The sequence below is a fragment of the Manis pentadactyla genome, chromosome 3, assembly GCF_030020395.1.
Source record: "Manis pentadactyla isolate mManPen7 chromosome 3, mManPen7.hap1, whole genome shotgun sequence".
Lineage (NCBI taxonomy): Eukaryota > Metazoa > Chordata > Mammalia > Pholidota > Manidae > Manis > Manis pentadactyla.
The window spans coordinates 53167822-53239910 of NC_080021.1; the positions used below are offsets into that span (position 1 = coordinate 53167822).

Sequence of the window (72089 nt, forward strand, 5' to 3'; positions counted from 1 at the left end):
TAAAAGAACTTATGGGTAAGAAAAGGTTAAAGCATTAGTTTGACTTAAAAAGAATGTGTTCTCCATTCAACATTCACAATTTATTTGCTTTTACTTATTTTTCCTCAGGTAAATATCTCTCAAAGAAGGCCATTCTCATGGCTTCAATTCAGAGCTAATTTGGAAAAAAAGTCATTTCCTCTGAACTGACCACTGATTTCTACTTCATTTTTACAGAGGCATCCCTTTTCTCCTTGTTGCTGTCTTCCCGTATTTCAAAATTACTCCTGTCCTGTCAATATATGCCTGCCATGTGGCTCAGGAGGGAGCTAGCAGCATGTCCAGCTGTTTTTGATTCAAACATAATCACTGTCTCTACAGTCTTGCCTAAAAATGGCCTTATCGGTGCAGGATGGCTTGGGCTACTTTCTGAACCTAAGAGATGTGTTTCCTTCGAGGAAATATACCGATTTAATGTTCCATCTATCCTACCTGGATTTATAATTTTACTAAGGAGGTTATGCATCTATCCTGCCCTCTCTTTTTTTTTTTTTTTTTTTTTTTTAAATAATTATTTTTTATTGAAGGGTAGTTGACACACAGTATTACATTACATGAGTTTCAAGTGTACAACACAGTGGTAGAACATTTATATACATAATTCTAGGTTCCAGCTATCACCCTACCAGGCTGTTACAATATCTTGACTATATTCCTTATGCTATACATTACATCCCGGTTACTAATTTATTTTACCATTGGAAGTCTGTCCTTTTTTTTTTTTTTTTTTTTTTTTTTTTTTTTGTGAGTGCATCTCTCATATTTATTGATCAAATGGTTGTTAACGACAATAAAATTCTGTATAGGGGAGTCAATGCTCAATGCACAATCATTAATCCACCCCAAGCCTAATTTTCGTCAGTCTCCAATCTTCTGAGGCATAACAAACAAGTTTTTACATGTAGAACAAATTCTTACATAATGAATAAGTTACATAGTGAACAGTACAAGGGCAGTCATCACAGAAACTTTCGGTTTTGCTCATGCATTATGAACTCTAAACAGTCAGTTCAAATATGAATATTCATTTGGTTTTTATACTTGATTTATATGTGGATACCACATTTCTCTCTTTATTATTATTATTTTTAATAAAATGCTGAAGTGGTAGGTAGATACAAGATAAAGGTAGAAAACATAGTTTAGTGTTGTAAGAGAGCAAATGTAGATGATCAGGTGTGTGCCTGTAGACTATGTGTTAATCCAAGCTAGACCAGGGCAATAAAACATCCACGTATGCAGAAGATTTCTCTCAGAACGGGGGGGTGAGGTTCTAAGCCTCACCTCTGTTGATCCCCAATTTCTCACCTGATGGCCCCCCTGCGACTGTGCCTGTCTTAGGTTGTTCCTCCCTTGAGGAATCTTACCCGTCTCTGGCTAACCAGTCATCTTCCGGGGCCATACAGGGAAATGTGAAGTTGATAAGTGAGAGAGAAGCCTTATTGTTTGAAAAAGTTAGCTTTTTACTTCTTTGCATATTTATGCCCTGTGGCTTCTATGCCCAGCATTTGTCTTGAGGTATCTTTACCACTTGGAAGAATTATGATACTCGGTAAATTTGATATGAGGCACGAATTCTATTTAAGGGTTGTAATTAGGAAGGAAGAAGAAAAGCTATAGAAGTAGCAGGCGGAAGAAAACATGGGAAGATTGATTATTTCTTTGATATATCTTCTTGTAGAGTAACTTCAGCATGTATAGGTTTTAAGCTACTACTTAAATTGCACACACACATTAACATAATAGGAGTATAGTTACATAACCAAAGCATATCTGTAATTACCAGCCATCTGCAGTGAAACCAAGAAAACCAGTTAGGCACCTTAGGCAGTTGTGAAAACTTATCTATGATATGGTGGATATTGTCCAACTGAACTTGAACAGTCTGAGAGAAATCAGACAAATTAAAACAACCCATTCCTGGGGACTGTTCACATGCCATATGTTCTTTTAACAGTAAATAGTTTGTAGATGTAAGACTTTGGAGCGCTACAATTTGCACTTCTCCAAATTCTTGGTTGAGTTCCAACAGTATAGATCCAGTCCAATTTTGTTGTTTTACTGTATGCACAGGCCAGCTTAGATATCTCCTTCCTCATTCCCATGACAAGTCCAGGAACTGGTGGGATGAGTGCATCTACAGCTGTAGCAGCACGTGGATCTTTGTTGGGGTTTTTTGATGATCATCTTCTGGCATGAGTCTTCCAGAAAGTGCAGATGTTGGAAGTTCTTTTTCATATCGTATCTTAGTTCATTTTCGGGGTAGCCCAATTAGGCTTTGATCCTCTGTATAAACACAAACAGACCCTTTGCCTACACTTTTATATGCCCTTTATACCCTTGTGTAGAACTCGTTGGAGGTTACCACACAGGAACTGCCCTTTTTTTTTTTTTTTTTCTATCACTAATCTACACTTACATGACGAATATTATGTTTACTAGGCTCTCCCCTATACCAGGTCTCCCCTATAAACCCCTTTACAGTCACTGTCCATCAGCATAGCAAAATGTTGTAGAATCACTACTTGCCTTCTCTGTGTTGTACAGCCCTCCCTTTTCTCCTACCCACCCCGTGCATGTTAATTTTAATACCTCCCTACTTCTCCCCCCCTTATCCCTCCCTACCCACCCATTCTCCCCAGTCCCTTTCCCTTTGGTACCTGTTAGTCCATTCTTGAGTTCTGTGATTCTGCTGCTGTTTTGTTCCTTCAGTTTTTCCTTTGTTCTTATATTCCACAGATAAGTGAAATCATTTGGTATTTCTCTTTCTCCGCTTGGCTTGTTTCACTGAGCATAATACCCTCCAGCTCCATCCATGTTGCTGCAAATGATTGGATTTGCCCTTTTCTTATGGCTGAGTAGTATTCCATTGTGTATATGTACCACCTCTTCTTTATCCATTCATCTATTGATGGACATTTAGGTTGCTTCCAATTCTTGGCTATTGTAAATAGTGCTGCAATAAACATAGGGGTGCATCTGTCTTTCTCAAACTTGATTGCTGCGTTCTTAGGGTAAATTCCTAGGAGTGGAATTCCTGGGTCAAATGGTAAGTCTGTTTTGAGCATTTTGATGTACCTCCATACTGCTTTCCACAATGGTTGAACTAACTTACATTCCCACCAGCAGTGTAGGAGGGTTCCCCTTTCTCCACAGCCTCGCCAACATTTGTTGTTGTTTGTCTTTTGGATGGCAGCCATCCATACTGGTGTGAGGTGATACCTCATTGTAGTTTTAATTTGCATTTCTCTGATAATTAGCGATGTGGAGCATCTTTTCATGTGTCTGTTGGCCATCTGTATTTCTTTTTTGGAGAACTGTCTGTTCAGTTCCTCTGCCCATTTTTTAATTGGGTTATTTGTTTTTTGTTTGTTGAGGCGTGAGAGCTCCTTATATATTCTGGACGTCAAGCCTTTATCGGATGTGTCATTTTCAAATATATTCTCCCATACTGTAGGGATCCTTCTTGTTCTATTGATGGTGTCTTTTGCTGTACAGAAGCTTTTCAGCTTAATATAGTCCCACTTACTCATTTTTGCTGTTGTTTTCCTTGCCCGGGGAGATATGTTCAAGAAGAGGTCACTCATGTTTATGTCTAAGAGATTTTTGCCTATGTTTTCTTCCAAGAGTTTAATGGTTTCATGGCTTACATTCAGGTCTTTGATCCATTTTGAGTTTACTTTTGTATATGGGGTTAGACAATGGTCCAGTTTCATTCTCCTACATGTAGCTGTCCAGATTTGCCAGCACCACCTGTTGAAGAGACTGTCATTTCGCCATTGTATGTCCATGGCTCCTTTATCAAATATTAATTGACCATATATATCTGGGTTAATGTCTGGATTCTCTAGTCTGTTCCATTGGTCTGTGGCTCTGCTCTTGTGCCAGTACCAAATTGTCTTGATTACTATGGCTTTATAGTAGAGCTTGAAGTTGGGGAGTGAGATCCCCCCTACTTTATTCTTCTTTCTCAGGATTGCTTTGGCTATTCGGGGTCTTTGGTGTTTCCATATGAATTTTTGAATTATTTGTTCCAGTTCATTGAAGAATGTTGCTGGTAGTTTCATAGGGATTGCATCAAATCTGTATATTGCTTTGGGCAGGATGGCCATTTTGACGATATTAATTCTTCCTAGCCACAAGCATGGGATGAGTTTCCATCTGTTAGTGTCCCCTTTAATTTCTCTTAAGAGTGACTTGTAGTTTTCAGAGTATAAGTCTTTCACTTCTTTGGTTAGGTTTATTCCTAGGTATTTTATTTTTTTTGATGCAATTGTGAATGGAGTTGTTTTCCTGATTTCTCTTTCTGTTGGTTCATTGTTAGTGTGTAGGAAAGCCACATATTTCTGTGTGTTGATTTTGTATCCTGCAACTTTGCTGTATTCCGATATCAGTTCTAGTAGTTTTGGGGTGGAGTCTTTAGGGTTTTTTATGTACAGTATCATGTCATCTGCAAATAGTGACATTTTAACTTCTTCTTTACCAATCTGGATTCCTTGTATTTCTTTATTTTGTCTGATTGCCGTAGCTAGGACCTCCAGTACTATGTTAAATAACAGTGGAGAGAGTGGGCATCCCTGTCTAGTTCCCGATCTCAGAGGAAATGCTTTCAGCTTCTCGCTGTTCAATATAATGTTGGCTGTGGGTTTATCATAGATGGCCTTTATTATGTTGAGGTACTTGCCCTCTATTCCCATTTTGCTGAGAGTTTTTAACATGAATGGATGTTGAACTTTGTCAAATGCTTTTTCAGCATCTATGGAGATGATCATGTGGTTTTTGTCTTTCTTTTTGTTGATGTGGTGGGTGATGTTGATGGACTTTCGAATGTTGTACCATCCTTGCATCCCTGGGATGAATCCCACTTGGTCATGGTGTATGATCCTTTTGATGTATTTTTGAATTCGGTTTGCTAATATTTTGTTGAGTATTTTTGCATCTACGTTCATCAGGGATATTGGTCTGTAGTTTTCTTTTTTGGTGGGGTCTTTGCCTGGTTTTGGTATTAGGGTGATGTTAGCTTCATAGAATGAGTTTGGGAGTATCCCCTCCTCCTCTATTTTTTGGAAAACTTTAAGGAGAATGGGTATTATGTCTTCCCTGTATGTCTGATAAAATTCCGAGGTAAATCCATCTGGCCCGGGGGTTTTGTTCTTTGGTAGTTTTTTGATTACCTCTTCAATTTCGTTGCTGGTAATTGGTCTGTTTAGATTTTCTGTTTCTTCCTGGGTCAGTCTTGGAAGGTTATATTTTTCTAGGAAGTTGTCCATTTCTCCTCGGTTTCCCAGCTTGTTAGCATATAGGTTTTCATAGTATTCTCCAATAATTCTTTGCATTTCCGTGGGGTCCGTCGTGATTTTTCCTTTCTCGTTTCTGATACTGTTGATTTGTGTTGACTGTCTTTTCTTCTTAATAAGTCTGGCTAGAGGCTTATCTATTTTGTTTATTTTCTTGAAGAACCAGCTCTTGGTTTCATTGATTTTTGCTATTGTTTTATTCTTCTCAATTTTATTTATTTCTTCTCTGATCTTTATTATGTCCCTCCTTCTGCTGACCTTAGGCCTCATCTGTTCTTCTTTTTCCAATTTCGATAATTGTGACATTAGACCATTCATTTGGGATTGCTCTTCCTTTTTTAAATATGCTTGGATTGCTATATACTTTCCTCTTAAGACTGCTTTTGCTGTGTCCCACAGAAGTTGGGGCTTAGTGTTGTTGTTGTCATTTGTTTCCATATATTGCTGGATCTCCATTTGATTTGGTCATTGATCCATTGATTATTTAGGAGCGTGTTGTTAAGCCTCCATGTGTTTGTGAGCCTCTTTGCTTTCTTTGTACAGTTTATTTCTAGTTTTATGCCTTTGTGGTCTGAAAAGTTGGTTGGTAGGATTTCAATCTTTTGGAATTTTCTGAGGCTCTTTTTGTGGCCTAGTATGTGGTCTATTCTGGAGAATGTTCCATGTGCACTTGAGAAGAATGTATATCCCGCTGCTTTTGGATGTAGAGTTCTATAGATGTCTATTAGGTCCATCTGCTCTACTGTGTTGTTCAGTGCTTCCGTGTCCTTACTTATTTTCTGCCCAGTGGATCTATCCTTTGGGGTGAGTGGTGTGTTGAAGTCTCCTAGAATGAATGCATTGCAGTCTATAGCCCCCTTTAGTTCTGTTAGTATTTGTTTCACATATGCTGGTGCTCCTGTGTTGGGTGCATATATATTTAGAATGGTTATATCCTCTTGTTTGACTGAGCCCTTTATCATTATGTAGTGTCCTTCTTTATCTCTTGTTACTTTCTTTTTTTTGAAGTCTATTTTGTCTGATATTAGTACTGCAACCCCTGCTTTCTTCTCATTGTTGTTTGCTTGAAATATGTTTTTCCATCTCTTGACTTGACTTTTAGTCTGTACATGTCTTTCGGTTTGAGGTGAGGTTCTTGTAAGCAGCATATAGATGGGTCTTGCTTTTTTATCTATTCTGTTACTCTGTGTCTTTTGATTGGTGCATTCAACCCATTAACATTTAGGGTGACTATTGAAAGATATGTACTTATTGCCATTGCAGGCTTTAAATTCGTGGTTACCAAAGGTTCAAGATTAGCCTCTTTAGTATCTTACTGCCTAACTTAGCTTGCTTATTGAGCTGTTATATACACTGTCTGGAGATTCTTTTCTTCTCTCCCTTCTTGTTCCTCCTCCTCGATTCTTCATATGTTGGGTGTTTTGTGCTGTGCTCTTTCTAGGAGTGCTCCCATCTAGAGCAGTCCCTGTAAGATGTTCTGTAGAGGTGGTTTGTGGAAAGCAAATTCCCTCAGCTTTTGTTTGTCTGGGAATTGTTTAATCCCACCATCATATTTGAATGATAGTCGTGCTGGATACAGTATCCTTGGTTCAAGGCCCTTCTGTTTCATTGTATTAAATATATCATGCCATTCTCTTCTGGCCTGTAGGGTTTCTGTCGAGAAATCTGACGTTAGCCTGATGGGTTTCCCTTTATAGGTGACCTTTTTCTCTCTAGCTGTCTTTAACACTCTTTCCTTGTCCTTGATCTTTGCCATTTTAATTATTATGTGTCTTGGTGTTGCCCTTCTTGGATCCTTTCTGTTGGGGGTTCTGTGTATTTCCGTGGTCTGTTCGATTACTTCCTCCCCCAGTGTGGGGAAGTTTTCAGCAATTATTTCTTCTAAGATACTTTCCATCTCTTTTCCTCTCTCTTCTTCTTCTGGGACCCCTATAATACGGATATTGTTACTTTTAGATTGGTCACACAGTTCTCTTAATATTGTTTCATTCCTGGAGATCCTTTTGTCTCTCTCTATGTCAGCTTCTATGCGTTCCTGTTCTCTGATTTCAATTCCATCAATGGCCTCTTGCATTCTATCCATTCTGCTTATAAACCCTTCCAGAGTTTGTTTCATTTCTGCGATCTCCTTTCTGGCATCTGTGATCTCTTTCCGGACTTCATCCCATTTTTCTTGCGTATTTCTCTGCATCTCTGTCAGCATGTTTATGATTCTTATTTTGAATTCTTTTTCAGGAAGACTGGTTAGGTCTGTCTCCTTCTCTGGTGTTGTCTCTGTGATCTTTGTCTGCCTGTAGCTTTGCCTTTTCATGGTGATAGGACTAGTCTGCAGAACTGGGACGAGTGACGGCTGGAAGGACTTCCTTTCTTGTTGGTTTGTGGCCCTCCTCTCCTGGGAGAACAGCGGCCTCTAGTGGCTTGTGCTGCGCAGCTGCGCCCAGACAGGGTTTCTGCTTCCTGCCCGGCTGCTATGGAGTTAATCTCCGCTGTTGCTGTGGGCGTGGCCTGGCTCGGGCAGCTACTCCAAAATGGTGGAGTCGCGTTGGAGCAGGAGCTGCTGGGAGGCTATTTATCTCCGTAAGGGGCCTCCCTGCTCCCTGCAGCCCAGGGGTTAGGGTGCCCAGAGATCCCAGATTCCCTACCTCTGGATTAAGTGACCCGCCCTGCCCCTTTAAGACTTCCAAAAAGCACCCGCCAAAACAAAACAACGACCACAAAAAAAAAACAAGAAAAAAAATTTTTTTAATTAAAAAAAAAATTTTTTTTAATTAAAAAAAAAAGGTGGTCGTTCGTTTTTCTTTATTCTCCGGTGCCAGCCTCAGGCCTCTGCTCACCGGTCTTTCTGCCCTGTTTCCCTAGTATTGGGGTCCCTGTCCCTTTAAGACTTCCAAAAAGCGCTCGCCAAAACAAAGCCGCAAAAAAGCAAAAAAAAAAAAAAATGGTCGCGCGCTTTTCTTATGTCCTCTGTCGCCCAGCCTCCAGTGCCTGCTCACTGTTCTTGCTGCCCTGTTTTCCCAGTATCGAGGGCCCTGCACTCTGGCCCGGATGGCTGGGGCTGGGTGTTTGGCAGCCCTGGGCTCCGTCTCCCTCCCGCTCTGCCTGCTCTTCTCCCGCCAGGAGCTGGGGGGATGGGCGCTCGACTCCCGCGGGGCCGGGGCTTGTATCTTACCCCCTTCACGAGGCACTGGGTTCTCTCAGGTGTGGATGTGGTCTGGATATTGTCCTGTGTCCTCTGGTCTTTATTCTAGGAAGGGTTGTCTTTGTTATATTTTCATAGATATATGTTGTTTTGGGAGGAGATTTCTGCTGCTCTACTCACGCCGCCATCTTCCGCCCCTCTATCCTGCCCTCTCTTTAACTATTCTATTTGACAGGCTTTTATTTGGCTTTAGGCAATAAAAGATGAGTAAGATGATAAAACGATTTATTTCTAGGTGCCATGAGAGAATGTGAGAACACAATTTTCTTCCATTTCCCCAAACATGAAGCCTTAAAAGTAATTTTTCCCATTTGATCATTCAATCCTGAAGATAAGCTTCAGGAAATACCAGCTGGACAGAATTTATTTTTTTAAGAGACTTTTTAGGTTTGCAACAAAATTGAGACTTACAGAGATTTCCCATATATCCCCTACCATAACACAAGCATAGTTTGCCCAATTATCAATATTAATCACCGGGATAGTACGTATTTTACCAAGGACGAATTTATGTTAATGCATAGTTTACCTTAAGGCTCACTCTTGGTGGTATAGTATACATTATATGGGTTTAGGCATGTAATGACATGTATCCATCATTACAATATCATACAGAGTATTTTCACTGTCTAAAGAGCCCCTGTGCTCTGTCTGCTCGTCTGTCTTTCACTCCACCCCAGCAATCATTAATCTTTTAATTGTCTCCAAAGTTTGGCTTTTTCCAGAATGTCATAGATTGGAATCATGCAGTATGTAGCCTTTTTCAGATTGGCTTATTTCACTTAGTAATATGCATTTAAGGTTCCTTCATGTCTTTTCATGACTTAGAGATCATTTCTTATTCCATTGTCTGACCTTACCACCGTTTATCCACTTACCTACTGAAGGGAATCTTGGCTGCTCCCAGGTTTGGTCAATTACGAATAAAGCTGCTATAAACATCCGATTGCAGGTTTGTGTAGGTACTCATTTTCACCTCCTTTGGGAAAACACCAAGGGGTGTAATTGTTGGATTGTATGGTAAGAAGGTGTTCAGTTTTGTAAGATACCCCCAAACTGTCTTCCGAAGTGGCTGCACCATGTTGCATTCCCACCGGCAATGAATGGGTGTTCCTGATGTTCCATATCCTTGCTAGCTTTGAGTGTTGTCTGTGGTCCATTCTAATAGATTTGTAGTGGTATCTCATTGTTTTAATTTACATTTCCCTGATGACATATGATAGGTAGCATTTCTTCATATGCTTATTTGCCATTTGTATGTCTTCCTTAGTGAAATATCTTTTACAGTCTTTGTCCTATTTTTTCACGCAGGTGTTTATTTTCTTACTGTTGAGTTTTAAGAGTTCTTTGTACATTTTGGATAGCAGTCCTTTAATAGATGTGTCTTCTGCAAATATTTTCTCTTAGTCTACAGGTTGTCTTATAATTATTTTGATATTGTCTTTTGCAGAGCGGAGATTTTTAATTTTCAAGTCCAACTTATCAATTATTTATTTCCTGGATTGTGTCTTCGGTGTTATACTGAAAAAGACATCACTATACCCAAGTTTATCTCAGCTTTCTCCTATGTTATCTTACAGAAACTTTATAGTTTTATATTTTATATGAAGTCTGTGACCCATTTTGAGCTAGTTTTTGTGAAGGGTGTAAGGTCTGTGTCTAGAGGCATTTTTTTTTTGCATGTTAATGTGTAGTTGTTCCAGAACCTTTTGTTGTAGGCTATTTTCACTTCATTATATTGCCATTAGTCCTTTGTCAAGGACTATAGACCTCTAGGTTGCTCATGAATGGATTTTAGAGGGTCCACATTCTTTTCATATACTGTGCAAATTTTGGGTGAATGTGTAGATGTCTATTCTTCTGAGGGGAATCTGTCTGTAGTGCTCATCAGATTTTTACAGTGTTACATGAACTCAAATGATTAAAGCCACTGTTAACAACTCATGTTAGATTTTATGGCTCAGATAATCCTGGTATTTCACAGAGTTACATCCAGTACAGGGCACTGTTAAAATGTGAATTGCTAATCCCGTATGTCTTATGTTTATTTATGCATAACTTTCTTCTGATCTTTTTACTGAACAGCCTTTGAGACTCTGAAAGATTTGTTCAGTATAAACCACTCACATCACCAGTATGCACCCTTGTGCACAACCATGTGATCTGGAGCTGAGATGCATGTTTACCCATTCTTCTGGGCTTCCACAAGTCTTAAGAAATATATTGCTGAATTAAAAAAATACCTAATCGTGAAGATTTAAAAAATGTTAGCTATACCTTTCCTTTGAATTTTCACTTATATGTGGAATCAAAACAAAACAAAACAAAAGGTCAAACTTACAGAAACAGAGAGTAGAAAAGTGGTTGCCAGAGGCTAGGGAATGGAGAAATAGGGGAAGAATGCTAAAAGGGTACAAACTTTCAGTTACAAGAGGAATAAGGTCTGAGGATCGAATGTATAATGTGACTATAGTTGATGAGAGCATAGAACTTAAATGCTCTCACACACACAACAGTAAATATGCAAGGTGACAGACACATCTCACATGCTGGGAGGAATCTTTTCACACTGTAATCAGATCATCATGTTGTACACTTTATATCTTACAATTTATTTGTCAGTTGTACCCCAAAAAAATCTTAAAAATACTTTTAATTTTAAAAAATTCCTGATATTTCAGAAACAAACTATAACATATTAATATTCCACTCATATATTTAAATAAAAACCAGAAAATAAAAAAAAATAAAACCCAAACTGAAATAAACCTCTAATTTAAAAATAGTAAGCATCTTATACTATGGAATATATACCTCAGCATTAACTGTTCAATAGGGAAGAACTGCTTTAATTTAAAAATCTTACAAAAGTAGAATCTGAAAGTGTATAAATTATAAAAACCTACAGTTAATATATCGGTTATAAATTGTGTATAAATCATTAAATTTTAAATAATCTAGGATTTCTGTTGATTAAAAAAAATGACAAAGTAATAATGAGTCGCACCTCTAATGAGCTGGATTCAGGGTCACTGAATCTGGGGTTACCAACTCTTCCTGGAAAACAAGATGACTGCCTTGTCGGCTGGAGTTCCTTGTCTATATCTGGCTTGAGGGATGATGTTTTTGTCAAATGGCATAGAGGTAGTCCCTCCAAGTCAGAACCAAGGCTCTTTTGTGGGTGATATGTGCAGAAAACTATATCTGTCCCGAGCATCTGCAAAGATGACTAGAGAGTGGATGACTAAGGCAGGACTTAGAAAGGACTTTAGAGTGACCTCAAAACCCTGTTGGACACATTCAGTGATGACTACTGAGCACCATTGCTCCATTCAGTATTACTGCAGAAAAATACCCCCAAATTAGTGGTTCAAAACAAGTGTTTTATTATGCTCAGGTATTCTGTGGGTCAGGAATTTAGGAAGGACTCATCTGGAGAGTCCTCACCTCCTCACCTGGGGTCTCTCAAACAGTCACGGTCACGTATTGGAGCTGGTCTTTAGTATCTGAGGGGTTGACTGAGCCAGACTGCCAGTGTGGCTCTCACATGGGTGGTAGTTGATGCTCTTAGTAGGAATTCAACTGGGACTGTCATGTTTGTCTATACTTCACCTCTCCATGTGGCGTGGCTTCCTCACAGTGTGGGAGTCTCACAGAAGTTGGACCACTTACCTGGTAGCTCAGCACTCTAAAATCCAGCAAGCAAAGGAAACTGCATTGCCTTGGAAGTTATACAGCACAGCACCCTTTTTCTGAATTCTGTGGCTTATGAGCAAGTCAGTGGAGTCCGGCTCAAATTCAAGTAGAAGGAACAAAGACCCCATCATCTCTTGGTGGGAGGAACGCCAAAGAAATGTGCAGATATGTTGTAAAACCACCATACAGCAAGTCCTAATGGTAGCCCTAGTAAAGTGGAGTGGGGGCCTAGTCCTTGTTACCTGAAATGGAAGCCTAAAACTTTTATTTATTCATTTGTTTGTTTAACTGCTTCCAACTTTGTCACTAAGAGATCCACACTGACTAAAAGGTAACAAGAATGTCAGGGGTACCAGAAGTCTAAGATTGTCCTAGAGCTCCTGCTGTACTTTCACAGCTTGTCAACAATCTTAGCTTTTAAATGGCATTTGTGGATCTGGTCAGAATGATGATTCCATTTTTATGTATTTATTTTCCCTAGCCTCTACGTGCATCTTCCTAACTTATTCTCCTTTCTTTCCAAGGAGAATTCCAATTTGCCTTCCCTTGCATTAACAGTCAGATGTGGTCCATGTGGAGCAGTACTCTGCTGAGCTGGGCTCCAATTAGCGATCAAGGCTTCACTGGTGGTGGAAGCCGAAAACTGAAGCACAAGGAAATTGAGGAGAAAGAGGGAGAGGCTGGAAAAGTAATTAATGGGAGCTAGATGGAATAGTGAAGATGTAAAAGAGGAGGAGGATGGCAAATTGCTTAGGGCAGGTGGTGGGCTCCTTATTAGAGTTTCTACATCCTGGTTTCATATTTATAATGTGTATACATGTTATGATAGTGCAGCAATCCAGAATGACATCAAAACTCCTGGCATCAGCTATCGGGAGACATCAGGGATGAAATGAAGAATGACATCCTCTGATAATGTCACATATATTCCTTAGCAATTCTATTCCATACATATAAGTATTAATACTTTCATTTGCTGAAGAGGAAATAACTCAAGATGACGAATGAATCCAACAGTAAGGAGAATTTGTTCCTGAAACTAAGACAAAACAGAGTGAAATGTAGCTGTCCTTTCATATCTGCGTCTTCTTTGTGATCTCTGACATGCTCAACAGTGTTTTTAGTGATAGACTTAAGGGTTACTGCTAATGAAACCGTGCAGATCTGGTCGTCACCAAGTCTTTCTTCGCTCTACAAAGATTTATTTAACCTTCTCGATGTCTTATTACATTGCTGCCCTGCTGCGGGGAGAGGTGGTGGTGGTGGACACGCCAAAATGGCTAACTGAATTCCTTCACTGTCCAGCAAGTTAGCCCTGGGCCAGACTCACCCAGCTTCAAATGTTACTGCCATTTGCCCTCAGTCTCTGTTCCTCGTTCCTAAAGCATCACGAGAAATGAAATGACTGCATTTCGTCTTAGATGTTCTCCAAATATCCTGAAAATTGCAACTGCTACTTTTGTACAAATTCTCCTGACTACAAAACCTTATTAAAGATCTAACCTGCCCCTGTCCATGGATAGACTGACGTGGAAGGCCAGGAGAGCAGTGCCAAAGCGAACAGAGAAGGCAGAGTGGGGAGCGGCCGCCTGTCTGTGAAGCGCGCTTCGCAGGGGCTACTGGCTGCAGACTGCGAGCAATTCTGGGCATATTCTATACCCGGAATTAACTGACACATAGTGTTCGAAGACCAGTTGCAGCAGACTCTAGAGATGGAAATTTAAGAGGTTGATCAAATTCTGCTGGGAGGCTGGGAAAGGGATAAGGAACCTCATTTAATCACTTAGAAAAAGAAATTTTTTGCCTCATTGTTTTCTACATTGCTCTACATACTTGATTTTTTGGCCTTATTTTATAGAGTATGAACGGTTTTCAAAAGTTCCTGTTCTCCAATGTAGACTAGTTCCCTGAAATATGACAGCAAAGTCAGTTTCCAGAGCAGCCACTTAAAAGCCACGGAAGTTCAGTGACTTCTTTAAACTGCTGTGAGTCCCCTCCTCTCTAGGAGGGGCACAGCTGTCTGCCTCAGAGGTCTGTACGTAGTTTCCTCTCCCCGATGTTCACTCAGTGGTTAGACCTGGAGAAGGGTTTGGGGGACTGAGGTCTTCATTATTTATGTAGAACGAAAGGGAGAAGTAAATTCAGCCCAGGGACCTGGGACACATTCAAGGGCCCACCCACATGCGCAGGGCAGGCAGGAAGACTTTAGTCTGAGAATCACCTTGGTATCTTTCTCTAAGCTATACCTCTTTCTCATCAGCATCTTTGCTCTCAACTTTTAAAGAAGTCTGAAGCCTTTAGTTCCTCCGCTGCAGACACCACAGGTTAAAATGTCAATTATGGACGACTCGTGGCGCACACCTTGGAGTGAAGGCAGCGGCCTCATGCAGGGTCCAGAGCAAGCCAAGGAGGCTGCTTTCTGCCCTTGGGAAGTGGGCTCTTTGGGTCAAGCAGACGGGTTTGCACTGAAGCCTTCTGCAGGGTTCAGATGCCACCAAGGAGCCAAGACAAATGCTTTCCTTCCTACTCTGTGAGCCACAAGTTCTCTTTATGCTTAAAAATCTCTATCACCACAATTAAATACTCCACAAAAAAGTTGGATTTTTGCAGAAAAGTTGTACTCCTTGTCATTGCCCTTAAGTCTTGATACCAGTATGTGCATACTCTCTGAAAATATTTTCACATGAAGAACTTTGAATTTGTACATATGCTTAAATTTTAAAATATAGTGAATACAGATTTTTCATTTAGAAACCTTGTATTTTTAATGAAAGGACTTGAGCAGTGTTTGCTTCTTTTTCTGGGTGGCTTCATACACCAGTTCTACTGAAGTTTTATAGAGAATCCACATTTTGCAAACTAAACCAATGACTTATGCTTCTGAATGAATAAAATATAATTAGTGGGTTACTTTCTTCTCAGGCAAAGCACAAAGGAACTGCAATAGAGATACACCTTTTATTTAAAGAAAGTTGGAAGAAAATCAGTTGTAAGCTGTAGCCTTAATAACATATTTAACATTACTTGCACGTAGGGACTATAATTCAGAATGGGGCAGTTTTCCCGAGCTTTCCAGATCAAAGTGTAGTAGAAAAAAAAACCCATTATTTCCCATCACAAATGGTCCACGTTGTCTCCATACAGCTCAGGACTTTTGTGGACTTAGGACAGGAACAGATAGTTAAAAAGTAAAGCAGACAGTATGTGTGCTTGTGGAGAAATGTGGATATGCAAGAGTGAAAAACTTATTAGATTTGGGTTTTAATGTAACTAATCAAGAATAGGAAAAGTATTATATGGTTAATTAAAATTAATGTCTAAATTCTGGTGAAGAATGAGACAGAAATGTGGAAACAAGATTTAAGACTGCTAGAAAAACAAGTAAGACTTGGTGACAGGACTGGTTTACTGTTTTCAGTGAGCCTGCAATTCACGGAGGTGGAGTGTATCTTATTTTTATGTAACCTAGATAATAACACGATTGCTTTTACTTTCCTCGAAACTCCCTCTTGACGTTTATGATTTTCTGCATTTGAGGTCCCCCACTGAATTATAAAATTGGAATGTAACTGTTAATTTTAGTCCGATGCCTTTGTGAAATGCATTCTGCTATCCACACGACATTTCTCATCTCTTGCTCCTTCAGCTTTGTGTATGCGTAAAACACTCCGTGATGGAACTGCCTGTTGAAGGCCAGCACATTCATTTGTACCTGAGGAAGGAAAAACAAAAAACATGGACCATCACCTTATTAGGAGCACATTACATTTCTGAAGTAATACCAAGCTATAGACTGGTTGGTGCTCGTGTAGCACTTATTTGTGATTAAATAAATGTCCAAATCACTCCAAATAGAGGAAAGCAGTAGAAACTTAGCAAGTTCTAAGGGGAACTTAAGTGTCACTGCAGTTAAAGATAGACAACGGTTGTTTAAAAAGTAAGTTTGCAGAATCAGAACACAAGCCCAAATCCCAACAGCACTGCTAGGAAAGATTCCTAGGGAAACCGTGGGTGTGTGTAACTTTGTAATAACATGTATCTGGTTTCTAGCTAGTGGGCTTGTCTCATTCAGGTAAACGATTTTTCTTTGGTCACAACTTTGAAAAGGTTTTTGGGCTGTCTCTCCTCTTCAGGGCAATGTTCCCAGCCCCTAGAATTTGGACTGAGGGATATTGTGAGCTCCCTTAGGGTGCTCTGCAGCAACCTGACATACAGATGAATTGGGTTTTTTTTCTTCTGCAGAAGGAAGACAGGCAAAAGAAAATTTAAAAAAAAATTATTTTAAACTTGGGTAAAGTCTGAAATAGAACACTTCCTTTTCCATTTTGAGAAAAAGGAGGCAAGGTACTGAGTCTCTCACGTAGCTCTGAAAACCTCAAGCTAACTAGTCAGGAAGTGGAAGACCCTGTTCTTAGAAACAGACACCCATTTTTCCTGCTAAGGGCAGCTTCTTTAACAGGCTTCTTTGAAGCAGTACTGCAGTAGTGAGGACTTCTAAAACTTCCTAATACAATATGCATTGCTTTTACTTCTTTCTATGATGGACACTATAAAGCTGTTGGAAAAGTTCTAGAGGAGGGCTTACAAGAAGGTTCCCATATTGCCTTCCGGAGCCAGGCTAACCCTAAAGTTTGGAGAAATTTTGGGGTACTCTGTTAGTTCCAATCAACTGAAATGGGAGGTCCAGTGGTGTTAGAGAAATGAGTAGAATGCACTAGAAAACTTCTTTAAATTTGGGGGGCCTTACCTGGTACCAACAAAAAAGCCCTTTTGTTGAAGAGTTTGGTAGCCCAGGAACTGACAGTAAGTGGATGAAGTACTCTTCTGCTTGTAGGGGAAGAGAATAATCTAGAATCTCTGGATGGATGTCTATATGAATAACTCCTAAGTGTTATAATTGTGTCCAGGACTTATGTAATAAGTCATAATATTTAATGACCATAGATAAATCCAACTTGAAGAAGGGATGGACTGGTGAGATGCACCTAGCGGACTGCACACCATGAGGATAGTTAATATATGAGCATGAGAATGTCTGAGCTTGTTGTTTCAGTTAATTAGGAAATAACTGCATGCCTTCCAGAGTTTCACGTGGGCACTGCATGCTTCTGGATAGAACAATTCCATAAGCAGTCATCATATGTGAATGACAGGGCCCTCCCAGCCAGAGATACTAGCTCATACTAACACACAGCTGTCAAACTATGAATGCACCTAATCAATGGCCCCATCAAGTGTTAAAAGAAAACTCAAAGTAAGAAAATATTTAAAACCCAGAGTAAGAGGAAAAGCGTATATAAGCTGATAGCATTGCCACTTATCTCATACCTCACGCTCATAAAACACATCCTCCAAGGTCTTTCCCCCACTGCCATCACCCACAGCCTCGAACAAAGGCTTGTATACCTTAAAAACAAAGACAAGAGACTATTGTTTTTAATGAATTTTCATTTCACATAAGTAGATAAGAAGACATTTTCCTAGCAATATAGAAATTGTACATTTATTTAAAAAAATATCTATAAGGTCCGAATGTGTAGGATCATTGACTTCCTGAGAAAATATTTAAAAAATCAAAGTAATTAGAGAGTATAGATGGAATTCTAGACTCTTGGCTTATTCAGGACTATAGGCAAAAGGAAAAAGCAGTTCTACTCTCAATGTGTATTGTCCTCAGGGCTAGTTGGGTGCATTCCAAAGACTCAATGAATGCTTGTGGTTTGATCAGTATGACTCATAGGTTCTTTGAGAGAACAATTGATAAAATTCATATGAAATTTCAAGCATGGAGGGGCTAGAAATTGGGAAGAAGCTCAAATTTTAGGATTATGCTGGAGACCCTTTTACAATGACATACGACATTTACTGACTCTTCTCTTTCCTGTAGGGCTTCAAACATTCACAGGAAAAAATAAGAGAGTCATTTCAGTTCTGGACAAGTTACCTGGAGGGTGTTACATTACCGGCTGTAAGTTAGGAGGAATGGAATCAGGGGATAAGTGTGTTATCTTGAACTGAGAAGCTTCAGGCTCTCTAAGAGTGGTCAGATGCTGGAATAAGGGAATGGCGGAGCAGCTTTCTTTCCAGTCCCTATTTCTGGCCACTGAACAAAGGGAGTGGTATAAGCCAACATGTCCATAGTCTCCCTTGTATTTCAAGTAGATGTTCTGTACCTAACCTGTTTATGCAACGCACACTGGAAAGGATTGTGGGGTCAGGCTAATTTACATAACTTTGACATGAGCCCACATGTCCAGAAGACTGTAACAGTCCCTTGGGGAACTTGCTTTATCAAGTTCTTGAACATAAGTGCTCAAATGACTGCTCCTTAGAGATTTAAACAAGTATTTGCTCGGCAGGAACCTTAAAAAACACAAGCTTGGGTCAGGAACGTTGGGAGAGACAGTTACAGCAAGAGACATTGCTTTCTACCTTAAAAACTCATGACTGCTTTTGATAAGACGTGTACATTTGACATGCAAAGAAATAACAAGCATTCTGGGAACCTGGTGTAATCGCATACCCCATAATGATCTGCCACTCTCTTCATCTGTTCAAAGTCTTCTGCTTGGGCCAACAGGCACAGCCCCTCAGGATGGAGCATACCACAGGTGGGGTAGAGGGTCTTCCGGTCCTCTTTGCTCAGTTCGGTCCCAAAGGAGTTAAGAGTGATGATGAAAGCACGTCTGTCAGCCTCAAACTGAATTTTCAAGACACAAAATCAGTGAAATCTAACTATCTGTTAACTGCTACAACCAGAACTCTGAGTAGAAAAATTCATTTCCGAAGTGACTTTCTATCCTTCCTGGGTCTGTGTCTGATTATAACACAGACTTGGGTTACTAACATTCCCCTAGCCTCCTCTAACGGTATAACTGCCAGAGGAGGATCACACACCAGTGACAACGGCCTACGACTCCTGAAACCCCCTGAAACGTCAGCTCCCAGGCTCTCTGCCAAGTAGTTATGTGTTTCTGTCACGTAGGCTGTAGAGTCTTAAATGTCTTTTCCACAAACATGGGAGTAATACTTACTTGTTGGGGTCTATTCACAGACAAAACAAGATAATTTAAGTGCACATGCCTGGCAGGATGTTTAGAACAAAAAGTGCATATCATACAAGTTAACACTTTTCTGATTGTTGATGTACCATTTTTCACATAGTGAAACTGTGCTACTTACTTGTTTGTACTTTCATGTTTTGGTTTTCTTCTGAAAGTCCTAGGTTAGAGATCAATATATCTCATTCTGTAGCTCAAAATAATATGGTTCAGGGCAAGTTATCTTCCTCTCGGGGCCTCAGTTTCCTCGTGTGTTAGATGAGGGGTTTGGCACCCGGTCTTTTAGGCGGGTCATGTAGAATGATGGCCTGTCTCCTTCGTGCTGGGCACCACTTGGCACCTGAGCAACAGCCCCATGTTGGCCTCTCTGGTTCCTCTAACCATTCAGTCTTTCTTGAAATTTCTTTGTATTCCTTTGGCGGGGTTTCTTCTGTCTCTTGGTTCTCCTCCTACCATTCCACCTCAGTCTGTCCTCCGTGGCATCTGTCTGACTGTCATGGGAGTTTGTCATGGGGTCCTCGGACTCAGAAACTCTTCTCCTTATACCTGAAGCACTCTGCATTGACCTTATTTTACAACCTGCACATATTTTTCTTCCTACTACACCTCTCTCTTGTTGGCTATTCATTTTTTAATATCCAGTGTCTGACACATAGGAAGACTGTAACTGTTCAGTAAATCCAACAGAAGGGTCTATGATTCTACCACGTCTACAATTGTCCACGATTCTCTGCAGCGTCGCTGCTCAAAGTGTGTTTCACGTATCAGTAACACTGACATCACCTGGGAGCTTGTTAGAAATGCAGAGTCTCAGGCCACGGTCCAGCCCTACTGAACCAAAATCTGCATTTTAACAAGATTCCAAGGTTATCTGTGTGCATATGAGACTCCAAGAACTACCCTCTGATTGGTTTATTCTTGACTAATTAACCCATAACAAATCCAGACTTGTAACAGTTTTAATGGAACGCTTGTTAGAACAGATGTTTCCTACCAGGAGAGTGAGAGTTAGTTTCTTCTGATCCTTTGATTGACCTCATGGAAATTATGGGTGAGCCAGAGGCAGGGAGCGGCCGTATATGGAAGCAAAGACAGCTGCCTCTGGCTACTGAATATAACCAATCCTGTCAGTAATGTTAGTTCTTCCAGGGATAAGAGAAGAAAAGCAAGAGGGAGAAAAGCAAGAGACAATAAAAACCTTAAGGGGAAGGAGCAACAATGGAGTTCATTGTCCCAGACGTTCTCCAGTGTGCTTTCTAGTTCTAAGATGTTAGAAATTTTTTCACTTTGTTTTTCAGTTTTATAGAGAAATAATTAATACACATCGCTGTATAAGATGTTCAGATTTTGCGGAGAGAAGTAAGTGGGGTGGGCAGCAACGCAGGGGCCCAGGGCAGCAGAGGCCAGTCCAAGGAAGGAAGCTGTGTGAAGCGAAGCATCACACTTCAGAGGAATGGTCGGAGCTCAGACACTGGGGAGGAAGCTGGAGAAGTAAGGTGGACGTGGCTGGAGAGAACATGAAAGGCTTTACCTGCCATGCCACGAAGAGGGCACCTGGACTGATACCTTAGGTTATCTGAACACTCCACACACTTCCCAGCTTCCAGCCCTTTGCCTCCAAAGCACGTACTCCACTCCATGACTCGCCATGTTGAGATCGTACCTGCATTTGAGGGTCCCAGCAAATGCCATCTTTTTCACAGGAAGCCCTTTTTTCCTCCCTAATTGAATGTGGTTTCCTTTGACTCCTAATTATATTTTAATTTCCTGTTTATTATAACTGTGTATCTTACTATTTTCTTCTAGTCTAGAGGCTCTTTGGGTCTGAGAGTGTGTATTTTCTTAGAGAAAAGAACTATGATCTGGAATTATAAAAAGGCTATCCTGTCTGTGGCTCTCCCTAAGCAGACAGTTTGGAACGTAGGATTACAGAGGACAGTGAATGCAGTGGTACTGGTTTCACTTAAGCCCTGTACCATTTGCAGGGGGTTGGCATCCTGTGTGGCCCAGTGCACGTCAGATGGCCCTTGTCTTTCCTTTTACTCCTCCCTACAACATGCATTCATTTTATAACTGTAACTTATTTTTTATTATTATTGCAAAAGATAACAATGTACTACTGACTTATTCAAAATCATTCTCAGCAGTCCATGATAGTGGGGCTGATAAGGTCACACATTCTTGCCAGACCCTTACAGAAGGAAAGGAATCCCTGGTGGGAGCACTGGGTGGAGGGTTTATGGCAATGGGTGACAGTGACGGGAACTGGAATCAAGCCCAGCCTTGTTAGCATGTGTACTGCCCAGTGGAGAAGAAACAAACATATTGTGTACTTGTTTTCACTACTTCCTTAACCATACAGATTGTCAGAAGAGCAAAGACAAGTAATAAAAGGCATAAAGGCAACTTCTGGGAATTTAACTATAGAAAACAAAATGACTAATTCAAAAAGATTCAGGCCCCATTATGATTAGCACACATAATATAGGGGGGCATGGAGAAGGAAGTATAGCATAGAGAAGCTTACTATACTGATGGACAGTGACTGTAATGGGGTATATGTGGGGACTTGATAATAGGGGGAATGTAGTAACCACAATGTTGCTCATGTGAAATCTGAGCATAAGGTTGTCTATCAATGATACCTTAATTTAAAAAAAAAAGATACAGGCCCCTTATGTTTATCTCAGCATTATTTACAATAGCCGAGATATGGAAGCAAAGCTAAGTGTCCATTGATGGATGAATGGATAGAGTGTGGTACTTAAATGCACTGGAATATTACTCAGCCACAAAAAATGAATGAACTCTTGCCATCTGTGGCAATGTGGATGGACCTAGAGGGTATTATGCTAAGTGAAATAAGTCAAACATAGAAAAATAGGATATGATTTCACTTACATGTGGACTTTACAGAATAAAACAAAAAAACATAAATAGACTTATAAACACAGAGAATAAACTGGTAGTTGCCACAGGAGAGGGATGAGGGGGATGGGTGAAATAGGTGAAGAGGATAAAAAGGGTCAAATTACCAATTATAAAGTAAACAAGTCACAGAGATGAAAAGCACAGCAAAAGGAATATAGTCAATAATATTGTAATATTGTAATATCTTTGTATGGTGACAGCTGGTAATTACACTTACTGTGGTGAGCATTTCATAATGTGTATAATTGTTGAATCACTTGTACTTCTACAATCAACATAGTATTATATACCAGCTATACTTCAATAAAAAAATAAAAGGCATAAAGGCAAATGTACACTATAGTGCATTTGCCTTGAACATGACTTAATTTCTTTTTCCTTCTCATATGAAGTTACAATCTTGGAACTAGGTCAAATTTTCACATGTAAGCCCAGGTTAATGGCCTCTCTTACCATAGTCTTTTGAAATCTCCTGTCAAATGAGATTAAATTAAACTTTACAAACTGGAAGTGCTCTTTATAAATGATTGGGCTCTTTATAGTTGCACAAATAAAAGGGGAGGTAATGACATGACCTGATGTATTTATATAAATCTGACAAATCTCTTCTGATCATGTCTTTAGAAACGTTATAATTACAAGTCATGTATGTCACATGTAACTGATATTTCTATGTAAATATATAAAGATAGTGAAATGGATTTTTATTTTTAATACAGCTTGAAAAAATATCTAATCTAATATGGCAGTCTCATGGGTCTAGGAAAGGGATGATGAGAACACTGGGTACAGAGTAGTCTGAGCAAACCCTTCCAGGGACAAGCATTCTTCTAATACTATGCTGTCCTTTTTACATTACCAAGGATTACAGACATAATTCTTATCTAATTCTGATTTTTATAGCACATGCAGTGTAATTCTGCTGTGAATTAGCACTTACTTTTACATAAGAATTGTGAAAGGTGAATTTAATGTAGAGGTAATATAACATAGTAGCTGCTTCAGTTCAAATCCTGACACTACCATTTGCTAGCTGTGGGATATCGGCAAGTTAGCAGCCTTCCCATGCTTCAGTTGCCCCTTCTAGAAACAGGAACTGAACTACACATCTTGATGGGCTACTTTGAAGTCCAAGTGAATTCAAGTATATAAAGCACCTGGGATAGTATTTGGCACATAACAAATATTAGTTATTAATGGTGCCACTGTATACCTTTTGTAAGGTTATGAGTTATAACTTTTATTGTACATATTTTTCTAGTATTAAGTACATGGACCAGTTCTAAACCACAAGAATTATGCCATGTAGAAACTATACTTGAGTCATAAATAATGTGGCTTCTTATAGTGTGACTAGTAGTTAAATTTATGAAAAGAATGGGGGCACTCATAGGATCATTAAATACTTATGTTACTTGATCAGCACGTCTGAAAGAGACTGGTTCACTTTCTGACATTTAGCATGCCATGACAAAAATGTTATTTATTTACAGAAGCCCCCTTTCTGTGTAAATAGGTAAGAACAAACATGTATTTCTGGAGTTCTCCAGTGATAAACTCTTTACTTCAAGGACTTCTTAAGCTTTAAGAGTTCAACAGGGGATAGCAAAGTATCTTTAACTATAAAATATTAATGATTAGATGTTTTGAGGGGAACTAATTTTATCATTTGCAGTTTCAGGGCATTAGGTTAAAATATATACAGATGAATTGTTCAATTTTTTTCTTTTTTTTCTTAACAGACTTCTCTTGAAATCATAAGTCACTGAACTATTTAATCTGCTTATCAATGCAGTCTCCTTAATGGATACCCTAATGATAAAAGATATTCTTTAGAGATAACTTAGTTACACAGGCAAATCAAGGACTTTTCTAAGCCTGCAATGGTATACTTTCTCTTCAAAAATAATTCAAATGAAGCCAGCCAGAGAGGTCTATGTAAAATAATCAGTGCAGACTGTGTCCCAAGGTACCTCAGATACTTCTGATCTCTAGCCTGAATATCCCATTATCCCATGCATCTGTGGATCAACATTTGCAGGCAAGATGACCACTAAACAGATAAAATCTGTGGTAATAAAGGGAATCAAAAAGAGTATATCATCAGTTAGAGAGGCAGACACCAATGGTGGCATTTGACATGTAGTTAAGTCAGCATGTCAACTGTGAGTTACCTAGCCCAGGGTCTTCTACCCACAGCTGGGATATTCCGTGGTCATTTGGTGTGGCCTTTATCTTAGGATTTATTTAAGGAATGGCTCAGAGTGGACTTTGGTGCCAAGTTGTAAGGGTTCCCAATTGCCCAGTATTCCCTTATTGGAGGGAAGTTGGGTGATTATTAAAAGAGTACTTACAGTTCACCAGTTGCCCATAATATACTAAATGTTTAACTAATAACAATCTACATTTTTCATACTAAATCAAAATGAATCATAACAAAACTTTTATAAGCATTATTCTTTCCTAATTCCAAAGCAACTCTTCTATGTAGGAAACTTGGAAAATACCACTCTTAACTGAAGGCATCAAGTGATATGTATAGTAAAATAAATTGTGTATTCTATTTTTAGATAAATGAACTTCTAAGATAAAAATATAAATAAGATTACATAAATGAAAGTAGTAGGCACAGTATTTGGCATATAAAATTTCAAGGACTCTTTCTTACCTCAAGAACGGGACACATAATATCCGCTGTGACATCACCATGATTCTTACAGAATTTATAGAATGCTTCGAGATAAGACTTAAAAAGAAGAAAGATCAAAAAACAATAAAATGAATATATTTTCCTTTTGGAAATTTCTATCAGCTTTTCATGGCTTATTAAATGCTTTAGTGGAAACTGAATTGCTTCTCTCGCAGGGAGATATTTTATAATAAATATGGTACAAACTTTCACATTGACGCATGTTGCACAGCTTAAAAAAAAACTCTATAAAAGAACACAGTTGTACTTATCATACCTTATAATTACTTAACAAGGACTTTTTTTGCGTGGTTCTTGAATTACTTCATATGGTTAATTCTTGCTACTCTAACAAGAGTGCCAAAGTCTTTTATGAGCTCAACAAGTAATTCTAGATTTGATCCTAGGCTGTCAGTCACTCTTTTTAGTGCTCAGGAGACACATATGGGGTGAGTTTGAGCAGGGGATATATTGGAAAGGCAGAATCTGGACTGTAGAGTCAGACTGCCTGAGTTTGAATACCAACTCTATTACTTACCAGCTAAGGGACTTCTGCCAAGTAAATTTTACCTGTCCATGCCTCAGTTTTCTCATTTGAGGAATGGGAATAGCACTTAGTTTGGCCAGGTGGACTGGACTTAGTGAGTTAATGCCTACAAATTGCTTAAAACAATGCCATCTGTTAGCTATATCTCAGGGATGCCTCCTCTATGTCCATAGTATCTTTATAAAAAGGAAAACTGCCTTCAGTGCAATGCTTTTGAGAGGACCATGTATTTCAGCATAACAAGCTATATATACGGCATAACACTATATATTCATGCATGTACTCTGTGAGAGTATTCAAAGATGCTATGGTTGTATGGGTAAAAATGGACAGATTTTGCTCAGCCTATATTGCACAGAGCTACTCAAACGGTGGCAGCATAGTCCAGGAAGTTGGCAAGATTATGCAAGGTGGTACCTATGATGTAATGTCCAAAAGTTGCTCATCTTTGTATGCTGCATATTGTTAGTAAATTAAAATTATTTGGACAGTTTAACAGCAGAATTCAAGGACTCTATAACAGGATTGAACACAGAGATAGAAACTATATAACCTGAGGTTTACTATGTATGCTGGTTATTGTAAAATGGATATGGTTCACCCCACCCATCTATCCATCCACCATCCATCCAATTGTCACCTTTTATATTCTAGCCACTACACAAGGAGCAAGGGATGGAGAAGAATGGGGTGTGATAACTGCTTTTGAGAATCTCGCTGGTTGAGGGAAGCTGACATGCATGCATTTAACTGTAGGACAAGCCAGGACAGTAAGGGCTATATTCTAAATATACACAGCTTCATAAATGCGGAAGTTGGCTAAGGGGCAAAAGTAACTTTCAGTAAAGAATTTTGTTTACAATATATTATGTAATAAAGAAAAATACAATATTTCGGAAAAGTTACCTTGTATAGTTTATTGCGCAGTAATTCAATATTCAGTTCATCTAGAATATTTTCAGACATACAGTCTTGGAAAAATGGAGCTAAAAGCACAAATTATCACACAAAATAAATTAATCAAAAGCATGATTATAAACCATAGGAAATGTTTCCACAACACAACACTCTGTGCTCACTTCTGACTAGAATACTGTGGACACAGACTTGATAGGTCCACCAATAATAATGACAATAAGAGTGATGATTTATTAAGCATTTACTATGCACAAGTCCTGTATTAAACACTGCATACATTTAAAATTATTTAATCCCCACACACCTTGGAATGATTCACTTTATGGCTTACTTTTTTGAAGCTTCCCCTCACCCATTATTTAATAGTAATATTTACCATTTGAAGCCTTACTATGTGCCAAGCATTGAGTTGTACTAAAATGGTGTCTTATTTAGTTTTTTAAACTATCTTAGTAAGATACTATTGTGTTTTTTTTTTTTTTTTAGGAGAGCAAGGCAGAGGCTTTTATTTAGAGAGAAAGTGAGAGGACAGAGCTCCTGGCTTAGGCCGGGAGGGGACAAGAGAGCCCCTAAGATACTATTGTTTTTGAAAAGAGGAAATGGAGGTGAACTGAAATGCCCCAAGTCACCTTGCTGGGACAGGCAGAGCCTGGCTTCCTGCTCATGGATGTTGGGCTCCAGACTCACCCACTTTCCACCACACTATGCTTTCTCCTTAGCTTAGGATACTCAATTTTTTTCTTTTTAGAATTTGTTTTAAATACAATCTTTGATAAATGATCAATAGTGAACTGCTACTATCCAGATTTCCTGACAATATTAAATTTAAAATGATACCGTTAGCATTTTGAATGCTACAATTATTGTCAGTGTCAAACTATAATGAAATTAACATTCATTCCATTATTGCTTCAAGTCATCTAACAGACACTCCTGAGCATTTCTGAAAAATGACATTCCTAAACTTCCTAAAACAAAATGCTTCCTATACCCATTCTTATTTAGACAGAAGTATAAAAATGAAAGGATAAGGAACTAATTTTATAAAACCCAGTTATAAAATGAATTTTTTGAAAAATTACAAGTTCTATAATTTATTTGCTATGGTCTGGTACATGGTGTATGTGTTTGGTGGTTGGGAAATGAGTCTCAGCTCCTTCTTGGCTACAAATGGTTTGTACGTGATCCTAAGCAGGTTACTTCATTTGTCTTGATCTGAAAAACGAAGGAACTGGACTAGATGATTCTCTGATGTCTCTTCGACATCTAGGAATCTGTACAGTATGACACTGCATTCATGGAGAAAATCATGAATTGAATGTACATTGTCTAATTACTGTGACAACATATACAGTCAGCTTTACAACTATGTAAGCATTCATACCTAATGGTGTCTCAACCAGAACAGCATTAAAGAGGTCAGTAGGTGTCTCGGCAATGTTGACTGCTTCCATTTCTGTGAAACGGCCCAGTGGGTGGCACTTCACCAGAATCTCTTTCACAGATTTTTTTTGTAATGCACCATTCATCAGTAGAATTACATTGTCTATCATGTAACTGCATCTGGTTTGGAAGAAGTTTCAATCATTAGAAAAACAACTGCATGAGAATAAGCAGCATTCCATAGGTTAAAAAAAAAAAGTTTGGGCTCATACTCTTTCACTGAGGAAATAATATGAGTCTCTTTTTATTTTAATCTCTAGAGTTTAAGAAATATGGGTGGGGCAAAATATCTGACTCTGGGGGTATCAAAATTAGAAAAACCATATTCAGAGTCACAGTAACTGACTGGTGGGACTGTGCAGAAGATGACCCCCTACACACTGATCGTCAAATACAGTGGGATGGGGTGAGGGTGTGAAACTGGTTGCTCATAATGCACTATGTTCTTTAAAAGTTGAGAAATATAGCATTTCATTATATTTTTAAAACTGACTAAATCTGTGATGAAGCCCATCATCAAGGATTCAAAGTTTAAAATATATAAAAATAAATAAAACAAAATACTTATTAATTTTAATATTAAAACAATTATTTTATTTAATAAAAATTCTAAATATTCTGTATTTTCCTCCTATGAGACCAGAGAGTGAACTTTCTAGTCTTTCCCCTGCTATGATTCCCAAAGTCTACCAGTCCATATTTTATGTGATTTCTTTCCTGAATATAAGCTCTAATGCCAAGGGTATTCTGGGGGCATGTGCTTGTTCATCCATGTGCTCAGAACCCAGGATATTCCAAGCAATGAGGTTGAGAAGTAAGGGACACAGTCCTTTTCTTCACAGAGAGTATGGTTTAAGGGGGGAACTGGATAAAGAATCCATTACTTGTACTTTGTACAAGTACAAAGCAGCATGCATTCTCTGCAAAACAAGCTGTGGGGTGATGTGGGGATCCAGAGCTGGGCACCAAACCAGTCTGGGGTCAGTCTTCCTGGTGAATGACATTCAAGCTGCAACTTGTAGAATGAAATAGCCGTCCAGGCACAAGTGTCTGGGAGGGGGAAAGCGTGCTCGAGGGAGAAGGGACAGCATGCCAGGAGCTCCGGAGAGGAGAGCACAGGGAGGTTCTGTTGCCTGCCGCTGAGGCTAGATGCAGGGTCCCAAGAGACAAGATGAGGAATTTGGGTGTTGAGGATGATGAAGATACCGAATGCCTTTAAGCAGAGGTGGTATAAGGATCTATGTAGAATATGGATTGAAACAGAAGAGGGAAACAAATACTTATACAGTGAGGTGCTTTATTAAAGTATTGTAGTTAGTCATGATAACCACACTGTGATGGTAACTGGTTCCACTATCAGCTCTATTTTAAGGGACCTGAGGCCCAGAGAGGTAAAAATTTCATCCATGACACAGCTGAGACTCAAGTCAGGCCATCTGTTTCCGAAATCTTTTTTCCTAACCCTCATGATATGCTGTGTGGTCAGTGACAACACGTTGGTCTTCAGGCCTAACAGATTTAGAGCCATTTACTGAGATGCGAGCAGTGGAGGAACAGCAGGCTGCGGTGGGAGCAGACACTTGGACAGAACGAGTCTAACGTCCCCAGGAGATATCCAACAGGACATGCCGACGTGGCCTCCCCAGTCTGAGGCCTGGAGACAGGCATGGACCAGAGACATGTGGGGGGTCTGGACAGAGTCACTGAAGGTGGAGCAGAAGTCTTGGGAATGACTGGGATCACAGCCTGTGGAGTGTACATAAAGAGTTCTGTCCTGAGAACTCTGGGAGCCCCAGGATTTAAGAACCTTGTTGGAACCTGGGAAGGAATGACCAGATGGTGGGAGGAAAACCAGGGGAGAGAATTCTAGGAAGAAGTGGTCAGAGCATCAGAGGCCAAAGGGAAGTCAAGGCAAACACTGAAGTAAAGTGTCTATCAGAGAAGACATCCTCTGAGAACATAAGAGTCAACACTTCCGGGGCAGTTTGTGAAAGCGAAAGGGGAGAAGGCAGAAACCTGACCATGTGTGTTTTAAATGGGTGGAAAAAGGTGTTTGTTTTTTTTTCAAAGTTCAAACTACAGGTTTGAACTATGGTTCCTTTGGCCTTAAAAGAAGGGGAAGATAACTATATAGAGACCCAAGGGCCAAGGAGGGTTTTAGCTTTTAGTTTTAGTATTTTTTTTTTTTTAAGATGAGAAAGAAGAGAACATGTGCATGTGCTGAGGGGAAAGAGGGATCTGAGAGGGCGAGGCTGCGGATCAGAGGAGTGAAGGCACAACCAAACGACCAGTGCCTGCTCCTCTAGGTCTGGCAGTGATGGGGCTCAACCACTGCCACAATTCAGGCCTGAAAAATAACCCCTTTCACTGGATAACAATTACCCTCGCCACTTAGACACACTGTTACTGGAGCCTGGCTGTGTGGTGATGGACTTCCTGTGCCAGCGCGCACTTCCAGCTGGAAAAGATAGTCCTACGTTGTGGAGCCTCTAGCATTTACCCCAGTAAAAATTCTCCCTAAAGAAGTTTTGAAGCAGGCAATTATCCCTTTAGAAAAGGCACATGACCATAGTGCCTTCACCTCCCAAACAGCAGTACCAAATTTAGACATGGAGTTACAGAATCCTTTTTACCTCTTGAAAATGATATTGAAATGAAAGTGCTTATTTAACTGTCCCTTTATGGTTCAAAAGCTGTTACCTGAGAGGGGAATTGCCAGCACTTAATAATCCTTAGCAGGCTCCAGACATTTAATTGTTCCCCACAGCACCCTGTAATGTAAAAGTACACCAGCTGCCAACATTCTCAACTTGCAGAGGACTATTAAACCAATGTGCTGGGCAACCAGTGTCAAGGCTGGGAGGAGGGATTTAGCCCCTACGTAACATTCAAGGCTTTGCTTGATGTTCCCCATAGTGTGCATATGGAGGTGCACATGTGTGTACTGAGTATTTATTTTTCATCTATTTCAAACTCCTCATGTTCTAGATAATTGTGCTTCTAAGTAGTGTCAGAGCCAGGATTCATGCCAGTCTGTTGGGTTAGTTTTTTCCTACTCATGGTCTAGAAAAAATATTTTCCATTTATAGCCCCTTTCTAAATACTTTATTCTATAACTCTGATACTGGCACCTGTAAAAATCATGAAGTCACCTAAAACTGTGTAGAATAAATGAGTCGATTTCAAAAATTTTAGGCTTAAAAAGTAATAATCTTTAAAAAATGCCGACTCTTTTAGAGGTTTTTATTGTATGCACGTTCTCACTGAAGCCTCCTGACTCAGTTCTCTGAAGCCCATTACTACTTCCACTCTACATATAAGAAAATGAGGCTTCGAGGTGTTATGTACCTTGCCCAAGGTCATACTGCTGGAAAGGGGCAGAGTTGGCTTCCCAAAGCCAATCTCTGGCTCGCTGCTAGAGTCAGATCAAACAGCTCAGACAATAGATGGCATTTATATTTCCTTTTGGTCTTAGTGCTGTTCTTTCTCCCTTTGCTCCAAAAGTTATTCAAGGATCTTGAAGCTAACTGAAATACATTTCCTGTATGTTAACTAACAAATTCCAGGCTGATGTAACAGTTGCTAAATGGTCAGATAATGTAGAGCCATAATTTAGTGAGTTGAGGACCTATTCCACAGATGAAAATTTAAGTACTTCAGTGTCGTTAGCAATAGCCAAAAAATGACTATCATTCATGAAACACTCTGGTATGAGGCAGGAAAAGGGATGTCTTCTAAGAACGTAAGTAAAGTTACAACAAGTTAAGGAGAAATATGTCAGGTCCTTTCCAAGGACACAGCTATCAAGATAGGGGGCACAGTAAAAGCTGGAGGGTTTTCACAGATCCTTTCAGGCTTCTGTAGTCAGATCTCGTACTGCATATATGTATGCACTATTTGGATTTGGCCCTCCCCAAATCATGTTTATATTCAAGGTACATAAGAAGGAAGACATATATCATCAATACCGTGACATGAGGGGAGCGGAGATTTCAATAAATTTCTGGAAGATCTGATCTGTAACATAAAATCTTATTGACAGATCAGAGCAAAGAAGTCACAGGTCAGAATGTAAACATAATAAAACAGCCAGAATTGAGAAATATCCAGGAAAAGTATCAAGCTTGTATTGGGTCACGAACAGAGATAAGCATTGGGCTGTACGGCAAGTGGTCAGGGCAAATAACTACAGTGACTTTCTAGGGAAGTGATCTCCCATGTGGAGTAAGGCAGCAAATTGGAAGATTGTTGCCCTAGAATTAAACAAAATAATTGTTAAAAAATATGCATCACTTTATTATTTAAGTTGATATGTAAAAATCTGTATCAAAAGTGTCAGCTCCTCCTTGCTTCTGACCCGCAGATTTGGAGGGAACACGTCAAAATGCTGAAGATCTGAAAGGACCAGCCAGGGGAATCAAGGCGTTGCAGCCCAAGAGCAATGCCAAGAAGGCACTCCGCGTATTTATTGGGCATGTAAATCTTAACATCTATAGAATACGTGCAGAGGTCGAGTGGGAGCTTAACACACAACCACTTTCTAAGTCTGTTCAGCTCCCAGGCAGCCCCCGGTCCCCTGGGGCGGGACGTCCCCAAAGGATATTCATCCACAATAGAACAGTGTAAGGGAGGTAGGGCTGTTCTGTTCTTGTCCATGCATGAGGGGTCTGGAGGCTCTGAGTAAGCTGCCCAAGAAAAGAACTTCATTATATTAGATTGTACACCTGATTCTAAAACACTGAATAATGTATTAATCCCATGATAAGATTAAATACTGCAAATATATAAATTGTGGCACATTGTGAATATCAATATATAATGACTATTAAGTTACTCAAATTATCCAGTTAAATATCTGGATATTGCTTGTGAGAGACTGAATTGTGTCTCTCTGAAATTCATGCTGAAGCCCAAACCCCCAAAGTGGTGGTATTTGGAGATGGGGCTTCTGGGGCCATTAATTAGTTTAAATGAGGTCACGAGGGTGGGGCCCCATGATGACCTTAGTGCCTCCATAAGAACAGTCCAAAGAGCTTGTTCGCTCTCTCCTTGCTCCATGAGGACACAGTGATACAGGCCAGGAAGAGCATCCTCATGAGAGCAACAGTTTGGCTGGCAGCTTGATCTTGGACCTTGATCTTTCCAGACTCCAGAACTGTAAGAAATAAATCCCACTCTACAGTTTTTTGTTACAGAAGCCCGAGCCCTAAAACATCACCATTATTCACTTACAAATACATAAACAGAAGGAAATTATGTTTTCCCTTAATTTTTTTCTGGAAATCTCATTTCCATCCTAACTCTCTCAGAAAATTTTACCTTAAGGTAGCATTTATAGCTTTACCCTGAAAACCTTTTATGCCTCTCTATAACTCTTTTTCTCTCAATATAATTGAATATAAATGTTTTCATATTGTGTGATCATAGGCTTCAAATGTTAAAATATCTTATGTGAGTTATTATTACTATTATGTGAGCACAAAAACATGCCATAAATTTTTAAAGCTTCTTATTGTGAAATAATTATAGATTCGCAAAAGTTGCACAAATAGTACAGAGCAGTCCTGGGTATCCTTCACCCAGTTTCCACCAGGGGTTACATTTACATAGTTATCATACAATACAATACAAAAACTAGGAAACTGACATTTGTATTCTGTGTGTGTGCAGTTCTGTTTATCCCATGTGTAGATTTGTGTAACCATCACCATAATCAAGATACAGAATTGCTGTTATCATCCAAAAGATCTCCAACGCGCTAGCCTTCATAGTCATATCCACCCCTTCCCACCACCATGCCCTGACCTCTGGCAAATACTAATCTGTTCTCCCTGCCTATACTTGGCCATTCTGTGACTGCATCACTAGAATATTGTGTGACATTTTGAGATTGGCTGTTTTAATCCTGCTTAATGCCCTTAAGATATATGTAACACATGAACATTATTCCATCTAAATAATTTGTCCCTTTTTATTGGTGAGGGGTGTTCCATAGTATGCATTTACCTATCTGTTTAACCATTCACCTGTTGAAGCCATTTGGGTCCCTCCCCACCCAACCCCGTTTTTTTGCTATTATAAATAAAAACTGCTATGGTCACTTGTCTGCCAGTTTTTGTGCAGAAATAAGTTTTAATTTATCTAGGATAAATGCCAAGAAGTGCAACTGCTGAGTTGTATAGTAAGGATATGTTTTTCAAGAAAATGCCAAACTATTTTCCAGAGTGGCTGTACCAGTTTTAGTGACGTGCATGAATTTCACCTCCTTTTAAGTCTCTTTCCCTATTTATAATTGCCTTAAATATTTCCTCTGCATACAGTGAGAACCATATCAGTGTAATCATTTTTGTTTCAACTGTCAAGTATAATTTAGAAAACATGGGAGGAAAAAGTTTGTGATATTTATCCCTATTTTATTTTTCTTTGTTATTATTTCCTGTTGTTTTAAGTTTCCTTCTTTTATAGTTTCCTTTCTGTTCCAAGAACTTTTGTTTAGCACTCTTTTAGGGTAGATCTGTGGGCAAAAAATATTTATTTTTCATTCATTCATCTGAGAATGTTTTGAGTACCCCTTCATGCTTGAAGGATATATTCACTGTATATAGAATGCTGGGCTGACATTTCTTTTCTTTTGGCACTTAAAAAAAATGTTAAACCACTTTCTTCTGTTTTCTAATGAGAAATACATCATCATTCAAATTGCTCTCCCCCCTCACCCCCAACACAGGTGTCACTACTCCCTCACAGTTTTCAAGACTTTCTGGCCTTTGTCTTTCAGAAGTTTGATTATGATGTGTCTTGGCTTGAACTTCACTGGGTTTTTCTGGTTTGGGGTTTGCTTGCTTTGGAATCAGTAAAACTGAATAAAAATGAGTAAAATTGAGTCTTTTGTCAAATTTGGAAATTTTTCTGTCATTATTTCTTTGAATACTTTTCGGCCTCTCCCCTTTCTCCTCTGCTGGGACTCATTACTACTGTGCACACTGAATCCATGAGTGAGGGAAAATGGATTTGGGGGACTTTGGAATTGGAAGCCGTTAAATGCAGGGGCTTGGAAAAGGCTCCATACCCACTCCTTCTCAACCCCCAGAGGCCCCTGTAGACTATTTCACACTTCCCCAAACTAAGCGGCAGGAAGAGCCATTTCCATCACATCATGTCAAAGGTAATTACTATTATATTACTATTTATGACTGCTTATATTGACTTTAATCACCTGGCTAAAGTATTATTTGTCAGGTTTCTCCACTGTAAAATCACTGCCCTCTTTCCATATTGTACTCTTTGGAAGGAAGTCACTATATGCAACCTGCACTTAAGAAGTAGATGTTATGTCTCTTCCCTGAGGATGATGTATCTACAGAAATTATTATGCAAGAGAGATTCATGTCTTATTTTCATTTATTAAATTATTCAATCATTTATTTATCCCAGTATGGAGTCCTGGGTATTTATTTCATACTTTGGGTAATAATTCAAAACAACTACCTTTATTTATTTTGCTCAAATTGCTCTAGCTTTGGCCACTGGGAGCCCTTTCAACTGCCTCCTTGGACTGAGCATGGATTTGGTGGCATGATGGGGTAGGAAATGAGACTGAAGTGAAGTGGGTTGAGTAAATGGATGAGAATATTAAGTATAGATTACCCTTTTTATGAAGTTGGCATCAAGGGGTAGAAAGGTAGAATAGCACTGTCTTTACATGGTCATTGTGCCTATTAAATAAATCACACATATGAAAACAGTTGGTAAATCTTAAGTTATCAGAGTAGGAGCCCAGTCTTTCAAATAGATAAGCCTAATTCTAAACCCTGTTGTGTCACTTAAAAACCAGCTTAACAAGAGCTCCAAATCTTCAGTCTTAAAATGGAAATATTTACTCAACTTTGGTTGACATCAGGATTAGTGACACATACAAATCCTTCGCTAAAGGAAGATCATACACTTGTAGAGGAAGAGAATTTCCTATAAACCAGACTTTGGAGGTAGGGGAGCAGAAAACTATAAGCCACATAATCTTCAGTGAAAAAATTTCACAATGTTGACACTCTTGCATTAAGCCTGAGATTTCTATACCTGTATCATTGTATGCTTAGTTCTAGCCAATTGAGGTCCTTTCTAAATTTACCTACTGTTCTTAGAAGATAAGGGGTTATCAAACCCTGCGTAACGATACAACAAGATGAATTGCACAGTCATTTGGGAGACTGGACAACTAGACCATAAATCATGTTGGGATATTAGCCCTCAAGCCTGACTTACACTTCTTTTATAAAACCTGTTACCATCCTTTTCTGCATCTTGCAACCCTGGAATTATCCTTGTGTGGCCATTATTTCATATGATGTTTCCTTTAAGATACCTGAACTTCAAAAAGTTTAATGCTGCCTCTTTGGAATGTAATCTTTAATCTCAAAACCATACTGGTTAACTGGTTGTCATAAACAATAACCACTTTATAAAAATGCCTGAACACTTTTGTTAGATGGAATCTCTTCAAGTCTCAGCTGAACTTCTCCCTTTAGGCATGAATGGATAGTAAATAACCTGGTAATTATGAAAGATTCATTATCTAAAAGCACTGCTGCTAAGATTTGGCTTCATCACTGGAGCCACATCCTTACATCAAGACTGGATTTCTACAGGGTCAGGTTCCCTTCTGCCTAAGATGCAGGTACACATCCTTTCATCTGCAACGTAAAATAGTGTTCTCAATAACAGTTCTATTGTAGTGACCAGAACTGGGATGTTTGCTCGGTCACACTTCTACACACGGAAAATACAGGGGCAGGGACATACAATGCATGAGCAGGAGTAATAGTTCATGGAAAGGGTTGGGGTGTGTGTGTCAAATACATTTGATGCCCTGTAAGTTATTTAATTCCCCAGTGAAAAGCTGGTCTACCCTTAACAGGCCCGACAGTAATTTACTGTGACATGGACAATCGGACCACGCTGGCTGTGTTTTCTAACTTGTTAATTTTCAAATGAAATTTTCCTTGATTACATTGGTAAACATGTCTGTTATACCCCAGATTTATTCACTCCAACACTAACCCCACATGCTCACATGGGGCAGCCCTGCCATTTAGTCTGATTCTCTAAATAGACTGTTGTGATTTAGAATATCCCCATAAATATTGTGCTCCTTCTTGAAATTGGACATTTTTAGTAGCATTTCTTACTTCCTTGAAGTTCCCCTTTTTCAGATAAAGGAAGTGAAAATTATAATAATTTTGAAACAATTAATTTTGCTGTCACACTATTTTTTCCTTCTGGTAAAATAAAACACTGAAATACTAGTCAGTAGTCAGCATTGCCTATAATAATAGCGGTTTTTAGAACAAGAATGTGGATCACTGTGCATTTCCCCAACCCTTGGTAGCTCTGAAATCATCAGAAAACTCTTTTCTCTAGTACTTAAGATTCTTTACAATCTTGGTCTAGCTCATCTGTTCGTTTCAAAAATTCCTCAGATTTATTCTTTTCTACATCAGTGTCTACATCCTACTATTCTCTAGATATATAAAGTATCCCTTGGCCACCAATTGCTAAAAGTTGAGATTCTTCCTACCCTTTAAGGTCATATTCAAATACCGCATTTTTTTGTTAACCTTTAAAATGTCTCCAGCTGGAAGTGACCTCTTTTCTCTCTCTAAATTTCTGTATTTATATTTATCCTGTGGTGAAATAATTTTCAATAGTCATTGGCAGTAGCAATCCTGAACCTGAGGAATAGTTAGCTTATTCATTCACAAATATTAATTATGTATCTAAAGGAGATACGACCTGGATTCCAGTACTAATTCTGTCACTGTTCAATTGTGTGCTCTTGGGTGTCATTTTACACACTCATTTCAAAGAGTTATTCATAGATAATTCCAACCCTTCTTTATTAGTTTTATCCTTCAAGACAGAGACTTTGTTCAGTACATGGCTTTGGGCTCCAAGAGGCCTGAACTATACTTACACAAAACAGGGACAAAATAATGATTATTTTCAATCAGTGAATACATTTTTCTCTCTGTTATACAAGTATGTTAACTCTGATATTAGATAAACAGAAGTGAAAGATAACTGGCTACCTGGTATCTTACCCCAAGCTGCCTTTCTAGGGGTCACAGCTGCCTATTTTTTGCTTTTTTCTATACTTTTCCATTGAGGAGAATTATAACATTAGAGAGAATGCTCACTGCCCCGTTGCTAGCTATGAATGTGAATATTATGGTAATTCATGGGAAAACACCAATGTTGTGATTTTTCTTGCTTGTTAGATTAAATCTGATGTCAGTGTCTATCACAGCCAGTTTTCCACCTGGTCAAGTACAGTGACAGGTGGATGTCACCTGTCTTATATTCAAAATGCCATTCACTTAAGCTTTTGGAGAATCTTATTTCTCTCACAAGGAAAGGGATAGGAGAAGAACAAAATATACACTGTTGGCATATGAGTGCAATCTGCTAATATTATCGAAATCTAAAATCTACATATCTGTTAACAAAGCAATTTCACTCTGGGAATCCATCCTAAAGAAATTCTGGCATGAGAAAGCATAGATCCATGTACAATGATGTCTGCTGCAGCCATTAGTTGAAATAGCAAAGAAATGAAGCAACCTAGATGGCCAAAATGTGAATGATTAAATAAATTGTGGTACACCCAATACAATGGGATGTGATATATGCTTTAAATAAGATAGTGCTATATGTACTTATGTAGAAAATTCTTAATAGACTACATGGAAGATGATAAATTGCAGATGACACATACAATACGATCTCACTGTTCTAAAACAAGCAATAAAACAACTATGCATATTTATATTTGTTTACATATAAGCATATGCATATATATATGACATTTTTCACACAGAAAAAAATTTGGAAAGATGCATTAAACTTATGAGTGGTTGCCTCTGGGCTGTAGAAAATGGGTATTAAAGTTTAGTCTTTACTTAATCTGTTTCCTTATTTCTAACAACCAGTAGCATTAGTGCTACCTCATACAATTGTGAGAATTAAATGAATACAGGTAAACTGAATATATAAGTGCTGGCTTGCAGTGAGCACTAAATTAATTTTAATAAAAACTTTTAAAAAAAGAACATGTGCTTTTTCAATTAAAAAAATTAAATAAACAAGATAAGATCCATACAACTAGAGCAGTGGATATTTGGGTCAGTACCAGGGTGCATTTCAGTCTTCAGGTTATGGGACAGACTTACTAAACGAATGTGGAAGGAACAGTACTTTAGAAAAACAGGTTACTGGGATCAATTACGCCCCCTGGTGGTAGATTGCTGCCTGGTCAGAATGTTGCCAGAAGCAAAGGAAAGAACGTCGTCCACCTAATTCGTCCCTCATTTCTTTCCCCTCTTACATCCTCACCATCCTTAGCCCTCAGACGCTAATTTCGTTGATGTCATGTGGCAACGAGCAGCCCACCAGAAGTCCTGATTAAGCCTGTGTTTCTGCTCTCCCCGCTGGATTTGCCTCCTCCCAGCCTGTCCCGTACTTCAAGACTCAGCTTGGATATCACCTCTTTTATGCCAACTTCTCTCACTTCCATATGTGCATATTATACATAATGCATAAAGTCAGCTACGTATTTGAGTACATGTTTGTGAATGTATTTCTATACTGTATTTCAACCAGGCAGTTTCATGGACGTATGATCTTCATAGTCACATGGGACCCCACACTAGGTTTTAATTCTCTGCTGTTGCTCTCTTTAAATTGCTATATATTTTTTAACAAGGGCACTGTATTTTTGTTTGCACTGGTCCTTGCAAAATTTATAGCTGGTTGTTTTCCAGTTAACTCCCAACTCTATATTATTATTATCATTATTAATATTTGCTATGAGGAGAACAGGACTTCGAGTGACTAAGGAACTTCTTTCAAGGTCCCACAACTGGCTTATTACAGACTCAGGTTGGGGCCTGCCTACTACTACTTTTACCCATCTACCCCAATCCCTCCCCCCATGGTTAACTACCAGTCACTTCTCAGTGTCTGTGAGTCTACTGTTACTTTGTTTTGGTTTTAGGTTCCACAAATATGTGAAGTCATATGGTATTTGTGTTTCTCCACCTGGCTTATTTCACTTAGCATAATACCCTCTAGGTCTATCCATACTGTCACATATGGGAGGATTTTTCTTTTTTATGGCAGAATAGTATTCCATTCTGTATATGTACCACATCTTCTTTATCCATGCATCTACTGATGGACACTTTGGTTGCCTCTGTACCTTGGCTATTAGAAATAATGTGGCAATAAACATAGGGGAGCATATATCTTTTCTAATCAGGGATTTTGTTTCCTTTGGGTAAACTCCTAGAAGTGGATTATCAGGTTATATGGTATTTTTATTTTTAGTTTTTTGAGGAACCTCCATGCTGCTTTCCACAGTGGCTGCACCAATCCACATTCCCACCAACAGTGTAGGAGTGTTCCCTTTTCTCCACATTGTTGCCAATACTTGTTATATCTTGTCTTTTGGATGGTGGCCGTTCTTACCAGTGTGAGGTGGTATCTCACTGTGGCTTTTATTTTCATTTACTTGATGATTTGTGATGTGGAGCATCTTTTCATGTGCTTGTTGGTTATCTGTATTTCTTCTTTGGAAAAATGTATGTTCAGGTCCTCCACCCATTTATTAAGTGGGTTTCTTTTTTGGTGTTGAGTTGTGTGAGTTCTTTATATATTTTGGATATTAACCCTTAAGGGTATTTTCTTTATATATTTTCTCTAACTCACAGTGGGCTTCCTATTCTTTTAGATTAGAAATAAAAACAAAATCCTTTATCTTCCTACAAATTCTCTTTCCTTAGCTTTATATTTCCAATATAAAGTTGCCTGTTTCCTATCACTCTTCATAAATCAAGATACTAAATTCTGTTAAGTCTACCTCTCAAATTTATCTACCCACTGTACCCTCCTCCCTATATCTATTGTCAATTTTTCCAGTCTAAACTTCTGTTTACAAGAGTTTCCTCTATGGTGTCTCTGCTTCAAGTCCCATCTGTCAATGAATCTTTCACATTCAACTAAAATATACATCAGATCAGTCTCTCATTTTTCAAGGCAGTAAGAGCTAAAAAGTACAAACACACCAAAAAGAAAAAGTAGCACTTTAGAATGTTACTGGGAGTGACCTGATGTCACATCCTAACTTGTTTACTTGCTAGCTATAAGGACTTAGACACGATATTTAAGTATGCCTCAGGAAATAAGCATAATAATAGCAATTACCAATTACTGAACAAACACTATATACACAGTAATCCTAGGAATAGACACTTTCCTGTTGGTTAGATGAGAAATAAATGTTACATTGCCTGAGGCCACACAGGAAAGGGTGGCATAAGTGTTCAACCACTCTTGCACATGGCTTCTCAGTCGAGGCATATGCCCTGCCTTACAGGATGGTGAACATTAAGTGAGGGGTACAGTCCACAGCACAGAAGCAGAATTTCCTTACTGACTTATACTTAGAGAGACTTGGGGTCCAGGCTCTTTATTCTTTATTCCAGTCCACACTCTTGCTCTTGTCTAGACTCCTGCCCCATCTGAGAAGACTTGTCATCTCTGACTACAAAATCTGCCCATGTTTCACTAATGTACAAGTTATTCCTGCAATCTAATGCCCATTTTAAATGGTGGTTCAAGTTCTACTTTCTCTGTGAAATCTTGTAAAGTCACCATTAGTTATTCCATTCTCCAGGCTCCTCTAACTGAATGTTCAAGTCTATTACAGCTGTTGCTTAATTGTTTTATTTTTTCACCACTTGTGGATAAATATGCCTGCTCTGTTAGAAGTTCTTATTGACCCAGAATTATGTTATTAATTTTTTGACTAACAAGTGATGGGCTGATCAATTCATCAGGCTTGCTGAGAACTTGTTTGGGTTTAGCACCGAAAGACCTGTATCTCAAGGAGAAACATCTAATGAGCAAACCAAGGTGTACACCCTCCAGAGCACAGCACAGTGAAAAGCTGGTAGAAGGCTTATAATACATTATTGGAATAGTCAAGAACTTTGATTAGCCTTTATGAAAATGAAGTTATAAAGATTTCTCCAGTGCATGGCCCTTCACGCACAATTCTTGTGATATTACCATGTAAGTACCAAAGACTGTACTTCCTTTGCCATTCAACATTCAAAAAACTTATGTATCCCCGGAGGTGGGTTATTTTGAATATTGAAAGATAACTTTTAACAGATGGCTAATCTCAAAAGAGATGAGAAGTTAAAACCTGCTGTAAAGTGTTGAGTAGGAGGGGAGAAAAATAAAACAACCCAGGCCTGTATTAAATAGTCTCTTCATTAAAATGCTATTGGATTCACTCTTTTGTTTCACACAATTGTGTATAATTATAGTATACAAAACCTCCAGATCATCCTGCTATTAAGCATTTAAAAATATCCATTCCAGATTTTCAAAATAAGTTTCACATATACAGTAATTATATCACACAAATGTGCAATGCTTAGATTGTACTTATTATGCCAACTTAAATTTAGACCATTTCTATTAGGGTTGTCTTAATCATTTCCATAATGATGCCCTGGGCATTTCCTACTAGGACAGGAAGTAATTTCTATTTGATGGAAGTTCATGGGTGCTGAATAGACACCTGACTCTGCAAAATGTCCTAGAAGAAATATAAGAAAATTCGTTTCAGAGCTGTGGGGCACCTCTCTTGCATGTATACACTTTCTGCTACACTAACACATCTCTAGGCTCTGTAGAGAGCAGCTGCTGTGGCTGGCAAGTCACACAATGTAGCGTGACTAACCGTGGATTGAGATTCAGAAGACTTACGTTCTGCTGCATCTGAACCAACTGGTCTCTGACAAGGAGATATCTACGTAGGTAACTGTGGAAAGAAACTCAGGAGAGTAATTGTGAAATGACTTCCAAGTCATGAAATTGAGGCACTGTGATGAGACATTTTGAATCAGAGGTGAACATCAGAATAACCTGGGTGCCTTCCAAAATATTAATGGACCCCTAAGGCTAACTAGCCCAGAGTGTCCAGGGTGGGGATCAGGACCTCAAACATATTATGGACCTTGAATCAAATCCCTTCCAAATCTCTTAGTAATACTGTAACTTTTTTAAAGCCATTAACTCATGACCCTCAGTTTCTCTAATTTAAAAAATGGAGATATGAAAACCTTCTTTGCAGGGTTCTTGTGTAGAGATCTAGGTCAGAGCAGATATCTTCAGGGCTCTGGGCCATCTTGTTTTTCAGCTCAGAATCTTTAATATCTCCAAAATTACCCTTGCCAGACGTTGTTGTAGGAGGCATTGCTGCTTGCAGAGCCTCTTCAGGCAGCCACTGAAGATCAGATCTGAACTTAGATCTGACTCAGTCCAAAGCTCAAGACCTTTCTACTTCACCCAACCATTATGGGGAGGAAAGAATCCTGTGAGCAAACCTGACCTCTTCTTTAATCTCCTTTATAAATTTTGGGGTTCTGCTTCAGAATTTTACTTTTAAGGAAGGGTCTTACAGATACCACACTTTGATGTGAGAAAGCCCAACTCTTGTGGCCTGCCACTGGGGACTGCCCATAATCTGGCTCAAGTTTATTTCTCTAGCTTCTCCTCCCTGGTTTTCCCCTTCCCGTTTTGCACAACCCACTCCAGCCAAAATTAGCCTATTATTCATACGCATGCAGTGTCCTTCCCATCTATATGGTTCATCCCAGATGTTCAGTCTTCTCCCACATCTCCCAATTCTACTTATTACCAGACTCAGGAACAATGCCAACCTTTCTGGGAAGGCTTCCCGGAATCCTTCTCAAAGAAAGGGATGGGCTTTGGGCTGAGTCAGACCCAAGTTCATATCTAATCTTCATTCCTGACTAGCTACATATTTGTGGATTCTTAAAAAATGTCAGCATCTGTGTCTTATCTACAAATAAAATGCAAACCTACAGAGCAGAGAGGAGGGATTGCACAAACAAGAAACATAGGCAATAACTGCATGTATCACGTGGATCAGTGATTATTTTCTGTCTTGAACTATGGTCATTTCCTCTACTTGCTTATTTATAGAAATGGTAGAGGAACAACTGGAGAGCTATTGGGGAAAACAATTTGAGCTGGATCTCTAGTCTCACTCCTTACATGAAAATAAATTCTACATGAACCAAAGTTTAAAATATAAAAAAATGAAACATCAACAGCAACAAATGAATGGGAGAAAACACAGGTGAATTTAGTTATGAATTTGGAATGGAGGAGGCCTTTCTAAGCAGGCTACAATAATTGTAAATTAACAAAAGAAAAGACTGATGATTATAGCTAGTTAAAAACTTTTAGTGTCTCTACATTAAAAAAAAACCTCTAAAAATTAAATTTTCTCAAATGGCTTCTCTGAGAAGCACTTACTCTGCTTTGTGTTCATTCATATTTTCGACCTCAGTTTATGCAGATTTTCTATACATGATTAATATTCTTCAGTCACCAAACTCCCAATTTAATATGCTGGTTTAGGATTTGGGATTATATTATTAGTAGTAGCCAAATGAATCAGTTATCAACTGAAAGACTTTTCTAGCTGTTTCCATTGCTAATGACAGGAGAGGGTTTCTCTTAATTTGGGCAGTTCTGCCTTAACTCTGGCTTTGACTGGTCAGAATTGTAAACAAGTGGCCATAGGGCTCTCAGCCCTACTGGAGAAGCCTGCAAAGTCACCTTCAGGTTTTTTGTTTTGTTTCTACCTGCTTAATACTCTTTCTGGCATTCTTGATCCATATTGCTTTTTTGCTCTTTCCAGAATAATCTAGAAGTTTTAAAGCACCTTATGATTGACAGATATTGATTTTATAAGCATGCTTCAAAATAAGTGAGTGTAGCTGTTTTTAATAACAAAAATACTGTACTATAGATGTGAAATCTTTGGTAAGGTTTTGAAAATATTGTAGCTTAGATAATTTCCAGAGAGCAGGGTGGGGGGAGGTATTAGATAAAGGGTACAAAGTTTCGCTTATACAAGATAAATAAGTAACACTGAGAAAAAATTCTGCATCATGTATTATAAAGGGCTAACTTTCTTCCTTTACTAACAGCCCTTACATATCAACAAAAAAAAAATGCTGAATACTCCAAATAAACCAAAGAAAATATTTGGTTAGGTAGCAAATATATATGACTAATAAATGATGTTCAAGTTTGCTAATAAAGAAATATAAATTAAAGCAAAGATACAATTTTGTAACCAACTGTATGTGTAAAACATAAAAAGATAATATTCAAAACTAGTAACAATATAAGGACACAGGCGTTCTCATGCACCATTTTGGGGATACACATGGTGCTGCTTTTGTTTGGTACACCTTAGCAAAATTTACCAAAAAAAAAAGGAATATTCCTTTTATTTACTACTTCCACTGCTAGAAATTTATCCTAGAAATAAATTCAAGATTTACATGGTAATAAACTACTTGGAAAACTGCAATAGGAAAAAAATTTAGTTATCTCTTTAATAGATATTGTGTAAACTGAGTCATGATAGATACCAAACATAGAATTCTACAGCTATTAAAAACAAATGATGTTGATAGGATATTTCTAAGAAGTATTAAGAAGGAAAAAAATGCAGAAGAATATGATTCTATTTGTATAAATCTGAAATATGCAAGTGGGTTGAGTGTATAGTAATATACATTCACAAATGTACATTTTTTTCTAGAAAAATACATAAGAAACATAAAGAGAAGTGGTTGTGGCTGGAGAGAAGAGTATGCAATAAGCGGACACTTGGAATAGAGGAATATTTTTATTTTATGACTTTCGGAACCTAGTCTAGTGCCTGAATCTAGTATTCATAACTTCCTATGTATTGTATCTCAATTGTATATATATATATATATAACAAACAGCTCATTTGTTGTGGACATTTATTCCCAGTTTGTCATCTAGGACAACTGGAATGGTCCAAAGTTTTGAGCACTGAATATAATTTATTCTGGATTAATATAAGTACAGTTTACTATTGTGTGGAAGTTCAAACATTTTTTGGAATGAAAGGCCTTCACGTTGAAAGACTGAACCACTGGGACAGAGAGGGATAAAAATAAAGCACACATAACTACGAAGGGCTATTTCCCCTACTGCAAGGGGAATCAGGAAAGGGTATAGATGTGGCCTTAAGAACAATTTGTGATATTTCAACCCCACTGTGGTAAGAGATCCAAAAAATATCACATAGTATTTACCTTCAGTACCAAGAGCTGGAACACTTTAAGCTTCTGCACCACTTATTTTTTAAAATGAAAACTGAAAACACTGCATTATACGGAAGCCACCACTACTTACATAATCATGTTTATAAACAATTGTTTTTTAACAATGAAAAATAGCTCTGTGAGTGCAAAGATTTGAATGTATTCAGATTAACAAACAAGACAAAGGGTCTTAAATGTGTCGCCAGCCCAATACCCCACCTGTAACCATGAGGGTCATCTGCACAATTGCACTGGGGATTATTAGGGCTTCCTGCTATTACTTACGTCATGTATGTGAAAAATGTGCTCAGGGGCTCCAGAGAATGATTCTGGAAATACTCAAATTCTCTGCATAGCTTTTTCTTCATCTCAGTGTCAATTTTGGAAACCGTGAGAGGATTTGTTTGATTAGCTAAGAAGTTGCCATAATCAGTGGTCTGGAGATGTATCCTCACATCTGAAATTAAATGAAACCCCAAATTAGGTTAAATTTTGAACATGCATGAATAGCCTTTACAACTTTAATTGAATTTATGCTAACTTTAGGATAGATGCACATTTAATTATTATTATTATCTTATTAGACCTTAATATGAAGTCTACATTTGATTTAGACTTGAGTGGTAACCTGTAAAGCAATAATTAAAAAAAAAAAGTCAATACAGATATTCCAGTACAACAGAACAATATTTTAATGACCAAAAATATCTAGTATTATCTAACATAACTGAAAAGAACATTAACAACCACCTAACCCAGCGGTGGAAAATAAGTTTTACCTGAGACAGTGTTAGTCATTTGGATATTTAGTTGCTTGGAAAACTGTTGAGAGGACACTAAGGCTCCATCCCAGCTTGACAGAAAAGAGAAATGTATTAGTGATACTGGCCATGGGTACAGGAACGGTAAACTTTTGTAATCCTTTTATTACAGATTAAGAAGCTGAGTCTCAGTGGGGTTAAATGGTCGAGTTATAGAGCGGTGGAGCTTGAACTAGGAGATGGGTCACCTTACCCTTAAAATGCAACATCATTTCCACCAGACTATGGCAGGCATCCTTTCCATGGAAATGCTTTTGGTTGCAGATTACTGAATTGAATCCCATCTTCATTTATTGTTTCCTCCTGAACAAAGCGTGTTTTCCAACACTTTACTTTTCTTAATGCTGACTCCATCCTACGCACTAGAATCCCTGCCCAGCCCTTTTCAGATTTGCTCCAAAATTAAATTAATAGTTACCAGGGATTGAGTGCTTATTATGTACCAGACTCATGGCAGTCCATGAGGTGGGATGATTTTTATCTTCTTTATAGAAGAGAATGCTGAGGTTCAGAGAGGTTAATAACTTGCTCAAAATCACACTGACTAATGGATTCAAAGACAGGTTTGTCTAACTCCAAAGCCACTTAACATCTGTATTTTTATTGCCAATCAATTAAATGAGATTATCAATTGTTCTGTAAAGCTTTACGTGTCAGGCAGAATTACTCAACCTCAGTCATCTCCATTTCAAAGTACTTTGATACACTTCTAGCACAGTCCCTATCATAGGATATACTATAGTCTTGTTTATTAACTACAAAAAGACAATTAATTACACTATCTGAGTTCCATCTTTTATCTGTGGCTGCCTGTGCAGTACCCAACACTTAAGTGTTATTTAAAATTTGAGTATCAAAAATGTCTTTGGCACCACTGAGCACATAATTAGAGCCACTATAGCATATTGGAGCTTACTGGATTTTTCATTCAAACATTTATTAAGCTTCTATTATGTGATGTTAACTACAGGAGAGCCAAGGTGGACCAGACATATTCCCCATCCTAAAGGAAACTCACAGTCTGGTGGGGAGGAGGTACGACAAACGGATGACTCAAACAACATGGTACGGTTCAGCGACTAACGTAAGGACCTTGACTTAAGGGACCATAGAAAGTGAGAGCAAGCTCCATTGGGATGGGAGCCACAAAGTCAAGGATAGTTTCTGACGGAGGTCATGCCAGAAATGAGTCTTAAGGTTCTACGTAAGAGGGGCGGGAAAGCATTCCACGAATCAGTACAGATATGGTATGTGCAAGAAGCTCAAAGCAGCTCAGGGTTTCTGAACAGTAAGTGGGAGAGAAGAAATGAACCAGAAAAGTAAGCAGGGGTTGTGCCCAAGGAAGACTTAGTATGACATCCTTTATCCTGACGACAGGGAGCCAATGAGGACTGTGAGCTGAGTGCTCTGGAGCTGGGGGGAGAGTGGATTTGACATCAAGCACTCAGGACGTTCTTTAGTATCTGAGATGCAGCAGACAGGCATTCTTCCTTGGTAGGTGGAGTAGATTATGCAGCAGAAATGCTCTGTACCTGACTAACTATAGCATTTATTTGCTCAATTACCTATTTAATTAACCTAAATTTTAAAAACTATTTTTGCCATGTCTTCTTTGCCTTTCATTTTGGTAGTTCAGATTTTTATATAATTGGACAGTTGGCATTCTCAGCACTGAAGAATATTTGCCAACATAAGGGGCACAAATGGTCTTTATTTCAAAATCATGATATTTTACTCATGTGACATATGTTTCTTTTAAGCAAAATAACTTCCAAACCTTTCAGCTGCCAGTGAGATCCTGAAATTAAATGTCTCACTTTTCAGACCCTACAGGAATCTTGTAATACTAAAGTCGATGGAGAGAGGCAAATGGAATAGAAGGTACCTTTCTTTCCTCAGCACCAAGATTATTCAAGGAATACTTAAATTCAGATGCTAAGAAAATCTTAGGATCTGCAATGTTTGTTATGAGATGATGACAGCCTGCCAATAACAACAACGGCTGGGTTTTAGAGTTTTCACAATGAGTTCACATCATAATTTTTTCTCTGCATTTCCCCAAGTGCTTATCTAAATATGTATGTGATGAATAGGACTTTGTGGTCAAATAAATTGGCAATAAACAAGCTTCTTAACTGTAGGACTTGAATGCCTTTAACACATTAATTTTTTTCATTAAGGTATCATTGATACACACTCTTATGAAAGTTTCACATGAAAAACATTGTGGTTACAACATTCACCATATTATCAAGTCCTCCCCATTGCAGTCACTGTCCATCAGTGTAGTAAGATGCCACAGAGTCATTACTTGTCTTCTCTGTGCTACACTGTCTTCCCTGTGACCTCCCCCCGACACCACCTTTTAACACATTAATTTGAGTATCTTTGAAAAGAGGGTGGTATACAACCTTCTAAGCCACTAGAAAACAACACAGCTACCCACAGAGAATTCTTTGGAAAATTACACTGCTTTTTTATCCAGAGAAGTAGTGTGGCAAATGGAGCTTTTTTTCTTTTTTATTCAAATTAATAAACAGAATGTTTCCCAAACTCTGGGATCACTACCAACGAAATCAGTTTAATAGGTCCCAAACAGAAACCAAATAAAAGGGCTAGATTAGCCTATTACAACGAATCCTGGAGTATACCACAGAGTACATGGGCTCAAATGCAGAGATGCGCCTTCTGTGGCTGTGGTCCCCGGGTTCAGGGGATCACCTGAATCACTTGGCTAGTGAGGCAGGATGGTGGTCTGGGACCTGACTGTTATTCTCTATTAATTTATTGGGCAGATCAGTTTTAGAAAATGATTTTTTTCCCCAGCTTTGTGTTTGAGCCTCGCTATAGAAGTGAATATCCAGACCTTCCACACACCACATAGATTTTGCCAAAGAAGCACTTTTAAACATACCTGTAGGGGGTGCTATCCTTGAGGAACCCCACTGCCTCTTTCCCACCCTTGGCTGGTGGGGAACTTATGGAAGTTATCTTACCTTTCCTGGTTCAGTTTCTTCATCTACAAAATGGGTGCAGTACGATCTACGCTTTTGGGCTATTGTGGGGATTAAACAAAGTGATGCAGGTGAAGAGCCAGCAGACAGAAACTGCTACATAATATTATTTCTTTCTTCTTCCACTTGTACCCACTTACTTTCAAAATAATTTGATTCAGCTGGCTAAGACTTTAGTTTTTAGTCTCTAAATCAGAATTTCCTCAGCCATTAAATTGGGATCTTCCATCAGACCTTGTAATTACTCAGATTTTAATAACTACATCAGTTTTGATAAAACCAGAACTTCCTCCATTTTTGCTAATTTACTGTCATTCTTATAGTAATGAAACTTCAAGTCCTCTCTGGTGCTTTATTACTCCAAGTCCCTTGCATCTTTCCTTAATATCCTCTCTGATTTCCACTCCTGCGCCCCTGGTGCAGAAGGGCCATCTGCCACCTCGGTCATTTTGGCAATCTCTTCACTGATTCTCTCAGCCTGCTTTTGCTCATGTACTCCCTGCCTCAAGTTTGTGCTTTCCTTAGAATTATTTTGATCTTATACGATCCTATAAATAGCTTGGAGTCACTGAAAGTTTCAGGCAGATTAAAAACAACTTTCATAACATTTGTGTTTTACCACTGACAGGATGGTTTCAATGTACATTATCTCTCAACCTTAACAGTAATTCCTATTTCATAGGTGAAACTGAGGTTCACAGAAATAACTTGTGTTTTCCATGCTTGCAAGTGTTTGACTGGGAATTCAGACATGTCTCTTGTCCTCATTCAATATCTTGAAACTCCATAATCAGATTTAAAAGGTCCTTCAATTTTTTTCCTAGCCTAAATTCCAGCCTTATCTCCAGGTATTCTAGTATTGCTGCCAGACCAGTTTACTCCCCACCCATATGCCTTTATTTTTTCCTACCTGTATTTCCTTAGTTTCTCTGCTGGCCTAGAATGTCTATCCAGCTCAATTCTGCCCACCCCCACGTCACTGGCATTTTCCAGCCTGTAGCCCTTCAAGATTTGGTTCACTTTTAAATATACATGCTGTTTATAGGTTTAAACTGTTCTTGTACTTTAAACTTTTGTTTTTGCTTCTTTATGACATCCTCTCAATGAGCCAGCTGCTTAGGGAGTGAATAGTATCTTAGTATTTATCACATTCTCCAATTCACCTTATACAATTTTTATCACATAGATGACATTCAAATATTAGTAGATTTAATTTGTAACTAAATCCTGGGACCAACAGAGCACTTCATATGTAAGTCTGTCCATGTTCCCAGGGCTGAAATGCCTCATTTTTATTCTTATTTACTAGAAGAGTATTTCCAAAACAAGCAGGCACTATGAGCAAGAATAGAAACCAGTTACATAGAATCATGTAGCGAACACCGCTAACCATAACCACGAAAGGGGAATAAGTCATTTCAAGAATTCAAAAGCTAGTTGAAGAGGGGAAACTACTTCTTGTTGTATATACACTTCAGTTCAGGGGTGCTTGTGATTTTCCAGGAATACCTATGATTTACAGTTTACAAAACATCTTCAGAAATTTCTCATGCTCCTGGTAACTGGGAGGTAGGCCAGAGAGGTATTATCTAAATATCTGATACGAAAGCACCATGTTAAAAGTTAAGAAGCTGGCATAACATCCCACAGCCAAAGTAGGAGAATCCAAACACACAGGTATTTCTTTTCCTTTTTTTTTAAATTTTTTTATTTTGGTATCATTAATCTACAATTACAAAGTTTTTTGGTTTTGTTTTTTTATAACCTTTTGAGTTTGCATAGGAAAGGCATTCAAGGGTTTTTCAGCAGCAGAATGACATGGTTCAGAGGCCTTCCCAACTGTCAGCTGCCTCTCTCCCTAATCTCCTCGAATCAGTCTTAATAATAATCTTCACAAAGCTTGCCAGTTGAACACCACCACACAGGTACTTCTAATGTGAATTTTCAGAATGGGAATTTGCACAAAGTGAAAAATACAGCCTTAGGCTAGGGGGGTTAGGAGAGAGAAAAGTGTAAGGTGTAGTTTGTGCCCTTTTAAAAAAAATGATACTTCTTTTTAAAATTTCAGCTTTACTGAAGTATAATTGACAAAGTTGTAAGATGTTTAAAGTGTACATAGTGGTGATTTGATATACATTGTGAAAGGATTCCCCTTCTATATACCACCTCTTATGGCCTCATATATTTATAGTTTCTGCCCTTCAGAAGCTGACAGTATAGGAGGAGATAGATTCATTTATTCATTCATGAGTTTAAGCTCTTAACTGTGACAATTTGGGGGGCTAGACAAGTGAGACAAGTGCCCTGCCCCAGGTGATACCCCTGTGCAAATGTCACAGATGCTACACAGAATCCGGTCCAGTACCAGTTCTAATAGAGCACAAAGTAAAGGCTTGTCAACTCTACCCCAACAGGGATACAGTAGGAAAGGGTTTATAGAGGAAGTGACTCTGGGGTGGAGACTTTAAAGAGGAATGGGTGTTATCCAGGCAAACAGGATGGAGAATGGAATTTGTGACTGAAGGAGTAACTTTACAAAAGGCAGACGGGTTTTGAGGAGATGCTTGAGCCTTTTACGCTAAGAGATGTTTATCTTCCCTGACAAAAACCATTGAAGCATTTCTGAACAGGAGAATGATAGCACTGGATATGCATTTTTAATACATGGCAGAAAAAATGAGTGCTACAATTAGAAGTACAAATAATGTTCAGGGGAGTCGAGAAAGCCCTTGGAAATAAAGTCTTCCTCCTATTTGTACTTTTTTTTTATTAAAAATAGGTAAATACAGGTAAAAGTGAAGGACTCCTATACTTTTCACCACCCTGCCCATTCATTCCTAGCCCAGGTAGCTACAGTTTTTAGGGTTTTTTGGTATCCTTTCACAGCCTCTTTGTATCTAAACAATCATATAGAAAATATACTTTAAAATGTATCTATCTTTTTTATTCAAGAGTACCATGTCACACATACTTCTTCCCCTTGCTTTCCTCACTTACTGTATCTGGGCGATCTTTCCATGTCAGTTCTCTTAAGGGTGCATCCTATGCTATTTTCCTTCCTTTTTAATAGCTGCAGAATATCCCATTATGTGGATGTTCCATAATTTATCTAATCAGTTCCCTGAAGATGGACATTTGACTGGTTTCCATCTTTGCTCTTCCAAACAGTGCTACATGAAGTCCCAGGCCAAGTGCTTAGGCATTTGGAATTCTGAGAGGTCCTGAGCAATTGCCCCCATTAAGGGTTCTTATTTTTCCAAAATTTCATTCTCTAGAGTGGGAGCCTTTTTAGGACAGGAATTGTATCTTATTGAGCTTTACTTCCTTGGTTCTAGCTAGAAAAAATGCTTAATACATGGTTGCTGAATTAATTCCTACTGGAAGACACAGTTGGGTTCCCAGTTGAAGAAGTCCCTTGAAAGGGACATATTTGCTAGTGCGAAATCATAAGCAACCCTCACTCCCTGCCAAGAAAGTATGGCAGAGGACAAAGAAAAGTCTCAATCCAGGGTACTCTCCCCACACCCTGAGAGCCAGGGGATACTTCCACCACATATTTTAAAAGGTTCATTTATTACTAAATTCTGGAGCTCTTCAGTATTAATTTTACCACCTTGTCTTTTTTGAATAGGGAAGAATATTTGCAACAGTTTTAATTGTAATTTAAAAAAAAATCCTGAAAATAGCAGCTATGAAAAGACATGCAGGAGCCTTACTAAGTGAAAGAAGTCAGTGTGAAGAGGCTGCATGCTGTGTGATTCCAACTACCTGACGTTCTGAAAAAGGCAAAACTATGCAGACAGTAAAAAGATTAACAGTTGTCAACAGTCAAGGTGTGGCAGAGGGATGAACAGGCAAGAGCACAGAAAAACTTTAGGGCACTGAAAAAATATTCATTTGTCCAAACCCACAGAATGTGCAACACCAAGAGTGAACCCAAATGTAAGTGTGGACTCTGGGTGATTGTGATATGTTAATGTACATCCATCAGTTGTAACAGATGTGCCACTGTGGTGGGGAATGTTGATAATGAAAGAGGCTGTGCATGTGTGGTGGCAGAAGGTATATAGGAAATCTCTGTACCTTCCCCTCAGCTTTGCTCTGAACCTAAAAGATGCTCTAAAAAAATAAAGCCTTAATAAAAAAATGTTAATTCTTGAAAAGGACATTTTATACCCTTTTAACATTATTATTTTGTTGCAAAGTCCCTTCTAAAGACTTTAAAGTTCCTTTGTGGATAAACCTTCCAGCAGTACCGGTGACACAGGTCACATGAAGTAGGTTCCCTCTTTTGTCTTGGGGAAAAGTTGAGTCACAGAGGGTCCTAGCGACTGACTCAGGTCACTGTTAGTCAGGGTAAGGAATAGATGAGGATTTCTGATCACACGGGCATATTTATGCACACAGTTTGGCACAATTATGAATACTAAGACTTTCCAAAGCTTTACCAGGCAATCTTCATTTTTCTCTATTTCAAATTTATCTGAAACTTCATGTGTTCCTTGTAAGTGGTTCTTAAACAACTTGTTGATATCAGGACACTTTTAAAATCTAGAGGACTTTAAAAACTAAAAGCAAATCTAATCTTCGCCAAATTGTTTTTCTTTTACAGAAAGCGCCTGTTCAGTACATTATGTACTGTATTACATGTACTATATTATATACTGTATTTATGTACTATATTGCAGTACTATAATGATAGTTTTACCTACCCCTCTTTATCCATAATTGGTACAGTGCATATTTTGTGCAAATTAAACAGAAATTCCAAAGCCTTTAACTTCTATCCCAAACATATGTCCTTGATTTCTTCTCTTCAACTCTTAATCCAAGCTCAGAAGGTGGCTGGGCTTCTCTCGGTGAATTCACAAATCAAACAGCTGCATTGCTTTTCACAAGCTATTTATTTCCTAGCATCCTATGAAATAATCAGGCATGGCAGATCTTAATGTTTTCTATATCAGGATGGAATTAGCGGCAAAATGGATCTTTCATGCTTAGGAGGCACAGACATTTCAGTGGAAAAAGAGATGCAGCTATGTCTATACTCCATCCCTGACAAGAGTGCTAGATTAGTCAGAGCGATTCTAAGCCTCAGTGTCCAAATTTTTAACTGAGGACACGAAATCCTTATTTATTTTCAGTAGCCAACTAACCCATAGTTTGATGCCTCATACTTGAATTCCTGGGAGCCTTCAAACAGTAGACTGGCACATAGATTCAAACATAGTTGTGAAATGAATGGTTGAAAAAAAAATTATTAGGAGGAAAGATAGAAACTATGAGATACAATGATGATAAGCAATGGCGTACGTGGTGGGGTGTCAGCAGGGGCACAGGAATGGCTGTGGGTATCCCACGACCCCTGATTTTATATGGAAAATTCTGTATGTATGCATCTGTGTGTGCTTTTCTAAGAAGGTTCATTCTTCAGGTCTTCAGAAGCATCTGAAATCTTTCCTTCTCTACCAGACTAAAACTGAGGGTACCTAATTCAGCTACATCACTATTTAGATGATAGATCTGTTTACTTCATTCCTTTGATCTCCTCTCTCCTTCTCCCTCACCTGGATCATTTCATCAAAAGGGCCATTGGAAGAAAATATTTGGGAGCAACTTACAAATTCTCATTTTCATCTTTCCATTTTCTAGAATTCTTACAGCTTTAGAACGGTTACCCTTTGTTTCTCTCAGAATTCTTTAGTGAGCTGGTTAAGCCTTGTTCTGTATCACAAAGACAGTTTATGTATTTTTTGTGTTTAAATTTGTGTTCCTCAGTCCATTTAAAAGACTAACTGAAAACCTTAAACAGACTTCATTCAAATGGCTTCTCTGAGAAGCACTTACTCTGCTCTGTGTTCATTCATATTTTCGACCTCAGTTTATGTAGATTTTCTATACATTATTAATATTCTTCAGTCACCAAACTCCCAATTTAATATGCTGGTTTAGGATTTGGGATTATATTATTAGTAGTAGCCAAATGAATTAGTTATTAACTGAAAGACTTTCCTAGCTGTTTCCATTGCTAATGACAGGAGAGGGTTTCTCTTAATTTGGGCAGTTCTGCCTTAACTCTGGCTTTGACTGGTCAGAATTGTAAACAAGTGGCCATAGGGCTCTCAGCCCTACTGGAGAAGCCTGCAAAGTCACCTTCAGATTTTTTGTTTTGTTTCTACCTGCTTAATACTCTTTCTGGCATTCTTGATCCATATTGCTTTTTTGCTCTTTCCAGAATAATCTAGAAGTTTTAAAGCACCTTATGATTGACAAATATTGATTTTATAAGCATGTTTCAAAATAAGTGAGTGTAGCTGCTTTTAATAACAAAAATACTGTACTATAGATGTGAAATCTTTGGTAAGGTTTTGAAAATATTGTAGCTTAGATAATTTCCAGAGAGCAGGGTGGGGGGAGGTATTAGATAAAGGGTACAAAGTTTTGCTTACACAAGATGAATAAGTACTGTCTGCATACAGCACATAATTTACACACAATAACAGAGGGAGAGGGAAACTTTTGGAGGTGATAGATTTATGGTAGAGATTGTGGTGGTAATTTCACAGATACATACATATCTCTCAAGTCATCAAGTTGTATACATTAAATAGGTGCAGCTTTCTATATGTTGATCATACCTCAATAAAATGTTTTTTTTTAAAAAAAGATAATTTCCATTTGCAGAGTGCTTGATGGTTAGCACATTCTTTCATGTATTACCGCATTATTTCTCCAAACAACTTAGCAAAGCAGGCATTACCCATGCACTTTACAAATGAGGACTCTCAGGCTCAGATGGTCAGAGCTTAGCCCTGGCAGAGGACAAAGTTAGGATTTTTGTATTCAGGGGTGACCTCACCCCACACCAGTTTCTTGATAATTTTTCTTAGGCTTCAGTTAAAGACAGACCTCAAACTCTCATATCAACAGTTACCAAGAAACTGGAGCTAGAATTCTCAGGCCAAGGTTCTTAGCTTTTTTTTGGCTATAGATCTCTAGGAAGCTTGGTGAAGTCCTTCTCTAAATAATATTTCTAAGCATGGAGAATGAAAATACATGGGATAAACAAATACATTAAAATAGTTACCGAAATATTTTTAAATGTTCAATTCTGTACTTATTAAGACATTAAGTATCAAAATTAAAGGAGTAATGCAATATCTGGTATAATTGTGAAATAGTGAAAACTATAGTGATAACTCAAGGTGTCTGCAATAACTGTAGAGAGATATGAAATAATGAATTTCTACTGGTGATAAACTACTGACCACCGGGATTTGTTGCCTACATTCGAAAGGAAAGGAAATGCTAAATTTCACTTAAGAGAATAGTGAAAACAGATTTTTTTTCCCTTGTCCAAGTTCACAGACCCCCTGGATGTGTGTTCGCTGGAAATAACGTGCTCTGTCTCTCGGGCTGTGAGAGCACAGCCCTGTCTCTACGCTTCCAGCAGACGACAGCATTTCCTTTTTTTTCTTTTTAAGCTGTGAGAAAAGTGGCCCTTACCTTCCAGGGTCTCACACTGGACCAGGTTGATGTAGTCCTGCTGAGTCAGGAGGCTGGCTTTGCAGCCTCGCACCAGGCCCTCCAGGTAGCCATGGTCCACGTTGAAGTACAGCTCGGCGCCCTCAAGCATGGGGGAAGGGAGCTCAGCCGATTTAGGCTGAAACAGCTCGGTATTCTGGACAGCTCCCGAAGAGTTGCACTAGTCTGGACAAAGTGGTACCAGTGTTCAGGAGTTATCAGGCAGCAATCTATCAGCTGATAGTCAGGGTTTTCCTGACTAGTTTCTTCCAGGTCCAGTGGCTTTCGACACAGCCAGCTCAGCCCTGTTTTTATGGCAACAGTGATTCAGCTGGATCCCTCGAGGCAAACCGGGGAAGTCAACCACCGCTGGAAGGAGAGGAGGAGAGAGGCAGGGTCAGGGCTCTGCCCTCGGCCCTCTCCCAGCTTTGCTATTGGAAGGCCAAGGAACACCTGAATGTGTTGTAAACATTCCTCTCTCCAGCTGAGCTTCTGAGCTTTCATTGTAAAATTTCTTGAGGATTATTAATAGGAAGAAAGAGAGGGCCTTTCTAAAAAAAATAATTTTTTATTAATTATGTAAATTTTAAGCAGGCTGTCTGAAGCTAATTCAGCAACATACTTTGCAAAACAAATGGTTAGTAATGACTTAATATTGGCAAACACTGGTAGCTGTTTCCTCCCCATCCTCTCACCACCTGCTGTCCCCTAGCGTCAGAAAAAAATCCTGGAAGCAAATACCTAGTACTGTGATTCTATAAAAATAAGCCACTATTTGCAAAACTGACCGTTCATAAAGTGCTCTTCATTTTCTTTTTCCCATTTGAATCTCACGATTACTGAGAAGTGTATCTGGACGTATAGTATTATTACCCAAACCACAGTTAAGGAACCAGCTCTCAGAAGCTGCGAGGCAGCTCAAAATGCACAGCTGGTAATATAGTACTTCATTAAGCCAGGACTTAATTATTGAGTTTCATGTTCCAAAAAGAAATGTTTGTTCTCTCCTATTCTTAGCCAAAAAATTTTATCAAATATCCTGAACACTGTTTTTACATATATTGTATTTCGCTTACATATATATTATGTATCAAGTTCTTAATTGAAGTTAAAGTGCCAGTAATTCTCCAGTCTCTGTCTCAGTAGTTCAAACTGTTTGGGGCAAGTTAGTAAGACTGAGTTGAGGTAAAGTCTGTTTTAGTTGTTAAAGATCACAGAGAACCAAACAGAGTTAAATACAGTGTCTGATGCTTTGAGAATGTTAAAAAAAGAAACAGCAAGCCCAAATGGAGTCATTTGCCCCCCAAACCCAGACTTAATTACAGTTTCAACCAGTTGCTGGACTGTAACCTTATAATGGTCAATCAGGAATTGTCTGGCCAGCACCAATGAGGTCATCTGTCGCAGAGGCCCTCTCCATCCTCTCCCATCTCCCCCCCAAAAGAAGGTGAGGTGATCTTCACTGTGAGACCCTCTGTTCTTCCCCCAATGGGAAGGTGACCTCGCCTGAAACAATCCCTTCTTTTCTTCTGCTAATAACTTCTTGCCCCACCCTCCTACTGTAAGATAAATTCTAGCCGGAATAAGCAGGCAAAGAGAGGCAACAAAGGGCCAGGTAATTTATTTAAATATCCCCGGGTGAGGTTCTGTGGCCTTCTTGCCAGAGGCCAGAGAAATCACGCCGGGTTAGGGAGGTGGGGCGCTTATAAGGGATTAGGAGGGGGAGGAGTGGGCAAACTATCTTAGGGGGGTGTTGAGAGGTACGATTGGCTAAAGGTGACATAATAGTCAACTAGAAACTTTTTTCCTTCCAAGAGGGAGGAGGCTGACATCCTGGTCTTAGCTGGCACATCAGGAGGATGGAATTCAGGAAGAGCTGTCCCCTTTCCATATACGGCACGGACCTTGGGGTCTGGTCTGTTCTCCCCCTATGGCATCTCTCTGTTCTGTTTGCATGTCCTTGTTTTTCCGTTCTCCAGCCTAACACCTACCTGTAAAATCTTCTGTTTTGTCCAATTCCTCAGGGCATCTCTACTTGCTGGATGGGATGCTGCCCAGTTCACGAATCAACTAATACAGCCAATTAGATCTTCAGATTTACTTGGTTAAATTTTGTTTCTTAACAGAAGAATTGGATAAGTAAGAGAGGTCCTTCTCATCATTATCATTACCCACAACACACAATCCTCATAGTTGTGTTAGAGCTAGCCCTGCACGTTAACATACTAAAAAAATCAATGAATTTCATGTGTGTGTGGAAAAGTTTAATTTGCCATATTTTATATTTATATATAGAGGTAATGTTAGAAATGGCATAAAACTAAATGTGATTTATTCGCAGAGGAATTAACGTATTGACAAAAAGCCCACGCAGTGAAGTACCTGCCAGGAAGTTGCTCAGGCTGGGGGGTGGGGGTAAGGAACCTGAGAAGGAGCAGTGTATATTGGGGGAGGGGCAGGGGGCGGGGAAGAAGTTTTGAACCAGCCAATAAAATTAAGACAAATGTAATGGAAGCCTAATATGGATATAACTTGTTAGAGCAACATTCGGAAAAGAATGTGAACCCAGGCGTACTCAGCCAGGGAGGGACTCGCATGCTAAGGAATAAATAGCCTGTGGTAACCACCCTGAGTGTGCCTGCTCACCAGATACCCAATCTTGCAAGACCACCATTAAGCCTCGCCCCACTGTTCTCTTTGTCTCTGCGTGCACTTGCTAAGTTTGGACCAGTGAGTGCGTTTCTCACAGTTAAGTTCCATGTTCCTTCACAATGATAGACACCTACTTTCTCTGCTATTACTAAATTGATGGACAAGGCAGGCAAAGTGTTTCCCCTTCTTTCCACATTATTCTTCTAACTTGACAAAAATGTCCCATTCTTGCTACAGGTACTTGTCAAAATGGGATCCAACTAATGAGAGATGCAAGGAAACCCTGTACAGTGACAAGTTTTTGGAGCTTTTTTATCAGTGAGTCCCTGTGTTGCAAAAGAAATTGAAACGTTCTTCTCAGCTCAACTACCAGTTGATGCTCAGGAGACTGAGCTTTGGAGTGTTATAGAGAGACATCCTCCCTCTGAGTGCCAATGTCTTCATGTGTAAATGAGGGTAATAACACTAATCTCATAGTTTGTTGTAAAGATTAAATGAAGTAAAATCCTTAAAATGCTTAAACCATGTGGGCATGTGTGCTAAGTATGTAATAAAAGAAGCCACTGCAATGATTTCTCCTTTTCCTCCTTTTACTACAAACCACTATAATCCTAATCGCTTCACATTAGATTGAATTCCTTAAATCCAGGAAGTGTTTTATTTACGTCTTTGAACTGCTTAGTAGCATGCCTTGAGGGAAGCAGATATTCAATAGCTGTTTGCTGGATTAAATTAAGAGCTAGACTTCTAAAATGACCTAAAATTTCTCTGACAGAATCTTCAGTTCCATTTGGTAAGTGTATTTGAAGAGTGAGGGTATTTTGTGTCTTTTGCAACATGGTATTCATATCTATATGTGTGTTTGAATGCTTATCTACATGTGTCATACAAAGTTTACTGTGACATTTTGTCAATTTTGTCAATTTTAAGAGCTTCCAAAAATCATTAGCTTCACAGCATTAAAGAATCTTGAACTACCACCTACATCCACAGTTTCATTTGGAGTAACAAATGATTATTTTTTTTTTTAGTTTATCATTCCTTCTTCTTTTATTAGCAGGACTACTTCTATAAAAAGAAACTTTCAACATCAACTATTGGTTACCCTAATTTACAGTTCATGCAAGAAAGGCAGGATAGATGCTTAACTAGCTTCCATTTACTTACCAACAAATATTGAGTTGATTCTCTAGAATCCTCCAAAGTGACCACAGAGTGTTTTTATAGTAAAATAATTATTATTCATCTGTGATTCTGAACACTGCAGTTCTTTTGATAGAACTCCAGTAGTCTTTGATAGCTTCCTTGCTTTCTGTAATGACACGATGTTCCGTGTTCATTTTGCACAGTGTTTGCCCAGCCCTGGAATCACTAGGAGCTCTGGTTTGGCGCTGCAGCTCTGAGTGAGGGTTCAGCAAAGGCAAAGCCCTCTGCAGTGTGGGGGCCAGAGCCATGGCGGTGTGAAGGCCCCGTGCTGCTGCCTGGAAGCTCTGGTCGTACAAGTGGGTGGCAAATTTCCAAAAGCAGATGTGCTCACAGAGGCTGTGCTTTTGCAGTCACTTGTTCTTAAGTTTCCCTCCAGGACTTAAATTTTTCTTATTAGACCATATCAAAACAAAACAAACTTCCCCTATATGTCCAAGAAAAACATGCTGAAAAAATTGAGTTTTAAAACCATGTGAATTAAACTCCTGTGTATATTCTTCAAGAATCCCAACTAGATTAAAGTGGATTGCAGTGAAAAACTCAGAAAGCATCAGAGACTTAAGTCCATACAAGAACCCAGCAGGCAAACCAAGATTTCTCCCTTGACACTGATTCAGAACAGCTGTCACATTGCCCAGCCAGAGTGCACTCCTGGTTTAACTTGCTTCTTATAAACAGAGGAGAATTTGTGAACTGTCATCAGAATGATTGAGTATCTGGGCTACTTCAGCCAGAAGAATCTCTTATAGTTGAGGTTAGAAATGGGACTATTTACACTTTGCTGGTTTTGCATAATTCAAAGTTCTAAGGGTGTTTTAATGTTTTCTTCTTCTTGAAGAGAAAAGTATTTCATGTGTTGGATAGCCATGAAATCTGTTCTGTCAGTGATTTGTAATGTGCTGTTTGTCCTAATGGTTTACCTTTTGTACTTTAGCAAAATGATATTCTTGCTTTTATATATTAATTAAGCCTGGATGTGATAAAGTACATGTCTTCTTTCATAATATCTCATTGTTCTTCAGTGATCTTATTTTATTTCTTATTATCAAACTGTTCTATGGCAAGAATTTATAATCTGATTAGAAAAGTACAAAAATCAATCACCAGATAAAATCTTTACATAGATATAATTATACGGCAAAAGCAAAACAGTAAAAATCCTAGAATGACTGTTTATTTCAAAAGCTAAAATACTTTAATCCAACTTCTATATTAATTAGTACTTTAATCCAAATTCTATATTCTGATTGGCAAAGAAATGAATAATTTTCTGAGAAAGATGATAATTTTCACTTATGTTTTTTATTTTGTTCGGTTCTTGATTTCTGCTCACCAGAGCAATGCATACTTTTTACAAAATTAAACCATTATGGAAATAATGAGATGAAAATTCCTCTAATACCACTTTGAAGAGATAACCACTGATAACAGTTCAGGCGAACACTGAAAGAGGTTATTTAAGCTCTAAAATACTTGCTGTTGATTTTGCCCGAATTAGTTTTCCAAGGGTCGTTTCGGTTTTGAACCACAAGAGGTCACTATAACATTCTAGCAAGCCTCTTTTCATTTGATTTACCTTACCTGTAAATTACTTCATTTGGTCAATGTCATATTAAAGTTTAAACCAGTGACTACCAGTTGTTTAGGTTAAAATATATTTTTTAGACAGCTCATTAGGGGCCAAGGAGTTCTGCTATTCCCTATCTCTTACTCCATTTCCCAAACCATTATTGGTCTTCATCACAAATCCAAGTCCTTCTTTTCTTTCTCCTAAACAGCAGATTACTTTTGTACATTTTCATCTGTTATTTCACAGTCTGGTTTCATTTACCCCACATATTCACAGCCATCTATCTTATTTTTAGGATCCAAGAGAGATGTGTTGGGGAAAGAAAAGCTTTGTGATCAAATTGGTTTGAGTGAAGCAATAAACAGTGCATCCCATCTTGGATAATCAAAGCTCTTACTAACACTGGAAGTCTCTGAGAAGTCCTTTGGTGACCAAGTTGTTTTAACTTTGAAACAGTGTTTTCCAAGTGATTGTACAATGGCTCCCTTGGTCTGGGTAAACTAAAGATGTGATATTCTTTGGAACATTATTTGAGAAATTCTGATTTATAACATTATTTTTAAAATGCTATAAAACTCTTATCACTCTATTATATAAATACTCAATTCTTTTTTAACTTGAAGAAATTGTATTTTTTTGAATTCACATATATTTTTAAGTGTTTTTACATATATTTTACAATGTTTTCTTTTCCCCTCCAAATATTTCCCATTAAAATTTTTTTTTTTCTATCTTAATGGCTAAGGTCCCACAGCCTGTCTTGCTACAGCAATAAGCTTGTATGGTAATTACATGAACTAATGATAGAAAAATTAGAAAGGGGAATAATAAATGGTATTATGCTGAGAATATTATTTCTATGAGAAATTGAACTAAGAAAAATTTATTATTATAGGTAGAGAGGTTATTTTAAATGATTATAAGGCTAGAAAAATATCACAGAAGAAAGATTTATAATGAGAAAAGGTTTCATACTAAAAAACCTTATGAGTCTTAAAATAAGAAGAGACCTCAGAGGTTATTTGATATAATGTCACACCACTTGCAGAAATAGCTTTTTGAGGCTAATCATTAAATTTTTCAGATATCTTCAAGTATTAAAAATATCTGTTTCCCAGTAAGGAAAACATGCTCCCATAGAACTCCAACTCATTAGTTCTGTTTCTGCAAGATAGTTTTTTTTCCTAAGATTATTTGGTTCACCAAATTCTCTTTTAAATTATTACACAATGGCTTTTAAAAAATATTTGACATGATTTTCCTTTTTCTCTGGAAAAGAAACTTCTTGATATAGGAGTGCTTCAAATGTTACATGAAACAGAATTATAACATACTGGGAATGACAGAGAACCTATGAATGTCAATAACATCCTTTTTACCTTAAAGAAAGGGAAACCCAACTTCAAAAAGATTAAGGGATCTTTTCTTAACAGAAATCACAAATCAATAATGACATACTCAGGGTAAGACAAAGATATTCTGACTCTAGGTTTATGATTCATTCCATTATTTTGATCAACTATTCATAATTTTATGCAAATGAGAGGTTGTTATTCAGTTGCCTTAGGTATACATTCTGAAATGGGGTATTCTTCTGAGGGAAAAACCTGTACTTCTCTACTTACACCACTTGATGAAAAACTACCGAATAACACAATATGGGATCTCATATAAGTCTGAGGTGGTAAACAGGATCAATGAAAAGAGTGGTGAGTTGCAAAGTTACAAAAGATAGGAAGTTACAAAGATTTGGGTGAGACTCGTTTAAGGAGAATAAGGTCATCACCTTCCCACTTCTAAAGTGGTGAGAGCCTGTTCTAAGGACTGTTATAATTTGCTTTGGTGATTTTGCATCTGTGTGGTGAGTGGAAAATGAGAAAGTGTTCAGTTAAAACTACTGAGGCTGATTACACAGTGGATTTCAACATTAGAATGTATCCAATATAGAAAACCTTTCCAAATACAGAACGAAAGGCAGAAATAATAAAGGAAAAAGTTGAGACTTCTATACAAATATTTAAAGTATCTGTGTGTTAAAGGGGATAGTGGGTCCAGCATCCATCACACAGTAGAAAACTAAATATTCAATAACAAATGAGTCCTTAATTAAATTGTGGTATAGCTACATGATGGAATGCTGGTCAGCCATTTAAAATCATCTTCTAGATTTTTTTTTGACATGGGAATATAAGGATACTGCCAAACAGAAAAAAAAATGTTACATTGCATGATATACAGCATGGCATTTTCAATAAAGAATAATATATGAATATGGGAAAAAATGAATGACCTTTATATACATCTGTAAGTTGTTTCTTTATGGTTAGCTTTGTTTTTGTGTTTTCAAAATTTTGCACTAAGCATGTATTACTTTTGAAACTGGAAAATGACAAAACTAAAGAACGCATAACAAAAAGTTCAGGAAAACAACTCCTTTGCAGTAGTAAGTATACAGTTCTTCCTTGCCTGCTTAAGACTTTCAGAGCATGCTGGACACAAATCTCTCTCTCTCTTTTTCCTGGTGGCCACCTCATTTCCCTGTTTCCATGGAGGTGAGGTGTTTGGGGCCTATGAATTAACTGTTTAGGTGGCCAGTTTTGCTTTTATGGGTCATAGCACTGAATATGGCTGTGAATCTTTGGTTTAAGTCTTGATGACTTTTAAATTTGAATATCTATAACAATGTTTTCTAGTTGTGGTTTGTAGACAATTTTCACTGGATACTTGTCAAAAATGCTGATCCTTGGTTCTTCTCCAGGCTCAAATTAATCTGAAATTTTGGGAATGGTGTTCTGGAATTTTCACTTTTAACTAGCTCCCTGAGTTATTTTCATGCTTATTCAAATTTGAGGACCATTGGCAATGGCTGAGGTCAAGGGTGAGAAAAATAAGAGCAAAAATATAGACCTACTAAATGCTTCTATACTTCGGATTTTATTTATTAGCTTTCCCATCTGAGATATTTTTCCAGCAGATGGTTATATGCTCAGCATTTTTAAAGGCACAAACATATAGGGCCAAACTAGTGATGTAATTTTAATAACCTAAGGTCTTCCCCTGGCCCAACCCAGAAATTTACTACTTCATTAAAGCACCCAGCATGTATTTGGAAATCAAAATGAATAAACCAAAAAGCAATAGCTTTAAAAAACAAAACAGTGCAAAACAGCATATTAGAAATAAAACTTCACATAATGGAAGAATAAAACTGGATTTAAACATTCTCTGCTATTCATGAAGCCAAAAATGACACCTGACAAATTTGGACTCCAGAGGGGTTGATAATAGGTGGAGAAAATGAGGCTTGGAAGCTTTCACAGTTGGCTTCAGCCTTACCATGGGTTTTGCCTGGGCAGTAGGGCTGTAAATTACATTCTGAGACTAATGTTAGGAAGGAAACTGTGACCTCCAATTTCAATCCACAGCAGGTTTCTCCAAATGTTGGAGAGAGGAAATCGGTCACAGACTAACAGTTGGAGAGAAAAGTATTGCCCAGAATGCAATTGGTGGTGTTTTAGGAAGAGAAAGCTATTTCCCTTGATGGAAATGCTTGTGTGGGAATTACAGATATATGAAAAGTACCTTGTACATGTGGAAATGCCTCAAAGCATTTGAGTAAATCAAGAGATTCTTTCTCCTGTTAACTTTTTAAAAGAGTCTTGCTTGGCTTACACATTGCAGCAGGGAAATCCAGGACAGGTCTCAGTAAACAATGAAGAAATGTTGATCTATGTTAGAAATCAGTCTCAAAGCCACTGGTTTTTGAAATGTTTATGAAAACTACGCAAAAGTGCTTTGAAAAAAAGTTTTGATTTTTGTTTGTTAAAATGCTCATTTGAAAATAGTTTCTCCAGCTATTCAAATACCGATTTCCTTTCGTAATAATTGTATTAAACCTTGTTATCTGTGGCAGTCATGAGAACTGCACCTTGAGAAAGTCCCACACAGGGAGCTTGATTGAGGGGAGGGGGTGGCCAGCTGCCACGCTTTGAAATTCATGGCCACATTTGAACAGAGGCCACCTTCACACCTGACTTCAGAGTGGCGGGACTCCTGAGAGACAGGGGCCTCCTTCCTCAGCTGATTTTGGTTCAAGGACTTGGCCCCCACCTGCCATGACTTTCTGCAGGGTACTCTGGGATGCTTCGACTCAATCTTCTTCAATGGCTCCTTTAGTTGTCTCCCCTTTTCCTTTTACACACCCATTTTGCCTAATAAAATCCTTGCACATTTAGTCCTATCTTGGCATCTGATCCTCAGAGGACCTGGGATAACACAACACTTCTTTGGTAATTTCTTTCCTCAGAATTATATGCTAATTGGAGGTTACAGCAGTGGATTTCTAAATGCAGGAGTAGAAATGTTTTGTTTTTTTTTTATCATAAAGGAAGACTATGGAGCTAAATTGAGACTGTAGGGATGGAACGTTTTAAAATGTCCTACCATCTCAACACCACTGGCAGGTATTTATTTTCTTAGTATTTCCATTCTCCTCTTAAATGTCTTGGATGATTTGATCCTTCTTAAAATTTGTATTTGTCTATCTCCTAGCAACTGCATATTTTCCTTGAAGTTATTTTGTTTGCAATCACATGCCTTAGTAGTTATCTCAGATCTTTGAAAAGTTTGTAAAATGAAGTCACTAGTGAGATGTAACAGAAATGAATATGAAGGATTTATTACAGCATGATCAAGTAATTTGATTGCAAAGGTTTAGAAATAAATATATTTAAAAATATATAAACATACAGATACACATACATTCTTGTTGATTCAGTCTGATAATAGTTTTAATATCACATTGAATGTTGGACGGAATCAAGAATTTATAGAGATCGCCCTTTGTTTTTGACACTTGACTAGGCACAGGGACCTCAAGAGGCTTACCATCTTGCTACGGCTGAGCATCACCACATGAAAACAGGAGGCAGAGAAGCCCAGGCTTGGAAAAGATCTGAATGTTCAACGAATCCATCACCCTTGTGCTTGAATACCCTCTTCCTCAGCAAGGCCAAGTGCTTCCAAGACCACTTCAACAACTCCAGGAAGACAAAGAGCCGGCATTTTCCAAAGTGTATTGTACATCTCTAGATATCTTTGACTTTCATAATTCCTCTTTATAACAAAGTTTCATTTATAGTGCTATTGCTATCCCTGAGGAAGCCAGTGTCAAAAATGACTCCTCAAATCCCCACCTCTGGGTAGTCACATGGTTCCCACCCACATTGTACCAGAGTTGCTGTGCGTGGCCAGCAGCAAACGGCAAAGGTGACGGGATGTCGCTTCTAAGATGAAGTTAGGAAGTATTGCAGCTTCTCTTTCTCGCTCACTTGCTCCTGTGTGCTTGCTTGTTGTCTCTGTCAGGTGTGGAGGATGCTGGTTGCCATGCAGAGGGGACATTTGGCAGCCTGTGGGGAAGCCCATGTGGTGAGGCCCTTGACCAAGATCCAGCAGGGAACTGATACCTGCCACTAGTCATAGGCTTGAAGTTAGAAGAGGGTGGTTCAGGCTTAGTTAAGCCTTGAGATGATTACAGCCTCATCAGATAGCTTGGCTGACTCTGAGCCAGATGCACTCAGCTAGGGGGCATCCCTTCCAGATCCCTGATTTTCAAAACAGTGAGAAGATAAATGTTTGTGAGTGAAAGCTGCTAAATTTGGGGGAAATTTGTTATGCAAAAATAGATAGCTAATATAACCCCTTAAAGCCATTTATTCATGTTGGTTTTTAATACAATACATAATGATTATGTATTAATATAATATAATATAACATATACCAATAATGATATTTATTGGGCATCTATAACATTCCAGATACTGCTCTAAGTGCTTTACAAGAGCTAAGTTAATCACAAAAGCTCTGTGACATTTGTGTACTATAATTTCAAGTTCTTGGAAAAGAAAACTAGGGGAATTGAGAGGTTAAGTCCTTCTCATGGAGCTGGTAAATGGCATTGGCCAGGACTTGAACCTGGGGAGTCTAGTTTCAGAGCCAGGCTCTCACTAGCTGCTGCCAGGCTATAGACTGGAGCTATAGTCATCTCAGGTTGGAAAAATCTGTTCCAAGGTCCACTCACATAGTTGTCAGCAGGCCTTATTCCTTCCTTACTTTGTATCAGTCAGGAGCTCCCTTCCTCACTACAGGCACTTATCTCATTAGTGAGTGTAAAAATGTGATCTCACTATATAAGTTTTTTTTTCCCACCCAGCAAGAGATTGCAAATATTTTTCCATGTAACTGAACATACTTATAACTCACATTTCTTTAAGGCTTTGGATGCAAACTGCCATCTTGAAAAGACAGAATTTCTTTAGGAAAATCAGTTAAAATATAGTAAAACATCCTAATTTTACTTTTAATTTAAGCACTCAAGTAGGGAAACTTTATTCATCATAATGGCTATTGGCTTCTTTGATTCACTACTGCAAAAAAAGTAAAATTTGTGTTTTTCTTCACAGCAGAGATATTAAGTACAATTTATTACTATATACTAAAATTTATCTTTTTTGCAATTATAAGATAAATAATTTGTAAAACTAAAATCGTATACAAAAGCTACTTTCTTTAGCGCTAAATGTAGAATTTAGTGCTAAATATGCAAGTTAACCTGAGAGGGAAAAATATTTTCAGTAATCGAACAAATCTTACTGAATTATTATGGTCTTTTCTTTTTTCTTTCTTTTTTTTAGGTAGGGTGTTGAGTGAGTAGTTGGCCAAGAGTAGCAGGAAAGCTGTTCCCAGTCTCTGACTTCATAGAAAGGCGTCCTGCTTAGAGGCTCTTTATTATTTGTTTATGGGAAGAACTCCCAGAGCATAGCTTTGCCCCGCTGGTTCCACGCATCGCTGTGTATGTGAAATTGGCTTAAAAGAGCCCCATGCTAGTTGTCATTACAAAGACAAATCCTGCACCTTGGGAAAAAGGAAGTCAATAACATGAACACCTTCAAACTGATGCTTCAGGAGTGCGATCTTTAGAGGAAATTAATCCCAGTAGGGGGCTTTAAAGAGGAACAAAGCTTGAGAAACAACCGCATAAAATTGTAGCGATGCCAGGAAGAACTAGTTCTAAATGAAGCACATTCTTCACGTTTTCTGTTAACAGTGCCTTTCGGTTTTATCTTTTTGTTTTTAAGACATAGGAGTATACAGAATTGTAGGGCTTCTCAGTAGTTCACTCCTCCTAATACCCCTAGTTTCTTGTTTTGCTCATTAGTTTACTGACATGTACTACAGACTGACAGTAGACTAGAATACAAAATGTTTATAATTTTTTCTCATGTAAGAGAGCAATGAATTTTTCCTAATGATACTCTAAGTCTTTTATAAGTTTTTGATTTGGCATAATTTCTTAAATCCTCCCAGTGGAATATTCTTCAGTCGTTGGATTATAACTTGTGGAGTTAAACTTTCACAAATCAAGTTACTTAAATCAACTTATGAAATATAAGACAGAGCATTATTCTAGGAAGTTTCTACAGGTTCAGGATCTCCATTACCTGGGATACTTTCTAGAATTTAATTCAATGTGCCCTTCCAACTCTGCTTTTTAAAAACTGGGTGTAAGATGGAACCTGGCATTGAGTGATTGGAGCAATGTATTACATATTATTACGATTATGGCTAACCATTTAGTAAGAATCTGTGACTTTCAGACAATAAGTGGGAGTTGAGGATGAGGTAACATTTTTTTCTTTAGAAGTTCACACCACCAGCATGAAGGTGAGCACAGAACCAGATACTCAACACTGCTTCCATTTATTCAGCTGTTGTGTATGTTACAGGAAACTACTGATGCCAGGGTTCTTGTTTGCAGAGCCGAAGAATGAGCTTCACAGTCAAGGTAGGAGAGCAAGGTACAGGCTTTTATTTAGAGATACAGTGAAAGGACAGAGCTCCTGGCTCATGCCAGGAGGGGACAAGAGAGTCCGTAGTGGTGCGTTGTCTAGGGGGTTTTATAGGCAGCTGAGGATTTTTCGAGAATATGAAAAAAATTTAGGGGTGTGGACTTCTTAGGTGGTCCCTGAATATTTGGAATTGACTTAACACAAGCAACTTCTGAGATACCAGCATCTTGGTCTGGGGCCATATGAAACAAGGCCACCTGCTCAGCCTCCAAGGTGGGCTGAGGTATTGTTTGCTAAAGAGTAAGTTAATGATTTCTAACGTCTCAACTCCTTGGGTATTAAAATGCAATCTTATCTTTAAGGTGGAATCCTTCCTGCTTTTTACTGTGTTGTTTATGCCTGGGCTTACTTGCTAAATTAGTTGTCCAGTTTGCAAAATCACTTCATCAGATCTGAAGGAGAAAGACAGCACATAGGCTTGGGCCTTTTAGTATGCTAAAGAGAACCTTACACATGATTATAAATGGTTAGCATAATAAAACATGTGCTACTCTTCTTTATCTGGGGAACATTAACTAATTTTACTTAAGAATGATTCTAGAGCTCAATGTTTAACATAGAGTTTTAGCAGGGGGTTTCCTTGCATGTAGTTGCATTGCTCTGACTGCAAATATCCCCCCCTGCCCCCTCTGGAGGCCCTCACCCTACTCTGACTACATCCATGGCATCCATGGTCCCTGTCTCACTACTTACAGGCACTGAATGCATTGATGTGAAAATAAAAGTTCATTTAAAATTGGCCTTAAGTCTAAAGTTCATTTTAACAATTTCATTACTTCAATCAGGATAAAATATATAATTTCAGTAACCATAAATAGTGGTAAATAAGATGTGGTCCTAAACAATGCTTGAAAGTCTCCCAAATAATGAAACAATTGTTGCACAATAAAGAAAAATACATTCAGGAGACTATGTAGTGGGATGTTATTTTATGCAGTATTATTCTTTCTCAGGGGTTAGTTGGGCGAAAAGAACATACTTATGTGTTTAGCATTTTAACATTTCCAAGCTTGATGAAGGGCCTTAAAATAAAAGTTTTGAATGCATAAGTAGTTAAATTTTGTCTGCAGGGACAGAATTTATATTATTGACAATACTTTCCAAGTTAATAGTTGGTGCTTTCCAAAAGAGAACTAATCAGTGGTTCTAGAGAACTAATAACTGTTTTCACTTTTAAAGGGCTTTAAAATCTGTGACTGTATTAGCCAGATTTCAAGGAATGGGATTCAGACTTAGCAGGAGGCTCTTGACAAAGCTCCCCTGCTGTGCAGCCAGCTGAGGCTGGGACACCAGCGATTTCTACCGCTGGCTGGTTTGTGCAGCTAGT

General features: G+C 38.4%; 1 protein-coding gene and 1 long non-coding RNA gene across 3 annotated transcripts; one reads left to right on the plus strand and one right to left on the minus strand.

Annotated features, from left to right (window-relative positions):
* Positions 1-15170: 15170 nt before the first annotated feature.
* ATP6V0D2 (ATPase H+ transporting V0 subunit d2) lies at positions 15171-57881 on the minus strand. Of its 2 annotated transcripts, XM_036925080.2 has the most exons (8): positions 57410-57874; positions 46354-46525; positions 27762-27940; positions 26366-26445; positions 24892-24969; positions 18755-18931; positions 17560-17637; positions 15171-15943 (listed from the first exon to the last, which is right to left on the minus strand). In XM_036925080.2, exons 1-8 carry the CDS (start codon positions 57537-57539, stop codon positions 15782-15784), a joined length of 1056 nt encoding a protein of 351 aa, XP_036780975.2. In that variant the 5' UTR covers positions 57540-57874; the 3' UTR covers positions 15171-15781. The 2 variants fall into 2 exon arrangements, with proteins under 2 accessions (XP_036780975.2, XP_036780976.2); XM_036925081.2 differs by lacking the exon at positions 24892-24969 and having other exon boundaries at positions 57410-57881.
* LOC118932055 (uncharacterized) lies at positions 34850-60648 on the plus strand. Its single transcript, XR_005032599.2, has 2 exons — positions 34850-34985; positions 60317-60648. It is a non-coding gene; the product is annotated as an uncharacterized LOC118932055 (long non-coding RNA).
* Positions 60649-72089: the final 11441 nt, after the last annotated feature.

Bases quoted from the DNA above. Each gene is read 5' to 3' on its own strand.
- ATP6V0D2 (XM_036925080.2), bottom strand. From the start codon at position 57,539: ATGCTTGAGGGCGCCGAGCTGTACTTCAACGTGGACCATGGCTACCTG. The intron at 27,941-46,353 runs GTAAGTAATAGC...CTTCCAAACCAG, and splicing joins ACATTTTTCACATACATGAC to ATGCAGTTACATGATAGACA. The intron at 17,638-18,754 runs GTATGCGATTAC...TTTGTTTTTAAG, and splicing joins GAGTGGCAGATCATTATGGG to GTATACAAGCCTTTGTTCGA.